This window comes from Panthera pardus, unplaced genomic scaffold (assembly GCF_024362965.1).
Source record: "Panthera pardus isolate Hobbes unplaced genomic scaffold, ASM2436296v1 HiC_scaffold_27, whole genome shotgun sequence".
NCBI classification, from domain to species: Eukaryota; Metazoa; Chordata; class Mammalia; order Carnivora; family Felidae; genus Panthera; species Panthera pardus.
Window position 1 is genome coordinate 112,236,242 of NW_026526843.1, and position 72,089 is coordinate 112,308,330.

A 72,089-nucleotide genomic window follows, 5' to 3' on the forward strand; every position below is an offset into this window, starting at 1 on the left:
ATGTTTGTGTCTCCCCAATGTTGAAGCCTTGACCCCCAATGTGACAGTGTTTGGAGAAGGAGGTCTCTCCTTTCCTGTGCACATGCTGAAGAAAGGCCATGTGAGGACATATTGAGGAGTTGACTATCTGTAACTCAAGTGAGAAAGCTCTTACCAGGAAGTAAATCAGCTGGCCCTGTGATCATGGTCTTCCCGGTCCTCAGAACTGCGAGAAAGTAAATTTCTGTTGTTTAAGCCATCCAGTCTATGGTATTTTGTTATGGCAGCCCAAGCTGACTAGGACAGCTACCATGTGCCAAGAACTTTCCACATGTTATTTCAACTAATCCTTAAAATAGCTCTGTAAAGTAGCTATTTGTATCTGGCAAAGGAAACAGAAACAGAGAAGTTAACCACCTTGCCCAAAGTCTCACAGCTAGCCTGCGAGAAAATGTGTATAAAGTTCTCAGTGCAGTGTCTGGTACAGAACATGCACTTCATAAAGATCCTTATGACTTAAAAGCTTATGTTTTTTTTCAGTGTACATTTGGGCCACGCTTTTGTCCCAGCATGTTAGCTGTCTCTGTCCTTTATGCTCCATAGCTACCACTTGACACAGAGATTATGACTCTACTGTGGCAGAATGGAAATGAATGAAGTTCAGCCAAAGGTGGCTCTCAGTATGGATAGAGAACCCAGTCTCATGGTTTCTTAAAGTTTCTTCTCTGAAGTTAGAAGCCTCTGGAATAAGAACCAGTAGTGGCAGAATCCCAATCAGGAACCAAATGGGGAGACTTCTCTTGAGAAACTCCTCTGCCAAGGCCCGGTCCTGGGCACACTTGTTAGCTTCCTTAGAGGAATCTAGGCAGTCATGGGGAGCAGTTGGCTTAGAGGAGGCTGGAGGACGAAGTCCACATAGGAAACTGGGTTCGTACTGCAAGGGGCTAGCTCTTCTCTGGATGGCCTTGCGTGAGGAGAATGACCTTTAGTAGAGGGCCTTTGGTTCTAAATTGATTTTGTGGCACACAGCAAACCCAGGTGGGTCTGGAGGGAGTGATGCACCTGTCCCCCTAACACTGGCATTCCGGACGTGGTATGGAGACATGGCAGGGCTAAGGAGATGAGGAGGAAGAAGAGAGGAGATGGGGACAGAGGGCAGGGAGAGGAAAGTGTTCAGAAGCCTCTGAATCTGGGAAGAAGTGGAGGAAGGGTTTCAAAGTAAAGCATTGAACAGCTGGACCCACGGACCTTTCGCTTCCTTCTTGCTCTCCGTGTGTCACTCTTGAATGAGGAGGATGTTCCTAGCTACTAGCATAAAGGATCATAAGAAAGGGAACAAGTAAGGAATAAAGTTCAGGGTTAATAAAAAGCACCTTTACTATTGAATTCTTCTGAGAAGTTTTCAGAAGTGAGTTTCTTGGGTATATTTTAGTTTATCTTTCATGGTAGGGAAATGTCAGCTACTCTCTTCTAATTAGCACTGTTAAAACTCCATGGTAGGATGGGTGACTAGAATCAAGACTTTCATTTCTTGTTGCTTTTGTACATGGAGCTGCCATAGCAATCAATGTCGGTGTAGCTTTCTTTCCCTCCGTACTTGGTGTTCTTTCTGACAGTAAGAAATCCTCTTCCTCCATGAAGCAAGTGTCATTTTGTTAAAACTGAATGCCTGTCATTTATTCCTTGCAACTAATGCGCACTTTATCAAAGGGTTTGCATGGTTCACAGAGAAGTCCCACAATGCAGTTCTCCGTTGGAAGCCATTTTTATTCCCTGAGGCTATTAACCGGCTTACAATAAAAACCTTTAAGCACTCCTCTTTTCTGAGAAAATTGCTCTCAGCTTCAGCAGGACTGAGCATACGTAATGGAAAGAGACAATAAGATCATCTTGCATGTAACTGAGTTCCCATTTAGGACTTAGTTTATCTGTCTAACCTGTGGAATTCTAGGATGCCACAGAAACAGTTCCTGAGATTTCAGTTGCACAGAGAGTATTTAGGATTGTTGCCTAAAGGTTGATTCTTCTGAGGGAGTGATCCACCCAGTTATGTAATAACCCTGAGTGGGGCAGTGGGTGCATCCTTCGGATGGACGAAGGCTCACTCTGAATGTTAAGGCAGTTTCTCAACCGTGGCACTACTGGCATTTTGAACAAGATAATTCTGTGTGGTGGGGCTGTCCTGTGCATTGTAGGATGTTTAGCAGCATCCCTGGTCTCTATCCGTTAGACGATAGCACCTTTCTTCCAGTTGTGACAACCAAAAATCTCTACAGACACTGCTGAATGTTCCCTAAGCGAAAATAGCACCCCCTGTTGAAAACGATTGACCTAAAGCACACACAACTATTTCTTCTTGGTACAGTTGTAGAATGGTTTTGAACACTTTTCTTAAAATGGCTGAACAACCTTAAGGAGCCACTAGAGGGCGACCAGGGATGCAAATTGGAGCAGGTTTATAGAGGTGTCCCACAGGGAACTCCACAGAGGCTGTGGGAGCAGAAGGGGTCCCCTTGAGAAGCTTGAGGAAATCACTGATAGGAGCAAGTCCTGCATTCTAAGAGCTTGGGAAGCAGCCACCGAGAAGAACACACTCCTCACCCTAAGAGCTGAGAAGACCTTGTGTTAGCAGGTGACTGTCCAGTGATAGGCCCCATCACCCACAGTGAGGTGTTCCTCTGTGAAGAGGGGTCAGTCAGACTCTTCCATCCGTTTGATGTGGTGTCCTTAGTGCAGAGACGGAAGAGACTGTTGGCCTTACCTTGATCTTTTTCATGCAGGAGAAATAGCGTTCAGTTCAGTAAACATTTATTTTGTGCCTACTATTTATTAGGTTCTGTGTTTGGTTGTGGAGATCTTGGTAGATTGCATAAATGGTCACCAATTATTTACCCTCTGTATCATGTCTTTGGGTAGTCTCTTCCCAAACTGATTCTGGGCTTGGCCATGTGATTTGCTTTTGCTTTGGGTCAGTAGCAAATGTAATACAAGTAGAGACCTGAAAAGCTATTGTTCCCTGGGGCTTATCCGCTCTTCAGGCTCTTGGGACCCTGCCACTGCTGCCATGTGAAGAAGGCCCAGTGGCTTAGCGGCTCTTGTTGTCCCAGCTGACAGCCAATGTGTGGAAGCAGAATTGCCTTGCAGACCAGCAGCTAACTGACGTGACTCAGCTAAGCACAGCAGAAGACCAGCAAAAGAAAGCCCAGCTCAGATGCCAGTGCACAAAACTGTGAGTGAAATTGATGGTTGTAGTTTTTAGGTACTTAAGTTTCAGACTCGTTTGTTACATGGCATAAAGCTAACAGGTACAGAAACAGATAACATAGTTCTTGCTTTTGGGATCCCACAGTATAACAGACCACTGATTTTTTCCCCAAGGGAGGCTGCTTATGTAGTTGGACCCTCAGAGCCATGGTAGATGATAATACTAGTCACTAGTTAAAATAAGTTAAAAGCATGAACTCTGACACTGAGGTACTTGGGTTCTGTTAAAAAACAAAAATTCAAAAAAAAAAAAATTCAGCTGAGTAAATTTGAAGATCTGATTGGCTTAATTAAATTATTCATGAATCAGATAGCAACAGGGATGCTAGATGGAGGGGGACTGCAAGGAGTTGTACAAAATGGAAGGCTTTTATAGGAATGATGATGGGGCAAGGAAGTTGTTAGCAAAAGAAAAGAAAGGATTGTTCCAGACAAAGTCACTTTCCCTTAGGGGGAAGGGGATTGGGTCTTATTGGATGGAGTTCCTCATCTTCCTTGGTGGAGGCTGGGGGGGGGGGGGGACGCAGAATGGAGAGAGCACATGTAACAGATTACCTCATTTGTGCTGATCAAAAAATTCCTGACTAACCTGTTAAGACTACGTTTCTCTGGGAGGTTGGAACTGCAATTAGGTTAGGTATTAAGCCCTGGTTTGGTGACTTGGCCTAAGTGACTCCATTTGGGGCCTATGGTTTTCTTTTTAATAGTTGAAATCCCAGCTCCATTACTTACTAGTTGTGTGATGCTGGGTAGACGCTTAATCTTTGGGTCTCTATGTCCTCATCTATAAAAAGGAATAAAATAAAAAAATACCTACCTCATAGAGTTGTTGAGGTGATTAATATATACAAAGTTCTTGGGGTACCTGGGTGGCTCAGTTGGTTAAGCATCTGACTCTTGGTTTCAGCTCAGGTCATGATCTCACTTTTTGTAAGTCTGAGCCCCGTGTCGGGCACACTGCTGATAGTGTGCAGCCTGCTTGGGATTTTCTCTCCCTCTCTTTCTGCCCCTCCCCAGCACACGTGTGTGCGCGCTCTCTCTTTCTCTCTCTCAAAATAAACTTAAAAAAAAAAAAAATATATATGTATATATATACGCACACACACACACACACACCCGCACATATACACAAAGTTCTTTTAACAAAATCTACTACTTACAAAGTGTTTTGAAAGTTTTAGCTATATATAGTTGGTCTAAAATAGAATCAGCATTAAAGTTTTTTCTTTTTTCTTTATCTTTTTTAAACAACACTTTCCCCTAAATAGCAATGTATGTGTTTTTGGTGGAAAATTGAAAAAAAATACAGGAAAACTTTAAAGAAGAGAACAAATGTCATCCCTCAGATTTTGTGCCAACTTCAGCAATAACACTATTTATTTATTTTTTAGTTTATTATTTTTTTTAATGTTTATTTATTTTTGAGACAATGTGAGAGACAGAGTGCAAGCAACAGAGGGGCAGACGGAGGGAGACACAGAATCTGAAGCAGGCTCCAGCCTCTGAGCAGTCAGCCCAGAGCCCGATGCGGGGCTCGAATTCACGAACTGTGAGATCATGACCTGAGCCAAAGTCAGACACGCCACCGACTGAGCCACCCAGGCGCCCCAACACACTTTATTTTAAATCAAGCCACTATGTGATCAGCAGTTGGAAAAAGGTCATGTAAGACACTCAGAATAATTGTATCAAGTACTTAACCAGGTGGTGCCCCTTTATATAGACTTTACTCGATGTACATTTCTCCAGTTGGATTGAAGGGGATCTGGTAGTTCCTTGTCCTATAGCAACTGGGGGATAATTTGCAGATCCCAATGGACCAGCTGAAACGGTAGGGCAAAGTACAGAAGAAAAATAGCAAGGAAGGCAATGATTAGCAACTCTGGACTCCTGGAACATTTTTAACTACAGAGCACATTCTTATATGCTGCCTCTCTTGATGTGCAGGGCTGCTTGGTAAGTTCAAACGGGCAGTTGTTATTAAACCTGCTTTTGCCGAAGCAGAAGCTGCCTCCTAGAATGGTACAGCAGCTTGGTGAGTTCACACAGCTAAGTGATTGGTGGAGTTGGGCTCAGGCCCAGGGCCGCTGACTTAAAATCTGGTGCTTTCCTTACCTCCCTGTAATATCTCACCACTCTGGAAACCGTGCCTGCTGAGTGGGCAAGACTTGGAGCCAGTATTTATTTCAGGGGCTTTCCGGTGAAGTTAGTATGACCTCATTAGGACAACACAGCTAAGTATGAGAACATAGTAAGGTATCAAAGCCATGGTGAAGCCTGCAGGGCTAATTCTAACTACCGTATGGGCCAACATATAGAATTGGTGAGACTGGGTGCCATTCATGCACCATTTTACAATCCTACCAGCAATATATGAGAGTCCCAGTTTTCTTCATGCTCTTGCCTACACTTGTTATTGTCGGTCTTTTTAATGATAACCATTCTAGTGGGTGTGAAGTGGTATCAAGTATCTCATTTTGGTTTTGGTTTACATGTTCCTAACAACTAAAGCTGTTGAATATTTTGCAAATGCTTGTTGGCTATTTGTATTATCTCCTTTGGTGAAATGTCATTCAGATCTTTTGCCCATTTAAAAAGTTGGTTATGTGTTTTCTTTCAAATGTTTTGTTGTATGAAAACTCAACATGTATAAAGAACTGGGAAAAAGAGAATGGCAGCTTTGGGCACCTGAAGGTTAAATATGTCTATAGTCTGAGGAGGCTGAAGGGGTGGGCATAGTCTTGACCTTGTAGAGCTTCACTGTCTAATAACCACATGGGGCTATAGAGCATTTGAAATGTGCCTTGTCCAACTTGAGATGTGCTATAGTAGACTTCAAACAGTGTGAAAAACTGAACGTAAAGTATCTTCAGCTTTATTGAGACAGAATTAATATGTCACATAGTGTAAGTTTAAGCTGTACATACACACATATATTGTGAAATGATTACCACAATGAGGTCAGTTAGCACATCCATCACCTCACATAACTACTATTGTTATTTGTAGTGAGAATATTTAAGATCTACTTGAAGTATTAATTACATATTGAGATTATAATTATTTGGGATAGATTGGCTAAAATGAAATATAGTATTAATTTTATCATTTTGAACTTTTTTGAAAAAATTATGGCTACTATAAAATTTAAAATTACATATATGGCTCATAGTATATTTCCATTGTATAGTACTCTTCTAGAACCTTGACCATCAGGAATTTGGATCTTCATCTGTGGAGAAGTGGCAAGGCATCCATGAGTTTTAAGTGTGGGTAAATTATGACCACTTAAAAAAAAAGAGATTACATTGAATGTAGTGTGGAGAATAGATTACAGGGGACAGGGGTTGGTGGGACAGGGGTGGCTGTCAAGAAATGGAGTAAGCGGCTTCATAGTATCCAAGTGACAGATGATAGTAACTTGATGGTGATTGGGAAAAACAGCTTTCTGTTCAGTATCTAAACAGTATGGGAGAAAATGTAAAAAAAAATTATGTAGAAGGATGTCTGTCAAGGCGAATATCCAATGGAGTGTCCTTCACAAAGGAGCTGCTTAAGATTCTAGGGTCTTCTGTGTCTTAGGTGAAGACCACAGGTTACCAGGAGCACATAACACCTGTTCAGGGAAGAGCCACTTTTTAAATGGCAAATCTATACCATGCAAAATGTGACCATGGTAGATATTTGGCTTTGACCCTGAGCAAGGGGAACTATGGGAGTCTTTTGAGCACAGGAGTGACATACCCATCAAGTCATTGCATTTTAATTAGATGATGCTGGCCACTGTGTTGAGAATAGACTGAAGCAGGGACAAGGGTGGGAGAAGAAAGACCCATTTATTGAAATAAATATTGGTAGGCATTTTCATTGTTTCCAATTTTCTCTAACTTGAAGTATCTGAGAAATCAATGTGCAATACTTTATTACATCTTTCCTTTATTTTATTTTTTTAAAGTTTATTTATTTTGAGAGAGACAGAGTGTGAACAGGGGAGGGGCAGAGAGAGAGAGAGAGAGAGAGAGAGAGAGAGAAGGAGAGAGAGTTCCAAGCAGCCTCCATGCTCAGTGCAGAGCCTGATGCGGGGCTCAATCTCACAACTGTGAGACCATGACTTGAACCGAAATCAAGAGTTGAACACTTAACCCACTGAGCCACCCAGGCACTCCTCCTTTATTTTCTTAAGATAAATTCCAAGAAGTGGAAGTCCTGGTCAATGAGGACATCTGTTATTATGGCTTTTGCCAAATCGCCTTCCAGAAAGTTGGACCCAGTTTATAATGCTGACAACTGTGTGTGTAAGCATGCCTGTTTCCCTCTACTTGTGCCAGCCCTTGGCAATATTACTTACTTACTTACTTACTTACTTATTTATTTATTTATTTATTTATTTATTTATTTTTGAGAAAGAGACAGATTGCAAGTGGGAGAGGAACAGAGAGAGAGAGAGAGAGAGAGAGAGAGAGAGAGACAGAATCCGAAGCAGGCTCCAGGTTCTGAGCTGTCAGCGCAGAGCCCAACGTGGGGCTTGAACTCATGAACCATAAGATCATGACCTCAGCCGAAGTCCGATGCTCAACTGACTCAGCCACCCAGGCGCCCCTATATTACTCTTTCTTAAACTTAATCAGTAGTTCCAAGTATGCCTTTAAAAAATTCTTATATAAATTAGACCATTTTTACCCCTATGAAACACCTCTCCCCACTATACCCTAGTTCAGCTGTTCCACTAAACTTTGGGTCAATTAGATATTCAATCCTTTCTGGTTAGTGCTAACAATTTATTGTTTTTCCTGTTCCTGAAGGTGGGAGGACCTTGTCAAATTGGAATGTTATTTAATTTCCACTTTAATATTTTTAAAGCAATTAAATGAGAAACCCAAAATAAGTATAGAAAAGCAAGTCTGAGTATTTTTATGAACTTATGATTGGATATTAAACTTTTGATGAATTTTTAATTAAGAATCTCATAATTGCTAAAACTCTAAAGAAAACTTATTTCAGGCTGGCTTAATTATGAAGGCAGAGTAGATTTTACATTTTTTGGTTAATTTTTTTTTTTAGTTCTTCAAGATTGGCCACCAATCTTTGAGTTTTTCAGAAGGAGGCATCTTTTCCAAAGATTTTTTTTTTTTTTTAAGCTGAGAAGCCTTAAGCAGCAATTTAGAATTGTTTGTTGGGAGAAAAAAAACGTAAAGATAAAGAAACTTCAGTATGTTTATAAATATGCATGCTTATCTTTAAGTTCTATTTCTCTTTGTTCCCTGGAGAATCACTGGGTGAAATTAATTTTAAGAGAACGTTGACCAGGCCCTTGTAAGGTTAAATTATATTGAGGAGTGCTACTGCAATTTGATTATGTTTTCATCTTTCGCATTAGTCATCTAACAAAAAGCGAAGCCCTACTTCCATATGCTGAAGAGGTCACCTAAATGGCTTGTTCAAAATTCTAATTTTTTTCCTCATGAATAATTTCCCTCAAAAGGTAACCTTTGTCTTCTATGGGCATAATAGAAATATTTATATAGAAATAGCAAGGGAAAATTATTATATTTTGTGACATTTTGAGTTGTAAAACAGAATGATGCTTCCGTACTCCACAGCTGATCTTTTCTGTTTCCCAACATGGAGGTTTAGAAGAGAATCGACCTGCTATTGTAGTTGTGTCGGAGGGGAAGACACAGCTCCTATTACAGATAGGAGGAAGGGGTGCCCACAGGCGTGGTATGGTTTAGAGCTAGTCAGGAACCAAAAAGAAAGAAAAATTGTCATAAACCTGCCCCTGATGTCTCACATCTCTGAGATTAGACAATTCCCTATGTTTAATTGGTCCTCATTGATTCTTCCAGAAATTTCTTTCTTCCTTCTAAAATCCTCCAGCTTTGCATCTTACGCCATCAGACTTTACCACCTTCGACTCTTTTCTTGTTGCGGTCGTCTCCAGATGCCTGGGTCACTCTACTTCCTTGAAAACATGTATCCAGGCTTCCTGTCATTCTTTCCAGCACTACTTCGGCATACTTCTTGGTGATTTAAATACAGTTGATTCTCATTATTTATCATAGTTCTCTTCCGTAAAGTACCAGTGAACACTGAATTTGTGAATGCTGAACCACTGCCCCTCAGGGGAAATACAGGTGTAGGTTGTTGTGAGCCTCTGGATCGATACATAACCTTGTTTTATGTATGTTTCTGTTTAAAGACACATTATTTAACCTATCTTATTGATTCATTAGCCTTGAACTCACAGCCAACAGCACTATAACTCATGCCTGAAAGAAGCTTATCTAACATGTATATTTTCTCCGTAAGGTACAGGATAGCCTTCGTGCACTTAGGAACACTAGGCAACATTTCAGCACGACTCCTGGGCCATTTTAAACAGCGAAGTCACCAACAAAAAGCACAAGAATGCAGAGAACACAGCACTAAATAGACCGTGAAAAGGACACTTGTTTACAGTATGAAAGCTGAAACAAGAACACCTTGTTCGACCTCAGCGATGAGAGTGTGCATTGGGCAGCTAGAGTTTCTTCCTGCTCTGCACATGTCCACGGAAGACTACTATTGCACCATCAATATCAATTTTGAGATTACACATAAATTTTAGCAAGTAGGTGAATTCACAAATACAGAATCTGCGAATTATGAGGATAGACTGCATTTATGTTAATGATCCTTCTAATAGTATGATCTCTTCATTTCTTGACCTCCTCTCTGCTAACAGCCTTGTCTGCCACACTCTTTCAGGCATGCATCCCCAAGGTCACACCAAATGTTATGAAAGGACAGTATTTGTATTCATTTTCCCCTCCCTCCCTCTGAACATTTCTTCTTAGTACAAGGTTCTGAGAGTGTCAGAACCAAAGTAAATTTTTCTTTAATGTCCCACCCTCTTTGTTATGGACTGAATGTTTGTATCCTCCCCATGTCCATATGCTGAAGCCCCAACCCTTTTGTGGCTGTATTTGGAGATGGAGCTTTTAAGGAAATAATTAAGGTTAAGTGAGGTCATAAGGTGGGGGTTGGATCCAATAGAATGACGCCCCGTTGCAGCCAGGAAGAGAGCTCCCACCAGAAACTGAACCCTGTTGGAAACGTGATCTTGGACCTTCTAGCTTCTAGAAGTGTGAGAAAAAACAAATGTCTGTTGTGTAAGCCACTCAGTCTATGGTATTTTGTTAATGGCAGCTTAAGCTAAGACACCCTTTTCAGGTATTTTTCTCTCTAAAAGAGCTTTCTCACTGGCCCACCTAGGTCTGTTGTCCTAAACAGGTATTCCCTACTTCAGCCTTTTCCTACCCACCATCAAAACATGTTTCTTCTGTATTCCTCAGTACTTTACTTTTCTAAAATTGGCTCACTGATAGACCAATTAGTATCAGTTAGGATTATTTTTATTATGTCTACTCAGAGTTTAATTGTAAAAATAATACATGTTTGCTTTGGAAAAATCAGAAAAATAAAAATAAAATAAAAATAATTTTAGTTCTTTTTAAAAAATAATTGTTATGAATTTTATTATTTTATTATTTTTTAATTTAATTTTTTATTTTTTAAAATTTACATCCAAATTAGTTAGCATATAGTGCAACAGTGATTTCAGGAGTAGATTCCTTAGTGTCCCTTACCCATGTAGCCCATCCCCCCTCCCACACCCCCTCCAGTAATCCTCAGTTTGTTCTCCATATTTATGAGTCTCTTCTGTTTTGTCCTCCTCCCTGTTTTTATATTATTTTTGTTTCCCTTCCCTTATGTTCATCTGTTTTGTCTCTTAAAGTCCTCATATGAGTGAAGTCCTAGGATTTTTGTCTTTCTCTGACTAATTTCACTTAGCATAATACCCTCCAGTTCCATCCACATAGTTGCAAATGGAAAGATTTCATTCTTTTTGATCGCCGAGTAATACTTCATTATATATATATATACCACATCTTCTTTATGCATTCATCCATCGATGGACATCTGTGCTCTTTCCATACTTTGGATATTGCTGATAGTGCTGCTATAAACATGGGGGTGCATGTGTCCCTTTGAAACAGCACCCCTGTATCCCATGGATAAATGCCTAGTAGTGCAATTGCTGGGTCGTAGGGTAGTTCTGTTTTTAGTTTTTTGAGGAACCTCCATACTGTTTTCCAGAGTGGCTGCACCAGCTTGCATTCCCCCAAAATAATTTTAATTCTAAGGGCACCTGGTTGGCTCAGTAGGTTGAGCGTCTGACTTAAGCTCAGGTCATGATCTCATGGTTCATGAGTTTGAGCCCCGCATCAAGCTTGCTGCTGTCAGCTCAGAGCCTGGAGTCTGCTTTGGATCCTCTGTCCCCCTCTCTCTCTGCCCCTCCCCTGCTCACACTCCCTTTCTCTCAAAAATGAATAAACATTAAAAAAAAAGAATTTTAATTTGAAGTGTTGACGTTTTGATATGTTTCCTTTCAGTCTTTTTTTCTGTGAGAACTTGCCCAAGTTCTTGATTGCAAATCACATCAAGCAGCTCTCATTACATTGAATAGGAAAGAAACTTATTGGTAAGCTATCAGGCAGCTCAAAGAAAACATGGGAAACTTGGAGAACCTGATTTAGACTGTTGTAGGAGGAATATGTTAAGCTGAGCCACTGGATCTTCTTTCAAGGACTCTGCAGTGGAATAGTTTGATTTGGGCCCTTCTGTTGCCATTGCTGGACGTAAATGCTGTGAGTGTACTGCTGCCCTGGACCCGGGGTGCCCTCCTGGCGCCACTGCGTGAATTCCCTGGAGCTGGGGTGCCCTCCTGGTGCCACTGGATGAATTCCAGCTGCCCCTGCTTCTTTGAGTCACTCACCCAAGATTCAAAGACTGACGTGGGAGTGTTGACTGGCCAGACTTAGTGTGCCCTTAGCCCAGGAGCCAGGACTCAGGGAAAGCCAGGATCTCATCTTTTCTATTTGGCAGCAGGAGAGAGGAACTGCTTCCCACAAGATTCACACAGTGGCAGATTCTCTAAGTTTAGGGACAGCATGCAGATCCTGGGAAGCCCCTCCTAAAAAAAAAAAAAAAAAGATTATAATTTATCCTTTGGCCGTATAATATTCATGTGCACCTTTATTTCCATATTAAAAACTTTTTTTAATGTTTATTCGTTTTTGAGAGAGAGAGAGAGAGAGAGACAGAGCACGAGTGGGAAGGGGCAGAGAGAGAGAAGGAGACACAGAATCTGAAGCAGGCTCCAGGCTCTGAGCTGTCAGCACAGAGCCCGATGTGGGGCTTGAACTCACGAACTATGAGATCATGACCTGAGCTGAAGTCGGACGCTTAACCGACTGAGCCACCCAGGCGCCCCTCCATATTTTTATGTCACAGCAATAAAGGAACCATGTGAATTTTGCTGTCCCTACCTATACTTCTGTCCACAAGTCAGCATCTAGTATTTATAACTTCTGACTTCCCATACATATTTCAGGTCTCCTCTGCCAACAACTTGTATCTCAGATGCTCAGTGTTTTTGCCTAGTAGAGTGACTCAAATCTTCATTCCTGATGAAATGGAACCCTTGGTGGTCTTGCTTGGATTTGCCTGTAGTAACATTTCTCTAATTTTTATCACTGGACTTGAAAATAGTAGGAGGCACCGTGAGACTTCACCTGGGCTCACTTGTACGGATCCCTGTCTGCACTGAGCTGTAGCAGCCCAGCTGACCCCTCATAGTAAGGATCCATCAGTCTGGTCGAGACAGTACCCTCCCACCTCTTTTTTTCCCCCCAGCTCAGGGGAAAGCAGAAGCTGATGTGGTAATGTGAGAGTCCAGGCTTCTCTCTAAATGAGAACCATTGTTGCAGAAAATGTACTCCTTTAGGTACTAAAGCCCTTTACAAATAATAACTCCTTTAATTCTCACAAAAATACTATGAGATTTTACATTTTACAGAGAGGAAAATGGAGACCCAGAGAAGTTAAGTAACCTGCCCAAATGCAACAGCTAGAAAGCAGTAGAGAGAGGATTTGGACCCAGGTTCCTGCTCAGTATGATACAGTATTTAGCATTGTTCTGTGAGATGGTGAGAAAATCATATTTCCTGCACACTGAAATGTGGGACAGAACTAGAAAAGCCTGTGACAAGCCTGTAAGGTGTTCCTCTGTCCCTGCTAGGTAAAAGCAAAATGCTCTGGTGTTTATCTGAAAAGACACAAAAATATTTGTTAGGTCTATTACTCCATAAGCATAGGCATTTTTCTTTGTTTTGTTCACTGTAATATCCCTAGCACCTACGAAATTACCTGGAGCACTGGGTGCTCAATGCACATTTGTTTAAGAAATGAGTAAATATCAGATCCCAGGGACTGGGTTAACTTTCCCCAGTGAGAAGGGCACACTAAGAAAGCAGCTGCAATTAGAATCCCCCCCCACCCCAGGGAAGCTGATGTCAACCCCACATGGTCCTCTAAGCCCCCATCCTCTGCACTGGACAGACAGGAAAGTTAAGTGCGGATGTACTGAAACCACCATCCCTGCATTTCTTAGGAATTTCGTGGTCACACTAAGTGCTGTAATTCCCTCGGACATGATATTGCTCTTTATTTTTCCTTTTAAGTGAATGGGGTGACTCTGGGGGGTCCCGTTTGCCTTATTTTATCTGTGCATCAGAGACAATATGGGGATTCTATCAGTGATAGATAAATCCTTAAAACACAGGTAAACCATCATGGGCTGAGTCCAGAGTGTCATTATGTCCACTTTAAGGCAGACTTCGACGTAGACTCAAACTTCGTTTATCACCTGAATCTTCTAAGTCTCTGATTAGTGAGTGCAGTGGTGTTAACTCAGATCCAATGTTCAGTAATCTGTGAAGAGGTATTTTCCTTTGCCCAAGGCAGTTGGGCAATACTTTGGTAAATACAGGTCCCTTGGGAAAAGATAGAAGGAAGACTGCCAATATATTTTCGTGAAATAATTTCAGGACTCTTTTTAAAGCCTCCCTGGCTTCCCTTCATTAAGGGGTTTCAGGGTCTGCGAACTGACATAGGCTCTCTATGTAGGGCAACTCTAGCAAGGACAGAGAATTACAGAGTCTTCAGGTAAGACATGAATGGGCTTATCAGATGTGGGAGGAAGGGTAGCTTGAACTGAAGATTGAGGTCCAGTGGAGTTTGGGATTTGGGTGTTTGAATTCTTGAAATCCTTCCACAATTGCAATTCTCAAGGTATACTTCCTTTATTGATGCCCTAACTTTCATATAAGGGATTTGATGAGGCTGTGATTCAATTGACATTACAGATTAACTCCCCATTAAAGTGGAGGTTTGATTTTGGGTGGTTTTATACTGCTGCTACAGAAAATAAGACATTCTTTTCCAGCACAGACATAAAAAGTCCCTAGTTTCAGTTTTTGCTTTCAGTCAAGAATTAGGGACTTCATTGTGGCATTTTCTTTCTTTAGCTTTTCTAATATTAGCCGTGTCACTCTTCAGTCCTGGTTTCTCACACTGTTATATATGGCATTACCAATGTGGTCCCCCAGGGCTTGCTTTCAAACAGATACTGGAAAGGTTGTAATTTGATTAGTTGCTTTTCCACTCTGGGCAACAGATTACCCGATTTCTGTTCCTGAAGGCAGACTGCCTTTACCCCAACTCGGTTATATAATCAAGCCCAGATTCCCCTCAATTCCAGATCTGCTGTCTAAAGTCCCCTCATTGTAACAGTTGCCGACCCAATGGTTCATGACATAAACTGATTTCGTTTATCCTGAGTAGAAAAGGAATTGATTGGAAGGATATCAAGTATTTCATGGAATTGATGGGAAAGCTGTTGAAACAGACTTAGAAAATGGACCAGAACCAAGGAGATCCAGACAGGTGGAGCCACAGAAAATGTCACAGACCAGGCTCTTTGGGTTCCATTGCTCCTCTCACTGGGCATTGAACGCTGCTGTCACTGACAAGATTGGAATGGATCCCAGACTTCCTTCTTGCCATCTTGTTTGGCTGAACTTAGGTCATGTGCCATGTCCTTCCTAGTTGCCTGGGTCCAGGGAAGGCAAGTACTTGGCCTTAGGTGTCTATGGGGAGGAGGCCCTATTTGTACTCAAGATTTGACAAGTGACAGATTACTCAGATATAGAATATGAACATATAGAATGACATTGGGGTTGCAACCTTGAGTAAAGGGTTAGGCCTCAGCACAGGGCTGATCCAGGCCTGCCTATAAGAATGACCTCAGAGTCCTGTTTCTTTGGAAACTGCAGTGATCAATAAACATGGAATGTTTTGCCTGTTTTGTTTGTTGTGAAACCTTGATATGGACTTCTGGACTGGGGCTGCTGGGGGTAGCATGCAGGTTTTGGGTGTGTGTCACTAGACCCATATGAAAGATTGTTGGGAAGCTAAAGCTGTGGCTTTTCTGTGTCAAGATGACCTTGGATATAGTTCTGTGGCAGCCTTGCATTTCTTGCATGGGTGTAGGGACAAAAGAAGCTGTGTACGTGGGTAGCTGTTAACCATTGTATTTGTTTCCTACGGCTACTGTATCAAACTTAGTGACTTAACATAATTTATTACTTTATAGTTTCACAAGATAGAAGTATGACATGGATCCTAATGAGCTAGATCAAAGTGTCAGCAGGTCTGTGTTCCTTTCTGAAGGCTCCATTTCCTGGAGCATCCATTTTCTGGCCTTTCTGGATTCTAGAGGCCACCTGCATTCTTTGGCCTGGTGTCCTTTCCTCCATCTTTAAAGTCAGCAGTGGGGATAGAGTCCTTCTCACATGGTATCACTCTGGTCTTCTCTTCTGCTTCCCTCTTTCACTTTTAAGGACTCCTGTGTTGACTTTAGACCCATCTGGACAATCCAGAATAATCTCCCTATTTTAAGGTCAGCTGATCATCAACTTAAATTTCATCTGCAACTTTAGTTCCCTTTCTCCCTTTAACATAGCATATTCATAGCTTCTGGAAATTAGGATGTGGACATCTTTGGGGGACTTACCACAGGTGTCCTGATAAAATGAAGGTGCTGTTTCTTGTCCTCTATCCTTCTACAAAGCTATGCACATGGAGAGTAAAGCCTGTAATGTGTCTTAAATCTGATTTTCAGTCTGAATCTGCAGTCACTGCTATGTGGATGCCCACTAGAACCACGATGTTGAGAGGGCAAACCTTTATTGGGAGTACTTTCACATGTTCAAGCACAATTTATTAAATCTCCATAGGAATCTACTGTTATTAGGAAAATGGACTAATTTTTTAATTGTGTGGCTCCCAGGATATCTTTACTTTCCCAAACCTCTGAGAATAATTCTCAGATAGGATTCTGGGCAATAGGTTTCTAGGACTCTGTAACTATTCAAATCTCCAAAGCTTTAGGACTTTTTTTTTTGGTCAGCAGAAGGAGTTGAAAGCTACTGTTTTCTTTTAGAGGAAAAGTACTTTTAAAAAAACCTGTCTGATATAAATTTTAAATGAAGTCAATATGCTAGGCTGGGCTGTTGTAAAATTATTTTCATCATTGCATTCATTGTGTCAACCAGATCTTTGGCTCCAAATATGCTGTTCTCATAAAAATTTCATTTCAGCTGTCAGGGTAATCAAAATGGTTTCAAAAGCTTTCCTTGAATACTGAATTGAAATAAAATAATAAAATACACTATCAAATGCCAGATACTACAGGAGGAAGATGCCACATATAGGTAGGTTTTGCTTTTTAAAAAAGTTGATTTTATTAAGTTCTTTACTTTGATGTAATTTTGAAGCAACTATTCCTGACGTATACAATTTCAGCATAATTCAAGTGGCTTTTCAGTCCAAAATCATATTTGGGACTACATAATTAAACACACAAAATGCAGAATAATATCTCACTTATTTAAGTTGTCTTTTGATGCCACAGTTTATGTTGTATAATGGTATATTTACAGTGTATAATGTATAATTTTGTATAATGGTAATTTTATAGTGCATGGGCAAAGAAACAAAATGATGGCTACAAGTTTTATCTTTTAAAAATCTGATACTACAGATCTCTGTTTCTAAAAAACCACAAGCTACAGATGTCTGTAAGCGACACGATGTTATTATTCTATTACAGAATAAAAATGTTGTCGAGCTTATGGATGACATAAATGTGGCAACGAGAAACAAATTTTGGAGAGAACTCCCTGAATAGTCAAAAGGCTATGCAAAATGTTATTTAAAAGAAGCTTCTGTTTCAAAACGTTACCTAGCTCAGTCACAGTAAAACCTGAAATCAGCCAAGCACATCAGTCCGGATCTTGTTGGAGACACTGTGGGGATGGAAGTCGCAGAGTTGCTGTTGAGCGAGTCGGCTCTGGAGCAGCAGGTGTGGGATGTCTTCATTCTCCGCACTCCTCTTCTTCCACGAGAGCTTGCTGACAACCTTCCCATATCCGTCCGCGAGCTTCCATCTCTGACCACTGCTGTATTTGCTCCGCAACATTTCTTCTTGCTCTTGGTGTTCATTTATTCATCCATCCTTCCTTCCGGTAATTTTTTGTGGCGTGCCACTTTATAGGAATTTAATTATAGAAGAATTGGTGAGGGTAGGAATGATCTTGATCTGTATCACTTAATCACTCAGACATAGGGAAAACTTGAGGAAAAAGTGTCTCATCTATATGTATGCATCCTGCTCTGTTATGGCAGAGTCCTGTTCTAAGGGCCAGTCTTTCCTCTTGATTAACTAGCTAATGAAAATACATAAAAGGGGACATTCTCCCCGGAGGCGATGCAGCAATGCTAGTGGCTGTAATGGAACTTGGCAGATAGGCAGGGCTTTTCCTACCAAACACATACCGTGTAAGTGGTTACCTATGAGAAGTCTGGATATGAGCTGTGCCAAAATAGTGCTCCCAGTTCAGGGGCAGCCAGGAAATGGTTCTTGCCTAAGTTCCTCTGCAGTACACGGGAGGAAGAGTGCATGAATTTTCAGCTATGAGTGTCTTTCTCTGGGGTAGGGGGAGGTGAATTCATATGTATCAACCGTAGAACAGATTGCAAAAAATGGCCTCAATACTTTTCAGCTCCTCCCATCAAGAGATGAACTCTATTTTCCCTATCTTTGAAATCGAGAGTGACCTTGGGATTTGCTTTGACCAATGCACAGTGGTAGAAGTGACATCAAGTGAGTTCTGAACCTAAGCAGCAAGAGGCCATGTGGCTTCTGCTTTTGTTTGTCTGACCTGCCATGTGGAGGAACCCGGGCAATCTTGCTGGATGATGAAAGACATGTGGCCCTGTCATTCCAGCTTGCCAACTGCCAAACATATGAGTGAGACTACCTTAGATCATCTGCCATCCGACTCCAGACGCATGCAGAAGTCCAGCAGGGATTGACTAAACTATAGCCCCAATGAGAACAACCAACCAGCTCCCCAAATCATGAGCTAAACAAATGGCAGTTGTTTTAAACCACTGGGTTTTGGGGTGGTTGGTTACATAGCAAAAGCTAACTGATATGAGTAGTCATATGAGGTGATTTTTAATCCTATTTTATTATTTTTTAAAGTTCATTTATTTATTTTGAGAGAGTGTGTGTGAGCAGGGAAGGGGCACAAAGAGAGAGAGAGAGAATCCCAAGCAGGCTCTGGGCTGTGAGTGCAGAGCCTGATGTGGGGCTCGATTCCATGAACCATGAGTTCATGACCTGAACCAAAACCAAGAGTTGGACGCTCAACGAACTGAGACATCCACGTACCCCTGATTTTTATCCTATTTTAAATGGGAAGGATGGGATGGATTCATCAATAGAGTGGATTAAGATCTATAAAATTTGACCCTGTGGCCTGAAGAGGAGAATAAGAAGAAAATAAGGATATGAAGGTAAACATATCTAAAACTACCCATGAAACACAAATCTCTTGCCAGCATTTGCTGGGGAAAATCCAGAATGTTTGAATGGATTTGAGTATCTTAAACACACCTACTGGTATGAAAGAAGATAGCTCTGATTTTAGATAGTACTCAACTTTTGTGGCATATGTCCCAGTTCAGATCAAACTAAGTTTCAGATGTTGGTGACCTTACGTGGTATCTGGTTTATATGTGTGATGTCCTTGAAGGCCATTTTTTTTTTTTTTTCCTAAAAAGAGAGTGAGTTCTTTATAACTTTGTATAACCTGAATACAATTGGGACCCCATATGGCTCAGTCTCTGAGCAGTGTTGCTTTCAAAAAACAGGATTGTGGCAAAAAAGCATAATAGACAGTAATTCATCTACTCAGTCTCTTGAAAAAAAAAAATGCCAAGAGGAGAGTACATTCTTAATGCCAACAAAGCTTAAGAAGCATCTGGGGAGCCTGGGTGGCTCAGTAGGTTGAGTGTCCGACTTAGGCACAGGTCATGATCTCATGGTCTGTGAGTTCGAGCCCCTCATCGGGCTTGCTGTCGGGCCTCCTGCTGTCAGTGCAGAGCCTGCTTTGGATCCTCTGTTCCCCTCTCTCAGCTCCTTCCTTGCTTGCTCTCTCCCTTTCTCTCTCAAAAATAAATAAACAACAAAGAAGCTTAAGAAGCATCTTCTTAGGGGTGCCTGAGTGGCTCAGTCAGTTAAGCGTCCGACTTCAGCCCAGGTCATGATCTCACAGTTTGTGGGTTTGAACCCTGCATCAGGCTCTGCTGTGACAGTGTGGAGCCTGTTTGGGATTCTTTCTCTCTTCCTCTCTCTTCCCCTCCCCTGCTTGTGCACTCTGTGTCTCTCAAAATAAATAAATAAACTAAAAAAAAAGAAGCATCTTCTGTAGACATCTTTATTGTTCTCAATATTTCTAGTATGCTCTGGAGTGGCATTCCTAAGAACTCTCTTTCTGGAAGTGGCTCATAAAAATATAACTTCCTATTTTCTCTTTAGTCTTTGAAAACTCTTCTCTGAAACCAAAATGCATGGCTCTTCTGTCTCTTGACTGTGTGTCCCCACTCAAGTATATAGCTGAAAATCTCGTGTTTGTCCCTCTCATCTAAACTCTCCTCTCACCACTGTGCTGGTCCCTCGTTTACTTCTTCTTTTCCATCCCTGTGTTGTTCATGCACAGCGACACCTTCCTCAAAGGTAGCAGTCCTTGCATCTGACCCTCCATGCTACGCTGGGGCCTCCAGGGTGGGTAATCTGTTTTCATTTCTTTGAGAATCATCTCATTGCTCAGATTCTACACACCCCAGGAAAGACTTGGCACTTAATTCTCAAGTTAAGATTTCTTCCCCTTTAGAAATGGAGGGGCGAGTGGGAAGGGCCGAAATGTCATGTATTAATATAGCTTTATGTGAATTTGGATTGTTTAAATATGAAATAATATGATACAAACATACTTACAAAATCTCGTTTCTGGAACAAAATTCGAAATAGTGTGAACCGCTCCCTGCAAAATCAATAACACATATGTTTCAAGCCGGTGGACTGAGTGATTTGGAAACTCTATTTATGCTATTGCCATGGTCGCTGATAAACACAACTACATGATACTGTTCTTTGTCAGTCTTATGAAAAAGTTATTCTTGAATTATAGGGGTTTGAATTCTGAAAGGTGTTCTGTGGAACACCCTAGCGTAAATAGACTTTGGTAGTCTGTCCTGTTTGCTTTTGTGCCTGAGGCAAGGGGATAGGCACTGGGAAAAACTAGGAAAGGTGGGTCAGATTTTGAACCCTCATGCGGAAAGGGGGAACCAGACACTAGATGAACTGCTTCGGGATCCAGGTGACAATGGGCGTCACTGTGAAGGATGAGAGCCAGAGTGCCTACTTCTCCATGGCAGGACTGCTGTGGCATTTTCAGAATTGGCAACTCCAGGACCACGGGGACACATGGTCAAGGATGTCCCAAGATGTCTGTCAGTTGTGTGAGCACTGAGGCTTCCCCTAGTGGCTGCATTAGAAAGGACATTGATGGAGTGGACTGGAAGGGAGAGAAGGACTGTGAAGATGCCAGGTCCTGACTGTGGCTGACAAGCTGACCCATGAGCACAGGAGAGGCATCCTGTAAGACCTTTAATAATATTTTGGGGTGGGAGGAGTTTTTGGAGGGTCTGCGTCTGCAGGAAGAGTTAAATGCAACAACTTTGAGATACTGATGATAGTCTGAATTTATGGACAGGTGGCTTTGACCTTGGGATTCTTATTATACCTATACGTGCCAGTATGGTGGCTTTGCTCTTTAATCTCTTTATGGGCTTGAGCTATGTACTTAACTCCCTAAACCCCTGGTTCCTCGTTTGTAGAATGGAAGCAGTAATGGCCTTAACTTTATGAGATTTTTGTGAGGATTCAATGAGCAAGGAAGGAGCTAAGCATGGTGCATAGTCAACGTTGTAAGTGCTCAGTAAATGTGAGCTATCATTATGTTGTTAACACATTCGCTGTCTTTGAAGCATACATTCTCAGTTTCATAGAACCCTTGGAATTGCTAACAAGGTTTGCTGACCAGACTACTTTGATATCATTGGTAACTTTTGGGTTTTAGATCCTTCCTGATCTTTAATGATTGATGTGGCAGGAGGACACAAGTAATGATTCCTTCTTAGGCTCAGGCCTTCTGTAAAGGGAACTGTTGTTGCAGCTGGCATTTTCTAATTTTCTGCCACATCCTTCTGGGAAAAGAGTACTTCTTACGGAGGAGAGATGATATTTTATGAAGCAAGATCAAGCCATTCTGAGAGAGGAGAAATTACCCATATGTTTTCATTCACTGACATTTTGGGAAAATTACTACAATTTGCTTTCTTCTTTATTAAATGGCAGAAAAATTCTGTAAACGCAATTAATGGAAGTATTTAATTTTAACTGTATTAAAACCAATTTTTTCTGTCTCTGTTGCACTCAAAATGGCAGGTCAAATGAATCTTTGAAAGTATGACCAGGGGTTTCCATAGCAACCAGATGGGAATAAGGGAGAAGACCTAGTTCTGGGACATAGGTGGTTTTCTTCTACTTACCGAGAACCCTAGTGAATCTGTTTGTGGATGGGACCATGCCATGGCTCTCAGCGCACCCAAGTCTGGAGCTCCAAATGCTCCTTTCTACCCAAGGTGAGGCCAATGGAGGTCATAGTGACTGCTCATAGAAAAAGGACCCCAGGGAATAATAATAATACCATCGGTTGGATTATATTTTTCATTCCATAAAGTGTTTTTATTTACATTATTTTACTTAATCATGTTATCACTCTAAGGTAAGTTATTGCTATTCTAAAGGTGAGAAAACAGGTTAAGAAAGGTGAGATGGTGTGCTAGAGTCAAGTTGCAGAGCCAGGGTCTGAATCATCCAACTCCAAGACCAGCGTCCATTCCTTGGGGCCATGATATGGGTCAGAACCTTCTTCACAGGGTGTTCCCTGTTCTTCATGGCAGGGTGGGTGGTTGGAGAGAGTGAGGCTTTACCTGTGTCCTCACTGGGGGCTGTGATGGAGAGTAGGGCACAGCTTTATGTATTTCCATGACAAGCACACTTGCCAGGATGGGAGATTAATACTTTGTGGAAAAAATACACGTTGCATTTCTTCTATGGTTCCTGATTCTTTGCCTGCTGTAGTGTGGAGCCCCTCATCAGTTGTAGTAATGACAGACACTGTCTTATTGCATCTATTAACACATCCTTCCACAGTTTTCTTCAATTACACTGATTATTTCTCATTATGAGTTTATTCTTTTCTGAGCTTTTTTTCTCAAGAAGCTTCTGTAATTTCATTCCCAATTATTATATTATTGTAAGAAGTGGCTCTCCAGTGGCACAATGGGTCATTTCAACCTCTCGTATAAAGCAGCTTCTAATTTTTTTGTTGGTGAAAGAACTGGTTACTGATTAGAGTTGGATGGACTATGTGAGTATCCTAGATCTTTTTTTTTTGTTGTTTTTTGACTATTACAAAAGCTTATTTGACAAAAAAGTTCAATATGAAAATGTACACAACCCAATTTTTACATTTAGTAAAACAGGTGCTGTGGAGAAGCATTTGATTTCTCTGGGGAGCACAGAAGTTGTTTATACTTCTGCCAAGGTTTATAACATGATGATTCTATTTCCTCATAATACCACTATTCCAGTATTGTCCTGTTGTCCACTAATTGCCATCCCCACACATTCGTCTATCGCAAGATTCATAAAGGGATTGAGTCCCTGCAGTAGTCTTGGACATGGCTGCCACCATTTAATTTCAATGATAACTTCTTGTCCATGAATTTTGTCAGCTTGGGAGAGCGAGCTTTGCTCAGTGTCTACTCAGAGAGCTCAAAGATGCCTTGAAACAGAATTCGTGGCCTCCCTTCTACTCCCACAGTAGGCCTGGCATTTTCTCTCAATCTTTAATTGTGGTGAAATAGCATTGTAATTATTTTCCAACTTTAGAATTATATCCCTCTTTTACTTTCTACTTCCATCCTGCCACTAAGCATTTTTTCCCCCTGGAAACTCTCCTGACTCTCCTGCTTCCTTTTCACTCCCACAATGATCCCATCGTAATCCGTGGCCATCTTAGATCCACAGTGCCTCATCTGCCTCCTTCTGGCTTCTGAGTTTCTGGTCTTTATTTTAATGCATCCTACATATAGCAGCATGGATACTTTTTCTGCTTTTATTTGGTTTAGACCACTCCCATTCTAAGAAACCCAGAATAATTCTAAATTACCTCTTGAATAAAATTAAACCTCCTAATTATATACTCTAACGTCCTCAGCCTGTAAGCGCCTCCACTTAATGGCTCCCTTGCCCGCCCCACTCCACTTGGACATCCCACTTCAGCTACATGAGCCCGTTTGCACTTCCCACTTGGAGTGCACATTTATACCCACCTACTAACCCATGAGCCTTTGAACATCCCACCTCTCCCGTTCAGAATTCCTCCCCTCTTCATTTTACCGGGAAAATCATTGGTTTGACTTTGTTTAACTTGATGTTTCTCAAATTTATTTTACTGCAGAATAATTTTGCTTACAACATAGCTATTGAAACTATAGCTTCTGTCTATTCTTTGCTCCTCCAGGTCCACCCTCCCCAAACCCTCCTCTGCTCTGCTGTGTGTCCATGAGGGAGTCCAACCTGTATGAACCACATCACCAGGTCCTTCTTGACCTCTGTCATGGTCAGTTTTATGCATCACCTTGGCTGTGCCATATTGCCCACTTATTTACTTAAACACAAATCTGGGTGTTGCTGTGAAGATATTTTGTAGTTGTGGCTAACACCTACAATCAGTACACTTTAAGTAAAGCGGATTACTCTCCTTAATGATTGCTTTCATCCAGTCAGTTGAAGGCCTTAAAGGCAAAACCTGAGGTTTCCCAAAGAAGTTCTAGTTCAAGATTACAATATTTAACCACCCTGATTGCATGAGCTAATTTCTTAAAATTAATTTCTGTCCTCTCCCCCGATATAGGTTCTGTTTTTCTGGAAAACCCTGACTAATACACCCTTTAACTTCTGAGTTGGTTTGGCCAGTGAGGCCTATTCACAGGTGATTAGAGGGAAGAAGGAGACTGGGGCTAGCATATTGATTCCCTGGGTCACTCTCTGCTGGGTCGCTTATAGTTGGCTGTGTCTGTGGACAGAAATCCCAGCTCTGGAACCTTCTCTCTCTGATTCTTTTCTTCTTCTTCTTTAAAACATTTTTAAAAATGTTTATTCATTTATTTGGAGAGAGAGAGAGAAAGAGCTTGAGCAGGGGAGGGGCAGAGAGAGAGAATCCCAAAGAGGCTCCACGCTGTGAGCACAGAGCCCATGCAGGGCTCAAACCCATGAACCATGAGATCACGACCTGAGCTGAAATCGAGTCCGATGCTTAAGTGACTGAGCCACCCAGGCACCTCTGATTCTTTTCTTCTTAGTTCTGGGTTCAGTAAACCACCCCACCCTCTATCCTCTTTCTCCTTGGGGCCTAAGGATGGTCACAGCTCCTTGCTGTTACTAGACCTGGGGTCCCGCACTATCTTCTGTGGTTTCCCTGTACTCTGTCTTTATGTTTGTGAATAGCCCATTGTAAAAATTTCCCCCAGTTGCCCAATTTGAATGTATCAGTTGTTTCCTGACATGACCTTGACTGATATAATATCTCATGGAATTAGTGTCCCAAGAAACATACTTTGGGAACCTATGCTTCAACTTCAACCTTTCTCTTATTAGGGCAACAAAGCTGTAGGGTTCACTGTTTCCCAAAACAGTCTAGGAGAAGACAGGACAGACTTCATAGAAAAAGAGATTTGCGGGTTAATAGTTGAACTACAGGTAAGTTTAATTCAGCTGGAGAGAGGGTGGACATGGCAACAGAGAGTGAAAACTTCAGTTTGTGGACTAGACAGTTATAAAATGCTTCTGCACATTTTATCTCATTTGATCCTCTCCGCAATCCTGTGAGGGAGGCAATTATCCTGTGTCATAGATAATCAAGGAGATGAGCAAATGAGCAAGGTGTGTTCAGGGGTACAGGAGACATTTGTCTGATTAAAGTGGAGAGTTCTTGGTGAGAAGTAGGGAAGAATAAGGTTTCCATAGGTCAGGCAGGACCAAATTATGTGTGATCCTGAGGCTGGAGGTGATTAGTTGGATTTGATGCAAGAGGCTGTGGAGAGCTTTTGAAGAATTCTTTGAAAATTTTTAATTTACTTTATAAATAATACATGTTCACAGTAGAATATTTAGTAATATAAAGTATAAAGAAGAAAACAAACATCACCCATAATTTTAGCATCAAGTGATACCCTGTTTGTGCTTCTAAAACTTGAGATCAATCAGCGTTCATAGTATTGTGCCCTGTTTTATTCATCTGATGCAGTTTCTCGACTGTGGCACACTGACATTGGGCAGGATAATTCTTTGTTGCTGGGGGAGAGGGTCGCCTGCGTATTATACAATGTCTAACAACATTCCTGGCCCGTACCCACTGGATGCCAGTAGCACCTCCTCCTTGTCCAAGCTGTGACAACCAAAAGTGTCTTCCAGACATTGCTGAATGTCCGTTGGTAGGCAGAATAATTCCCAGTTGAGAATCTGTGGTCTAACTTTATATTGTGAACATTTTGTCCCATATCATTAACAATCACTGAAAAATCTCTGTGACAGATGCAACATACTTTATTTACTCATGGCTTTTTTTGTTGAATGTTTAGTCTGTTGTGTATATATATATATATATATATATTACCATCATGAATAACACCATGAATGAGTATCCTTTCACATAAATCTTTAGTTGGATCTCTGCTTATCTCCTTCGGACCAATTCCTGGAAGTGTATTTCTGAGTAAAAGGGCATGAACATTTCAGGGCTCCTGCTACGTTTTTCTGAAAAAGTGACTTCCCGAATGATTTGTACAGATATCTACGTCTGCTAACCAGTGACGCATGAGTGTTCCCATTTTACCAGCCTTCGTAAGCACCGAGGATTGCTCTTAGAAACACTCTTGGTATGTTGTTGAAAAAATGATATCCTGATCTTCTGATCTTCTGATTTGTCTTTTTTGATCTTCAGTAAAGTTTTCTCATGTGTTGCTTAGAAGTCTGTTTACTTCCTCTAAACTTGTAAATTGTTGAGTGTTTTAAGCATTATGAGGGCAGTGTTTAGAAAAACACCTGATGGCCTGTGTTTAGGGGGAATGTACTGATTTTAGCTTCTTTTTCTCAGGTGACTTGCTTTTCTAATTTTCAGCTCAGATTCAGTTTCTTGACTATGTCAGAAAGTCATTTTCTTTGTGAAGGAAATCTGACTCTTTCTTCAACTTAAAAGAAGCATGGAAAGTAAGAAAGAAAATAAAAGGACTTGCAAATAGACTTTTCGATTTTCTTGTTTACAACCTCAAAGTCACCCTTTATGTAGCTGAGTCTGCCAGTGTTTTCTCATTAGTATTATAAAGTCGATTGTTATTCACTGTTGTGCTCTCCTGGGGATGTCAAACTAGAACTGGAATCTAGTCCAACTCTGCCGCCAGCTACTTCTGTAATCTTGGGCAAACTGCTTCATCTTTCTCAACCTAACTCTCCTCATTTATAAAATAATGTGAGAGAAGATGATCTTTCAGGGCCTTTAGAATTCTATAAATGTGTGTTCACATGACGAGAAGAAAAGAAATAACAGCAACAACTTGGGACCCTGGAGTCTTGTTCTGGAAGGGGAAGGAGAAGGGATGCAATTCTAAAATAATATACATATTTTGCAATGGCAAAATGCAACACTTGTATTTGTATTTCAGTTATTAATGAACCTTAATTCTTCTTCTTCTTTTTTTTTTTTTTTTTTTTTACAATTCTGCACCCCTTTTGTTCATCAACTGGGAATTTTCCCCATGTACAAAATGTTACAAGGGCAGAAGTAGAATGTGAGTGTTTACATAGGTTGTTCTTGAAACAGGAAGTCACAAAATTCGCTTTGCCAATGCTATAATATTTATAATTGTTATATATACCTGTTATAACAAAACATATGTAAATATATGAAATATAATAAATATATATTATATATACATATATATCCATCTATCTCTGTCTATCCATCCATCCATCCATCCATCTATATATCTGCTTATTGAGTGTCTTCTCCACTGGAATGGAAGTTCCATGAGAGAAGAGATTTTGTCTGTCTTGTCCATCATAGGATCCTCTCAGCACCTAAGATAGTGCCCAGCACATGGTATCTGTTCAATAGGTAAGTAAGGAATGGATGCATAAATGAATACATGAAGATGTATATTTATCAAGAAGACAAAAGATATATGTTGGTGTGGCTGTGGAGAAAAGAGAACCCTCATGCTCTGTTGGTGGGAATGGAAACTGATGTAGCCACTATGGGAAGCAGTATGGAGACTCCTCAAAAAATTAAGAATAAAACTGCCACAGGATCCAATGATCTCACTTCTGGGTATATATCCAGAGGAAAGGAAATCGCTATTTCAAAGAGATATCTGCACCCCCATGTTCGTTGTCAAACTATGGAAACAACCTAGGTGTCCATTGATGGATGAATGGATATCGAAACTGTGGTATATATGTAAATATATATAGAGTGGAATATGCACAAACCCCCACACACATACACACAATGGTATATTATTCAGCCATGAAAAAGAAGAAAGTCCTGCAATTTGCAACAATATGGATGAAACTAGAGAACATTATGCTAAGTGAAACAAATCAGACACAGAAAGACAAATACTATATGGTATTGCTTAGATGTGAAATCTGAAAAAAAAAGAAAAAGTTGAACTCATAGAAACAATAGAATGGTGGTTGCCATGGGCTGGGGCATGGGGGAATTGAGTCAATGGGTACACACTTTCAATTATAAGAGGAATAAATGCTGAGTATCTAATGTACAGCATGGTGGCTATCGTTACTAATTCTGTATTATATACTTGAAATCTACTGAGAGCAGATCTTAAGTGTTTTCTCAAGAAAAGAAAAGAGGAAAAAGTAACCATGTGAGGTGATAGCTGTGTTAATTAACTTGATCGTGGTAATCATTTGACAATGTATATATATATATATCAAATCACTTTAAATATATTACAACTTTATTTGTCAATTATACCTCAATAAAACTAAAAATAATGAAATAATGAATAATAATAAAAATAACTGGATATCTCTGCAGTATACAAATATAACTCATGAATACAACTTACAGTCCCAAGAGTTCTCTACTTGTAGTTTTGTGTCCATGGAGCTTGAACCCTAGTCATATTTCTCAAAATGTGCCTTCTGTAGAGGAACTCCAGCATATGTAGCTATTTTTTAAGTTAACTAAGAAGATGAAATCAGTCATATTTGGGAATGATTGACTGGTGGAATGAACAGAGAAATGAAAACAATGAAGGAACAAATAAGCTAATACACAGGTAAAATGAACTTGGCTAAAAAATTAATTAAATTTAAATTAAAAATTTTTAGGGGCACCTGGGTGGCTCAGTCGGTTGAGCGTCCGACTTCAGCTCAGGTCATGATCTCACAGTTTGTGGGTTCCAGCCCCACTTCAGGCTCTGTGCGGATAGCTCAGAGCCTGGAGCCTGCTTTGGATTCTGTGCCTCCCTCTCTTTCTGCCCCTCCCCCACTCATACTGTGTCTCTGTCTGCCAAAAATGAATAAACATTAAAAAATTTAAAATTAAAAATTTTTATTTATTTAAGTAATCTCTACGCCCAGTGCAGGGCTCGAACTCACGACCCTAAGATCAAGAGTCAGATCCTCCTCCAACTGAGCCCGTCAGGTGCTCCTAAAAAGTTAATTAAAAAAAAACCCAGTTTGGATTGTTTGATTTTCCTTTGCCATCATTTAAATGTGTTTATGTAGACAATATTTTGGGAAGGAGCTCTACCAATATGGTTTTCATTTATTAGGATAGAAATTCATGAAAACAGATGCTATCAACTTTTTTTTTTTACCACTTAGGATGTAGATTAATACAGGTTCACAAATGGATTAAAAAGAAAGATGATGAAACTACAGATGCAGGCAGATCTCTGTCTACATATATCTGTCTTTGTCTCTGTCTCTGTCTGTATCATCTACATCTGTATTTCTGTGTGTATGAGTATGTCTATGTATATTCTACATCTATATCTATATCATCTATTTTCATATCTATGTCTTCAGGTATAGATAGAGGGAGCCTCATTCAGGACTGCAAAATAGTGAGAGCCTTTGAGCTCCGTTTGCAGCCTCACTTATAAAATGAGAATGGAAATTTTGTCAAAGATGGTGAAGGAATAGCTATGATTGCAGTAATTGCAAGGCATTTGCAAAATACAAATAAGTTTTGTGAAATTATCGTTGCAGTAGCAAGCAGTTTCAAATTTATGTTGGAAAGCTCCTTTTGCTATGAAGTTGTAGACAAGCAGTTTGAAAGAGCACCAGCTTTCGGCTATGTAATTATGTGTAAAATTTGTTCCAGAAATTCAGCAAGGCTGGGGCATAGAACTGTAAGTTTTCCAAATTGTTTTCAAATGGGCAGTAGAGGTGTGTGGGCAGTCAGATATGCAAAAGTAGTAACATAAAGGAGAATCGATTTGAAGCACATATTCTCTTCAGAGACAAACTCCTTCAGCCCTTAAACAAGTTATGTTACTACTTAAAATGAATTACCATTTCCCACAGTAATTGATGGCAATTTGTAGCATTTAACAAGCACTTACAATGTGCATTTGGTAGTGAGCTTATACTTGAAGATTTATTCCTCAAAATTATACTTTAAGATTTATTCCTCAAAAAGCTTTCATTCAGCGTCTTTTGAGGTTCTAATGACTACAGCAACTATGTTTATTTTGTGGCAGAGACTAGTGGATTGTTCACCATACTTGTTTTCTTTCCTCCTAGACACAGAGCTGGACTACATTTTCCAGCTTCTCTTGAAGGTAGGTATGGTTATGTGTGACTGAGCCCTGGCCATTGGAAAGTAGGTGGAAACTGTGTGGGTCACTTTCAAGCTTGACTCATTATGATTTCCCACATGATCTTTCACTCTAAGGTGGCAAAGTATTTGTCAGTCCAAGTCCCTGGGATACTCTGTGGAGCAGAGACCCAACCCACATCCCCAACCTCTAGGTGACTGGGCTTTATTTGAGAGAGAAATTGGCTTTGATTGTTTAAACCACTGAGTTTCAGGGCATCTAGCATTACCATAACTAACGTATAGGATAGAGAATGGAAACATTCTGGAACAGAAGCAACAGAAACACATAAATAATCATTACAGTTATAAAAATAGAAACAACAAAAGTATGAAGTCATGCTTGACTTTTCCCATTGTAACTATTTGGGCCAGTTCATTTTCAGAATATTATGTAGCAGCTGCCTACATGATGGGAAATAATTGAAGTGGGGCCTTAATAGGAATTAACAAAAATAGTAACCAATATGAATGTAAAAAATTTGAGTTCAAAAATTACACGAAAATGGATGCCTGGCTGGCTCAGTTGGTGGAGCATGTGACTCTTGATCTTGGGGTTGTAGGTTTGAGCCCCATGTTGGGTGTAGAGATTACTTAAAAATAAGATCTTTAAAAAACAAAAACCAACAATTACATGGGAAGAAATGAAAATGAAAACACAGCGATCCAAGATCTTTGGGATGCAACAGAAGTGATTCTATGGAGGAAGTTTATAGCAATATAGGCCTACCTTAAGAAGCAAGGAAAATATCAAAGAAACAACCTAAACTTAAACCTAAAGAAGCTAGAAAAACAAAAAGCCTAAAGCCAGCCGAAGGAAGGAAATAATAAAGATTAGAGCAGAAATAAATGATATAGAAACAAAAAAATAATAGAACAGATCAATGAAACCAGGAGCTGATTCTTTGAGAAGATCAACAAAATTGATAAATGACTAGTCAGACTCATCAAAAAGCAAAACACAGAAAACAAAAAGAAAGACCCAAATAAAATAACAAATGAAAGAGAAGAAATAGCAACCACACTACAGAAATACAAACAATTTAAAGAGAATATTATGAAAAATTATATGCTAACAAATTGGACAACTTAGAAAAAATGGACAAATTCCTAGAAACATAACCTCCCAAAACGGAATCAGGAAGAAATAGAAAAATCAAACAAACTGATTACCAACAATGAAATTGAATCAATCATCAAAAAACTGCCAACAAACAGAAGTCCAGGACCAGATGGCTTCACAGGCAAATTCTAGCAAACATTTAAAGAACAGTTAATACATATTCTCAAACTTTTCCAAAAAATGGAAGAGGAAGGAAAACTTCTAAATTCATTCTTTGAGGCAGTATCACCCTAACACCAAATCCAGATAAAGACACCACAAAAAGAGCCTACAGGCCAATATTTCTGATGAATGTAGATGCAAAAATTCTCAACAAAATACTAGCAAACCAAATCCAACAATACATTAAAAAAATCATACACCACAATCAAGTGAGATTTATTGCTGCGATGCAAGGGTGGTTCAGTATTCACAAATCAATGTGATACATCACATCAATAACAGGATAAAAACCATGTGATCATTTCAATAGATGCAGGAAAAATATTAGACAAAGTACAACATCCATTCATGATAAAACCCCTCAACAAAGTAGGTCTAGAAGGAACATACCTCAATATATTAAAGGCTTTATATGAAAAACCCACAGCTAACATCATACTCAATGATGAAAAACTGACAACTTTTCTCCTAAGCCCAGGAACAAGACAAGGATGTCCACTCTGACCACTTTTATTCAACATAGTACTGGAAGTCCTAACCACAGCAATCAGACAAGAAAAAGAAATAAAGGCTTCTAAATTGGTAAAGAAGAAGTAAAACTTTCATTGTTTGCAGATGGCATGGTATTATATATAGAAAACCCTAAAGACTCCACACACACACACAAAAACCTATTAGAATTGATAAATCAATTTAGTAAAGTCACAGGGTACAAAATCAGTGTATAGAAATCTGTTGCATTCCTATACATTAATAATGAAGCAGCACAAAGTGAAATTAAGAAAACAGTCCCATTTACAATTGCACCCAAACCAGTAAAATATCTAGGAATAAACTTAAGCAAAGAGGTGAACGACCTATACTCTCAAACTATAAAACACTGATGAAAGAAATTCAAGATGATTCAAAGAAATGGAAAGACATTCCATGCTTATGAGTTGGAAGAACAAATATTGTTAAAATGTCTATACTACCCAAAGCAATCTACACATTTAATGCAATCCTTGTCAAAATACCAACAACATTTTTCACAAAACTAGAACAATCCTAAAATTTGTATGGAACCACAAAAGACCCTGAATAGCCAAGCAATCTTGAAAAAGAAGAATAAAACTAGTGGTATCACAACTCCAGTCTTCAAGTTATATTACAAAGCTATAGTAATCAAAATAGTATGGTACTGGCATAAAAATAGACACATAGATTAATGGAACAGAATAGAAAACCCAGAAATAAGCCCACAATTATATGGTCAAATAATCTTCAACAAAGGAGGAAAGAATATACAATGAGAAAAAGACAGTCTCTTCAACAAATGGTGTTGGGGAAATGGGACAGCTACATGCAAAAGAATGATACTGGACCATTTTTGTACACTATACACAAAAATAAACTAAAAATGATTTAAAGACCTAAGTGTGAGACCTGAAACCATAAAATTCATAGAAGAGAGCAAAGGCAACAATTTCTCTGGCATTGGTTATAGCAACATTTTTTTTTAGATATATCTCCTGAGGCAAGGGAAATAAAAGCAAAAATAAACTACTGGGATTACATCAAAATAAAATGCTTCTATACAGCAAAGGAGACAATCAACAAAAGTAAAAGGCAACCTACTGAATAGGAAAAAGTATTTGCAAAAGATATATCCGATAAGTGGTTGGTATCTAAAATATATAGAGAACTTATAGAGCTCAGCATCCAAAAAACACATAATCCAATTAAAAAGGTGTGCAGAATCTCCAAGGAAGACATCCATATGGCCAACAGACACATCACTCAACATCACTCATCATCAGGGAAATGCACATCAAAACCACAATGACATGTCACTTGACACCTGTCAGAATGGCTAAAATAAAAAAAAAGAAAACCACAAGAAACCCTGGTGCACTCACTGTTGGTGGGAATGCAAACTGATGCAGCCACTGTGGAAAACAGTATGGAGTTTCCTCAAAAAGTTAAAAATAGAACTACTCTACTGCACTACTAGGCATTCACCCAAAAATTACAAAAACCTAATTCAAAGGGATACACGCACCCATATGTTTATGGCAGCATTATTTACCATAGCCAAATTATGGAAGCAGCTGAAGTGTCCATTGATAGATGAATGGATAAAGAAGTGGGGTGTGTGTGTGATGGAGTATTATTCAGGCATAAAAAATGAAACCTCGCCATTTGCAACAACATGGATGGAGCTAGAGAGTATAATGCTAAACGAAATAAGTCAGTCAGAGAAAGGCAAATACTGTATGATTTCACTTGTATGTGGAATTTAAGAAACAAAACCTATGAGCACAGGGGGAAAAAGAGACAAACCAAGAAACAGATTCTTAACTTAGAAAAAACTAATGGTTCGGACTTCAAGCTGTATTACAAAGCTGTAATCGTCAAGACAGTATGGTACTCGCACAAGAACAGACACTCAGATCAATGGAACAGAATAGAGAACCGAGAAATGGACCCACAAAAGTATGGCCAACTCATCTTTCACAAAGCAGGAAACAATATCCAATGGAATAAAGACAGTCTCTTCAAGTGGTGCTGGGAAAACTGGACAGCGACATGCAGAGAAATGAACCTGGATCACTTTCTTACACCATATACAAAAATAAGCTCAAAATGGATGAAAGACCTAAATAAATGTAAGACAGGAAGCCATCAAAATCCTCGAGAAAGCAGACAAAAACCTCTTTGACCTCAGCCGCAGCAACTTCTTACTCAACATGTCTCTGGAGGCAAGGGAAACAAAAACAAAAATGAACTACTGGGACCTCATCAAAATAAAAAGCTTCTGCACAGTGAAGGAAACAATCAACAAAACCAAAAGGCAACTGACAGAATGGGAGAAGATATTTGCAAATGGCATATCAGATAAAGGGTTAGTTTCCAAAATCTATAAAGAACATCAACACCCAAAAAAACAAATAATCCAGTGAAGAAATGGGCTAAAGACATGAACAGACACATCTCCACAAAGACATCCGGATGGCCAACAGACACATGAAATGATGCTCAACATCACTCATCATCAGGGAAATACAAATCAAAACCACAATGAGATACCATCTCACACCTGTCAGAATGGCTAACATTAACAACTCAGGCAACAACTGATGTTGGCGAGGATGCAGAGAAAGAGAATCTCTTTTGCACTGCTGGTGGGAATGCAAACTGGTGCAGCCACTCTGGAAAGCAGTGTGGAGGTTCCTCAAAAAATTAAAAATAGAACTACCCTACGACCCAGCAATTGCACTACTAGGTATTTATCCAAGGGATACAGGCATGCTGTTTTGAAGGGATACATGCATCCCAATGTTTATAGCAGCACTATCAATAGCTAAAGTATGGAAAGAGCCCAAATGTCCATTGATGGATGAATGGATAAAGAAGATGTGATACACACACACACACACACACACACACACACACACACACACACACGATGGAGTATTACTCAGCAATCAAAAAGAATGAAATCTTGCCATTTGCAACTATGTGGAAGGAACTAGAGGATATTATGCTAAGCGAAATTATTCAGTCAGAGAAAGACAAATATTGTATGACTTCACTCATATGAGGACTTGAAGATACAAAACAGATGAACATAAGGGAAGGGAAGCAAAAATAATATTAAAAACAGGGAGGGGGACAAAAACATAAGAGACTTAAATATGGAGAACAAACAGAGGGTTACTGGAAGGGGTATGGGCGGGGATGGGCTAAATGGGTAAGGGGCATTAAGGAATCTACCCTGAAATCATTGTTGCACTATATGCTAACTAACTTGGATGTAAATTTAAAAAATAAATAAAAATTAAAAAAAAAAAGAAAAAGAAAAACCTAATGGTTACCAGAGTGGAGGTGGAGGAGGGGAAATGGGTGAAATAGGTGATGAGGATCAAAGGTGCACTTACCTTGATGTGCACTGAGTAATTGTTGAATCAGTATATTGTATACTTGAAACTAATATAACACTGTATGTTAACTATACTGAAATTAAAATAAAAAACTTAAAAAAAAGAAAAAATTCATTGTAAAACTGTTAATGGAGAAGAAGAATACTTTGGCATTTATAATTCAGTGACAATTATTTATCTATTTATTTATTTAACCTATTGTGGTAACTTACTAAAGGTGGTGATGATGGGGAGAGGGAAGAGAAAGAAGAGGAAATAACTAGCTATTGGCTTTCTCTCACTGGCTTTTGTGGTTCAGGACTTGATCCAAATAAGGTTAAGTGGGTCACGCTGTGTGTGACCACTTGGTAAAGGGGCACTGTGCTACCCTAGTGCAAATATCCTTAGCAACCTTTACAAGAGGAGTCTTGAGTACAAGGTACTCTGGGGTGAGAAACCTTAATTGAGCATCATTAAAATGAAGCACAGGCAAAGGTGTAAAAAAGACCTTTCGTGCTGAGTGAAATCTTTTCTGCCCCTGTTGTGATAGCTTTAGACCTTCTCTTGTTTTGGAGTGCCTGGGTGGCTCAGTTGGTTGACCATCCAACTCTTGATTTTGGACCAGGTCATGATCTTGCGGTTCGGTTTGTGGGGTTGAGCCCTGCATTGGGCTCTACACTGACAGTGCAGAGCCTGCTTGGGATTCTCTCTCCCTCTCTCTTTCTGCCCCTCTCCATGGTTCATGCTCTGTCTCTCTCAAAATAAATAAATAAACTTAAAACAAACCTTCTCCTATTTTAACCATTTAAGAAAATTGAAGTGTAGTTGACACACAATGTTACCTTAGTTTCAGGTGTACAACATAGTGATTCAACGTCTCTATATGTTATGCTATGCTTATGACAAATGTAGCTACCATCTATCACCATACAATGCTATTACAATACCAATGACTATATTTTCTAGCTGTTTCTTTCTTCCTTGTGCCTTGTGCATTCCACAAACGGAAGCCTGTACCTCCCATTCCTCTTCACTTGTTTTGCCCATCCCTCCCATCCGCCTCCCCTCTGGAAACCATCAGTTTGTTCTCTGTGTTTATGAGTCTGTTTCTGCTGTTTTTGTTTTATCTTTTAGATTCCACATATGAGTGAAATAGTATGGTATTTGTCTTTCTCTGATCTATTTCACTTAGCATAATACCTTCTAGGTCTTTCCATGTTTTTACAAATGGGAAGATCTCATTCTTTTTTATGTATATATGCATACACATATACCACATCTTGTTTACCCATTTATCTGTTGATGGACACTTTGGTTGCTTCCATATCTAGGGTATTGTAAATAATGGTGCAACAAACATAAGAGTGCATTTATCTCATCAAATTAGTGATTTTATTTTCTTTGGGTAAATTCCCAGTTGTGGAATGGGAGTACGTGGTATTTCTAAGTTTCTGAGGGACCTCCATATTGTTTTCCACAGTGGCTGTACCAATTTACATCCCCACCAACAGTACCCAAGAGTTCCTTTTTCTCCACATTCTTGCCAAGGCTTATTATTGTCTTTTTAAAAAGTGGGCTCCATGCCCAATGTGAGGCTTGAACTCATGATCCTGAGATTAAGAGTTGCATGCTCTACTGAGTGAGCTAGCCAGATGCCCCTATTATTGTCTTTTTGATAGTAGCGGTTTGATAGGTGTGAGGTGATATCTCATTGTGGTGTTGATTTGCATTTTCCTAATGATGAGTGATGTTGAGTATCTTGTCATGTGTCTGTTGGCCATCTGAATGTTTTCTTTGGAAAAATGTCTATTCAGGTCCTCTGGCCATTTAAAACAATTTTTTTTTTTTTTTAACGTTTATGTATTTTTTTTTTTTTAATTTTTTTTTTTCAACGTTTTTTATTTTATTTTTGGGACAGAGAGAGACAGAGCATGAACGGGGGAGGGGCAGAGAGAGAGGGAGACACAGAATCGGAAACAGGCTCCAGGCTCCGAGCCATCAGCCCAGAGCCTGACGCGGGGCTCGAACTCACGGACCGTGAGATCGTGACCTGGCTGAAGTCGGACGCTTAACCGACTGCGCCACCCAGGCGCCCCTAACGTTTATGTATTTTTGAGAGAGAGACAGAGTGTGAGCTGGGAGGGTCAGAGAGAGAAGGAGACATAGAATCTGAAGCAGGCCCCAGGCTCTGAGCTGTCAGCACAGGGCCCGACGTGGGACTCAAACTCATAAAAGGTGAGGTCATGACCTGAGCCAAATTTGGATGCTCAACTGATCGAGCCACCCCGGTGCCCCTCTGCCCATTTTTAAAATTAGAATATTTTTTCCTGTGTGTGTGTTGAGTTGCAGAAGATTTTTATGTATTTTGGACATTAACCCTTTATTGGATATATCATTTACAAATATATTCTACCATTCAGTAGGTTGATCTTTTGTTTTATTGATGGTTTTCTTTGTGCAAAAGGTTTTAATTTTGGTATAGTCCCAATAGTTTACTTTTGCTTTTGTTTCCTTTATGTTAGGATACATATCTAGAAAAATGTTGCTAAGGCCAACATCAGAAAGATTATTGCCCATGATTTCTTCTAGAATTTTTATGGTTTCAGGTCTCACATTTAGGTTTTAATCCATTTTGAATTTATTTTTGTGTATGGTGTACGAAAGTGGTCCAGTTTCATTCTTTTGCATGTAGCTGTCCAGTTTTCCCAGCACCATTTATTGAAGGGACTGTTTTTTTCCCCGTTGTATATTCTTGCCTCCTTTGTCATTGAATAATTGGCTATAGAAGTATGGCTTTATTTCTCGGTTTTCTATTCTGTTCTATTGATCTAGCTGGTTTTTTTTTTTGTTTTGTTTTTTTGTTTTTTTTTTTTTTGTGCCAGTGCCATACTATTTTGATACTGTAACTTTGTACTACATCTTGAAATCTGGGATTGTGGTACCTCCAGTTTTGTTCTTCTTTCTCAAGATTGCTTTGGCTATTCGGAGTCTTTTGTGGTTCCATAGTATTACTTGTTCTAGTTCTGTTAAAAGTGCTATTGGTATTTTGTTTAGGATTATATGAGATCTGTAAATTGCTTTGGATAGTATGGAAATTTTGACGGTATTCTTTAGATTCATGAGCACGGACTGTCTTTCCATTTGTTCGTGTCATCTTCAGTTTCTTTCATCAATGTTTTATGGGTTTCAGGGTATAGGTCTTTCACCTCCTTGGTTCAGTTTATTCCTGGGTATTTTGTTCTTTTTGTTGCAATTGTAAATGAGATTGTTTTCTTAATTTCTCTTTCTGCTACTTAAAACAACTTTTTTTTAATGTTTATTTTTGAGAGAGAGAGAGAGAGGGAGACAGCATGAGTGGGGGAGGGGTAGAGAGAGATGGAGACACAGAATCTGAAATAGGCTTCAGGCTTTGAGCTGTCAGCGCAGAGCCTGATGCAGGGCTTATGAGCTGTGAGATCATGACCTGAGCCAAAGTCGGACACTTAACCAACTGAGCCACCCAGGCAACCCTGCTACTTCTTTATTAGTGTATAGAAATGCAGCAGATTTCTGTGTGACAATTTTGTGTCTTGCAGGTTTTCTTGAATGGAGGGTAGTCTCATCTCTGTTCATGGATATTGAAATGTGTCAGTATTTCAGCCCAAGTAATTTCTTACATGTACTATCATTTTGCCTCCAGGTATCTTTAACAAATATTTTATAAAACAAAACTTATCTAAAAATGGTCTCTTTTTAATGATTCTTTTGAATGTCACCAAATTTAGATGCTGCAAAATTGTAAGCTTTATCAGTTTGAATTCATTTAATGAAGAATACATGAGTTTTTCCAATTAATAATAGGAGTGCCATTCAAAGGGTCTTCCCACAAAAAGATATCTCAAAACACAATAGCAGAATCTCAAAGTTAAATAGTTTACATGAACTGAGGTCTCATCATTTATTTTATTTAGTTTTTCTCGTGCATTTGTAGGGATTTTTTTTTAAGTTTTGTTTTAACTCCACAGTTAGTTAAGATTGTATGGATATGTTCTAATGATTTCTGTCTGTAGGCTTTATTTCAATCACTACAATTTTTTAACAGCTTAAATATTTTGGTTCTCCATTAGTTGAATACTTTCATTAAAGATATTCAATAGATTTTGGAAAAATGTAACCAAGATTTTGAGAACTCTTTGCACCACTCACAAAAATCCTATACATTGGAAGACTCAAAAGCTCAAACATTTATCAAATCTGATGGATAAGGGTAGCAAGTGTGTTTGCTATGGTAATTATTATTTTTTGCATTCATCATTGTTGCAGACTAGGAGTCTGGAGTTCTCTCTTATCCAGCAAGAGAACAGACACAGAATTGAATACAAGAGAGGCTAATGTCCAGGAGGAGACAAGAGCCCCTAAAAGGGGTTTCATGTCCATATTTATTAAGATTTTTTTTTAACGTTTATTTATTTTTGAGACAGAGAGAGACAGAGCATGAACGGGGGAGGGGCAGAGAGAGAGGGAGACACAGAATCCGAAGCAGGCTCCAGGCTCTGAGCCATCAGCCCAGAGCCCGACGTGGGGCTCGAAGTCACAGAGCGTGAGATCGTGACCTGAGCTGAAGTCAGACGCTTAACCGACTGAGCCACCCAGGCGCCCCTCATCTCTGTATTTATTGAGCACTCAAGATCTTACACACGTGGTGATCATGAAGAAAACAAGATGTTACACACGTGGTGAACATGAAAACAATTAGTAATCATAAACTTGTATGTGTAAGAAGCAAAAGGTCTGGGCGGGAGGGGAAGTGGAGTTTGTGATCAAAGCACAATAGTATATTGGCGCCAGATGGAAAGTAATTTCCTGTAGGTGATATAACAATTTACTCATGATCCTATTACAGTATCTCGCTAGCTAACCTTGGGCACTTTCACCCGTGGTGGTGGCTTTCTGCCTTAAGCTTTTTTCTACCTAATGTCTAACCTTTTTATGTAAGTATAAGGAATCCTTGAACCTATTTCCCCACACACCATTGTCTTTGTCATGCAAATTTTTCGTTCAGGTACTCTGTATATATAGAAACATTTGAAATTTTGACAGGTACAGCTTCTGTTTTGATTGGTGGGATACTCCTGCTGGTTTGAGCAAAATCATGAATAATGTATGCATCAAGCCAATTTTAAGAATATTTTATCCATAGGTTTCTTTATGAAATGATGCCATTGTTTGCCCCATGTCACCGTCCCTCATGAAATAAAGAGTACATATATTTCACATAAAAACAAATAATTTTATTTTCCATGTTGAATATTACAACCAAATTTGTAAGAGCATTCACAACATCGGATGTTTCACCTTTGAGCAGAATGAATGCCGAAACTTTAATTTCATGATATAGATGGAAAAATGAAGTCATCATTGGTATTAACTGATTTTCCATTTGAAACATCTGAAATTGTTGGTATAAATCTGATATCATTTAACTGTGAAGTTCTTTTCTGCTAATTGACCTGACACATTAGCTGTAATGTGATGTGCCTCAAACATTTGGAATTGAAAATTAGCAAATAGTCTTTTGGTCAAAATGAATAGCCTTGTTGCATAGAGTGCTAGGTCTTCATACCTTTGGCAACTGCTTGTGTTAAATTGCTATCTTCATTTGCAGACTTTTAAAAATGACAAATTTTGAAGTGGATGTGTGTGCTTCTCTAGTAGGTTTGGTCTTCTGGTTTTCAGGTGGAAAATGATATCATAAGGACGCTTATTGTAGATGGTGAAAGGTAAATATTCTGTGCAAGTTATACATTCATCAATACCTCTCTTGAGAAAAGGGAATTAAGTACTTAATTTTTCATTAAACATGCACTTTTTATGAGCTCACTGCTACAAAAGAGGTTATTGCTTTAAACTAAAAAGTAAAGTAAAAAAAATAGCTTTTCCAAATAATAAAATAAATGGTTGAAATTTACCCCATGCCATAAATGACAAGAACACTATAAAAAGAACATTCAGACTATTCTCCACATACTCTATGGAATGGTTACTGTTCAGTCTGTATTTTACAAGTGTTTCACATGGTCTTAATTTAAATTGTATTGTGTTTCCACCAGCACCTGTAACTGGTGACCCAATTCATCTGTGTATTTCTCAGGCTGATAATGGACCATGTACTACTAGGCGGTTAGCAACAGCCAATACTTGTCTTACCACCACCACCCAATTCTGGAAGGGGTTAGCTGTTTGAAGGAGATTGCAAAAAAGGCCATATCTTTGCACTTCTCCTAATAAGAGATGGAGTCTGTGTCCTCTCCCTTTGAATCTGGGGTGGCCCTGTGACTTGTTTTGATCTAAAGAAAGTAGTGGAAGCATCCTTGTGGGATTTCTGACTAAAGCATCAAGACCCTTTACAGCTTCCTCTTTTATTCTCTTGTTGCCCTAAGATCACCATGGCCAGGATAGCTTCCTTGTTGATGAGAGGCCATGTATATAGAATAAGGCCCAGCTGTCAGCCAGTACCAATTGTCAGACATATGAACGACACTATCCTAGGCCAGCAGTTCTCAAAGTGCAGTCAGGTGACTCTTGGTGGTCCCTGAGGCCTAACTTGTGGAATCCATCTAAGGATTAAAAGCATAATATATGACAATACATTGAAAACAGTGCCTGGTCAACAGTAGGTACTCAATACCTGTTTATTATTGTCCTTAGACTCTTGAGATAAGTATTAGTGAATACAGTTTGTGACAGCCTACATGAGAAAAATCACAGGTCACACTCAGTATAACATTTTTTGTAGTTTAGGTGCTTTATTCTTTTAGGTTCTGTGGTCCATTAAGCAGTAATGATGGACACTGACACTGGGTTGGGTTGGTAGGCCACTAAAACTGAAGATAACCAATCAAACTAGCTGCAATCATTGCTTGCAATCAGTAACCAACCAACTTATACTATATCAGTTATAGAAAGTGTCTAAATTAGTGGCTTAAACAAACATTTAATATTTTCCACATAACAAAGAATCCAGAGTTAAACAATCTAGGGCTGGTGGCTCCATAATGAGAGCCCTATCAGGCTCTATCTCTTTCTTCAGCCATCCTCAGTATGTGATTGCTGCTCAGGCCATCATCAGCCACTTCTCCTCCAGCCCTGTGCCCACCTTGCAGGCAGGAAGAATGACAGTGCAGAGGACACAGGGTGGAGTGTGCCCTATCTGAGTCTACTCTGGTGTAGGAGCTCTCTAAGAAGCCCTGTAGAAGTTCGACCTACACCTCACTGGCCTGACCTGCGTCAGCTGGTTATCCCTGTGCAAGAGAGGCTGGGGAATATAGTTATCGGCTGGGCATATTGCCTCTTCCAGAAAAAGCAGAATTCTGTTGCTAAGGGAGAAGTGGGGATAGAGATTGGATTGTTAAAGGTACAATTCTCTTTGTTGTCTTTAGGTCTCACTTGCTATTGCACAAGGTCATTGTGAAGCTGGAATTACAAAGTAGATATGTATTGAACCCACCCCAACGGAGTCTGCCACACATCATGTTTTTCATTTTCCATCCAGTTGTCATGAAGTGACACTGATACATTCATTAAGGGACTAGAGGAATTTATAAGCATCTGGGAGACCCATCTCTCAGAGTGTTTATTGGAAAGACCATTTAGCCAATTCAAGAGATTGCATTGTGAACAATAATTTGTCATTTTAAGGGAGTATGGGGAAGTTAAGCCATTATGCTTTATTTGGGGGAGTTTATATCATCCCATCCCTGGATAGATTTTAACACCACTGGCAGGAAATAAAAACAAGGCTTTTTTCTTGTTCTCAGAGCCTTTTGAGGATGATAATATCTTTGAGACCAGGTTTGGGTTGGTTTTCTCTAGTCCCTGTGCAACTGTTAGCAAAAGCCTATTGTGATAACGCACATTTCTCTGTGAGACAAATGATGACAAAACACAGCAGGGTAATTTCCTGTGTAGGAATCCCCACTCCCACCCCCCACTAAAAATCATCCCACAAATAAAACCCAGTTCTAGACTACCTCCCTCCCCTTCATTCAAGTAGCTCTTTGTACCTCTATTGTCTTGTCTCACAGTCACTCTGCTTTCTGTTCGTTGCCTTTGGATCTATTTCTTCTCCCAATTTCTCTCTATACTATACTAAAATAATTTTAAAATGTTTTTAATTGTTTTAAAATTGTATTTTAGAGAGAGAGTGAGAGCACAAGCAGGGGAGAGAGGCAGAGGGAGAGAGGGAGAATGAATCCCAAGCAGGCTCTGTGCTGTGTGGAGCCTGATGTGAGGCTTGATCTTACAATGCTGGGATCATGACCTGAGCTAAAATCATGTTTCCTAGATCTTTGACACTCAGACTGTGGTCTGAGCACCAGCAACATCAGTATCACCAGGGAGCTTGTTAGAAATATAGATTTCCAGACTCCCATCTCTCTTACAGCACCCCAGACTTACTGAATCAGAGTCCGTATTTTAACAGTATCACCAGGTGATTTGCAGGTATGGGGGGGGGGGGTTGGTAGCAATGAGGAGTGTTGAGAAGCACAGATCCAGGATTCCCTGCTGAAGATGGTCTGATGCTGGGATTAGGAGCAGAGATTTTCAATTTTTATTTGAATCTCAGCCTTGTAACCAACTAGCCACATGACTCTGGGAGATTCAGCTATCTTTCCCAAACTTCAATTTCCTCATTTCCAGAATGGGAACAATAATTTTTATTTTACAAGGAAACTCTGAAAATTAAATTAGATAAGTATGTAAAGTGCCAAGCAGAGTACCTGGAACATGATCATTTGAAAAATAACTGCTATATGATCAATTTTTAATATTGCAGAATGTTTTTATTGACCTTCCATGTTAAATTTTTTCTTGCTCCTATTAGGTCATCCTTAAAAGAAAGAAACCTACAATAGTTAAGGTGATGCTACTCACCCTGGTTATGTTCATGGACTAACTGAGGCTTGTCACAATATTTGACTCAGATTATAATCTCGGGGGAGGGTTGATGGGTACAGCCTTAGCTGAATTTCTAATATATACAACCCTAAGTGCCTCAGAAAATGATTTTCCTGCAGAAAAATTGTGGCTTGGACCTGTTCTCTTTGAGGTAGGGATGGATGTTGGGGCCAGTTATGTCCCACTCCCACCTGCTTCCTTTCTGACTCTGTCCCATTTTGAAGGACTCAGACAGTGCAGCTGATGGGGTTCAGGGCAGGCCACCCCGAGATATGCCACTTGGGAATATTGATCATTTGGAATTCAAGTTACTTAAGAAACAGCCAGTGCAATAAGGACACTCTGACCCTCCTTTGTCTCCCTGGAAGCAGGAAATAAATCTCCAATGTGAAAGGTACCCTCCCTGTGTCAGGAGGTAAAGAGACATCCTTATCACCAGAAATAAAAAATTCAGAATCAAGAAGGCTATATAAACAAACCTTGTTACTTCTTCACTAATTTACTACCTGAAGCTAAAACTTCTTTGTCTTGTCAATTCCTCATACATTTATTGTTTCTTTGTCTAAAATGTATAAAAGTTGTCTGCTTTGGTATTTCTCTGAGACTCGTATTTCTATGAGCTCCTATATGTATGAATTATATTTGTTTCTCTCCTGTTAATCTATTTCATGACAATTTAATTCTTAGACCAGCTAGAAGAATCTTGAAGAGTAGATAAAAATTTTTCCTCCTCAACACTACCATCACACCTGGGAAGTTCAGTATTATTTTACAGTTGGGATGTGCTGACCTTTGACATTGGAGTTTTATGTATCCCACACATTAATATTCATTAGGAAATCCTTAAAACTGCCCTTTAAAAGCCAAATTGAAAATTTCATACATCAAGTGATGAATGAATATTTTAAACCATCACATATTGGCACTACCTGTTATTCAACAGTTAAGTTTGGAAACATCTTTATCTTTGCACAGCAGTGCTTATGTCATTATTTGCATGTTTTATGACATTTTGTCGCTATTATTTTATAAAAATGTCCATGTGAGAGAAGTGAAGAGAAGTCTAGGTCTCAAACTCAATATAGATTCTTTTTTTTTTTAGAGAGACAGACAGACAGAGAGAGGGAGAGAGAGAGCATGAGTCGGGGTGGAGCAGAGAGAGGGAATCCAAAGCAGAGAGACACAGAATCCAAAGCAGGCTCTAGTTCTGAGCTGTCAGCACAGAGCCCGATGTGGGGCTTGAACCCATGAACCAGGAGATCATGACCTGAGCCAAAGTCAGACACCTAACCAACTGAGCCACCCAGGCACTCCATCAAACTCAATATAGATTCTTAAGCATGCTGGAAGCTGATAATCTTTAACTTTATTTGGATGCTTATCAGACTCATATGGGTAGACTGTGTTAATTATGAAGAAAATAAATAAAAATAATAAATATCTCCAAAATGCTGAAAATATATTGTTGAAGAGCATCAAAATGATCAATGTATTTTGAGTTTTTTAAAAATGTTTTTTAATATCTTTAGGAATTACATCCTTTTGTAGAGAAAGAAATACAATTTTCCCTCTACCCTTCTGGGTTCTTGGCTGAGATCCCCCTGTACCAAAAGACAGGTTAACAGGAGAAAAGCAAACAGAAGTTTAATAAAACGTATACCTTCTGTATACGTGGGAGAGACCCAGGAAGACTGAGTAATTCCCTGAAATAGCTCCATCTCCAGCTAAAGACAAAAACTGTTGGGCAGGGGAAAAGCCGGGTTTTTAGGCAAAGCACGGTAAACAAGGGTATGGTTGTTATGCAGATTTTGGTTCATGCCTTTCCCATTGACTAGAGTTTCTAGAGATTTAGTTATGCTCTTCTTCCTGGTACATAGAGGGAGATACCTTTACAAATGGAGATTTTTTTTCTTTTACAGAAGAGTAACTTCTACTTGGTTTTCAGAGCTTCTGTGTGTGTGTGTGTGTGTGTGTGTGTGTGTGTGTGTGTGTGTGTGTGTTTAATAACCAGGTCAAAATAATCTTTATTCCAAAGAGGTATATTTTGGGGTGGCAGATTCTGCTTTCTTTCATTCTTATGTAATCCTATTGTTTGACTTTCTCACATTGCAATTTGTATACATTGTTAGGGAGATACTTTGTATCAAGCTATGGGGCTCTTGTATTGTGATATTTATGATGCACACATAATTATGATATATTTTCTAGTTTTTCTCTAAGTTTAAAGTAGGTTAAAAATTCAAATGGTGGAGATTCCTGTTAATTAATAAATAATTCTGTTCTTTTTTTCCTCATAAACATGTGAGGTGCCTTAAATAATTGTTGTGGGTTCTTTTACTGAGATATCACTGGCACTAAATAAATGACAGGGCTGCAGATATCATTTCTAAATTATTAATCTCACAGCAATCAGGGAACCACCAAAATAGTTTTATGATAACCCAGAGGATAATTCATCATTAAGTAGCTTTTACAAATGTCATGGCTTATTTTTTCCCATTCCATTTGGGAAGAGGCATTTTTAGGTCTCAAGTTTTTGGCTAGAGAGTGGTTATTTTATTTTATTTTTTATTTTTAAAAAATATTTATTTTGAGAGAGAGAGCATGTGTGCATGCACATGAGCAGGGGAGGGGCAGAGAGAGGGAGAGAGAGAATCTTAAGCAGGCTCTGTGCTAATAGCACAAAGAGTGTTATTTTGCTTATTTATTTATTAAATTTTTTTTTATGGTTTATTTATTTTTGAGAGAGAGAGAGAGACAGCATGAGCGGGGCAGGGGCGGAGAGGGAGACACAGAATCTGAAGCAGGCTCCAGGCTCCAAGCTGTCAGCACAGAACCCTAAGTGGGGCTCGAGCACGTGAATCGTGATATCATGACCTGAGCCAAAGTCGGACGCTTAACTGACTGAGCCACCTGGGCACCCCCAAGGGTGGTTATTTTAGAAACAATATATAGTGTTATCATTTAATGGGCTCAGATTTCCAAATCCAAATTTCTTTTTATGAACTCTGAAAGTCCCTGGTTTCCAAAAATATTTTAATGTCTCAAGGTGATCAGAGGAATCCCGTTCATTTTGGGGTTACATTTGGAGTGACATGATGTGGTTTTTGCTATAAATTTGCTGTGTGATTTTGGGAGGTTTACTTAATCTATGGAAGTCCTGTTTTTCTCATATGTAAAGAGGAACCTAACAGTGTTAATTAGGTATTAATCTAACAGGTTGATGATTGAATTAAACTGGTTTGTACCTTGTTTATGATGCTCTTTCATCAGCTCTTAGTAGTTATTCATAAAGTATTGACACATTTAATTTATTTATTCATAAACTTCATCATCAATATCATTAATAAATGTATTCTTTTCATCAAGCACACTTGATTAGTTTAATAACTGAATGTTCCAGAGCACAGTGATAGGATGTCTGTGACTAAATATAGATTGTGGGGGGTATGAGTAAGTTCTGTGAAAAAAATGTATCCGTGTGTCAGATCCTGAAAGGCACTCAATACTTATATTCTTCTGCACTGTATTTTCTTTAAAATAGGTAAATCATTTTTGACATTATAGTCAAAAGCATTCTATGATTGCTTTCCAAATGATTAAGTAAATATAAGTTTAAAAGTATGGGGGCCCCTGGGTGGCTCAGTCGGTTAAGCGTCTGACTTCAGCTCAGGTCACGATCTCGCGGTCCGCGAGTTCGAGCCCCGCATCGGGCTCTGGGCTGATGGCTCAGAGCCTGGAGCTTGCTTCCGATTCTGTGTCTCCCTCTCTCTCTGCCCCTCCTCCGTTCATGCTGTGTCTCTCTCTGTCTCAAAAATAAATAAACGTTAAAAAAAAATTTTTTTTAAAGTATGTACAATTCTAGTTTCAGTTCCTGCATTTATGCTTACTTAGGAAAGCTGGAATGGTCCTGTGAAACCTTTTTGGATCATTTGTTTGTTGGGAAAGAATTCTCCATGAATGTCTTGCATTTCTGCACATCTCCTGAACAAAAACATCATCAGATTTGCATTCCAGACTATGTTTTCAAGGCTGTTTGTAGAATGAAAGGCCTTAAGAAGATAGACATAGCATCTCCCTCCAAAGCAGAGGGCAGATTTGTCTGCTTTCCGGGATAGTAATCAGAATGTCTCTCTCCAGGTCAGGTTTGGTATCAGTCTCCTTATCAAAGACTGGCACTTCCAAGGCTTGGAGTTCCTCACTGCATATTCAGGCATTACTGGGCTTTCACTGCATTACTGTGTGGGAATTGAGGCTTGGGGAACCAGTGAAAGTGATGTTATTGCGACTGCTGCTATTGCTGTCTTTTGTCCTTTGTCTCTGACCCAAGAGATCAATCATTCTATATGCATGAAACATAGAGGATGGGGCTGGCGCATGAAAGATTTTATCTAGTCACTTCCTGCCTTTGCATTCCCTCTCCTGACCACCTCCCCAGCAGGTGGTTGGGAGACAGGGACAGAGGAGATAAAAGGCTAATGATAGGACTTACTTTTTAGAGTTGTTTGAAGACTAAAGGTGAGAATGTTTGTATAGCATTGATTGCAGGTTTGGCACAGAGTAAATGTTCAATAAAGCATAGCTATTTAAATTTCCTTCTGTCTATTAAAGGGTTTTGTATACATTTCCCCAAGGTTCATCTGAGTATGGTTTTGGTTTTCTGTTAATTGGTAGATGCTTATGTCTCCATTGATTCAGGTGGTCATGTGAAAATCAGGCCTAACTTCCCTTGGGGAAACATCCCTAAATATTTTATATATGAAGATGACATAGTAACTACTAGTGTAGTGCATAGTATACAGCAGAAACTCAACAAATGTTAGATAGGATGATGATGATGATGACAGCTGTTAGTGTTATTTTTCCCTCCATCCAAACTCCCTTGTCTCACATCTTATTCTGTTGTTCAGCCTGGCTCTTCTCCATCTGCTGGCTAAACATACAATTTAAAGTTATGGAAAGAGAAAATATTCAAGGAGCTTAAAAAATTCAAAATGTGGAAGATCCTGTGCATTTGGGGATGCATGGTTGTCATTTTTTCTTGTGTTGGTTGCTTTATCTGGTAATGTCAGATAAGGAAGCAAAATGGTGAAGACAAATTAAATGATCTTGGTTTAAGTTTCATCTTTATTAATTAATTAGTTATGAAAATTTGTGAGTTTCCTCAATCCCTGTGCCTTAGTTTTCTCATGTGTAAAATGTAGACCATAACAGTATTGACCTCAAGGAATTGTTGTGAAGATTAAGTGAATTAACACTTCAAGAACACTTACAACAGTGCTTTTTTCATGGTGACCACTCAAGAGATGTTAAGTATTATTAATACACTGTTAACCTATTGTTTAGGAGGACAGGAGGCTTTTTTATTGGCGGTGGTGCTGATGTTAGCAAAAATATATTTCAGCAACTCATGGACTTTAAAGCAAAGGAGATCTATTAGGGGGAAAACTCTTCCTTATTATTTCTTTTGAAACCAATCACTTTCTATGGTATTATGTTGATTAAGACTAGACTTGGATATAAGTAAGAGAAAGTGCAACTTTTATGACTTAAATAGAGAGTTGTGCATCTCTGGAGGCAGGAAGCTCTTGGCATTGGCTTTGCAGCTCAACTGTGTCACGACTAATATCTCTTAATTCTCTAGGCCTTTCCCTCATGGCCACAAGATGGCTACTACAGCTCCAGGCATTGGGCAGTATTCAAGGCAGAAAGAAGGAGGAAAGAGTGGTGCTAGCCATATTTGCCTATTTTTATCAAGAAAGCAAAATCTTTCCTGGAAACCCTTTAAATAAATTTTTGTTTCTGTCTCATTGGTCAGCATTACATTACATGGCCACTACTAGTGGCAAGGGAAGCTGGGAAAGCCAGTTAGTAGAGTTTCCAGTGTTAAAGTTTGAAAGCAACAAGGAATAAGGGAATGATGGTTGGGTCAGCCAATTAATAGTATTTGTTTCAGGTAGTATTTGGACTTTTTCTCAAAGTGAGCATTTGATCTAGCAAACCGCAGATTCTATTGAAAGTATAGTCTGACAGATTCTGTAATTGTCCATGAAAATCAAATATTATTTCTGGAAGGAATATTTTATCTAACTCTTTCCTGTTAGTAATGCCTGATATTAAATATGTCAGTAAATATTTGTTGACTTAATAAAAATAACCTGAGAAATAGAAACATAGAATGACTCTTCCTACTGGGTCATTGTATTAGTTGTTGATCCCTATGCAGTATTACCTCAACATTTAGTTGCTTAAGAAAATAAATATTTATTATGCCATAGTTTCTGTGGGGTATGGATTTGGGAACTACTTAGGAGGTGGTTCTGGCTCAGAATCTCTCTTGAGGTTGCAATCAAGATGTCGGCCAAGACTGCAGTCATCAGAAGGCTTGATTGGGGTTGGAAGATCTTTCCAGTTCCCTGAAGTGACTTTTGGTCATAAATCTTTGTTCCTTATCATGTGGGTGTCTCCATAGGGCTGTGAGTGTTCTCAAATCAACTGGGTTTTCTCAGAGTGAGTGATCCAAGAAAGGGCAAAGTAGAGAAGCCACACTGTCTTTTATGATCTAGGCTTGGAAGTGATACACATCACTTCTGCCACGTTCTGTTGGTCACACAGACCAAGCCTGACTTAATGTGGGAGAGGACTATACAAGGGCCTGAATACCAGAAGGAAGAGACCGTTGGATGCCATCTTGGAGGCTGGCTACTATAGCCATAGACCCAGTTAGCAGTGAAATGAGAACTGAAAGCCCAGTTTTGCTGGTGATCAATCTGTGGCCCATGTCACATTCTGATTTTTATTTTTATATATGTTTTAAAAGTTAGAACTAACAATAAAGGTAAATTTTCGTTAAAAACAGTCATCACTTAAGTTAAGCTGTAGCATCCTCTATGTTTTGTACATACCCACATAGACACATTGACACACACACACACACACACACACACACACACACACACAAATACGCAGATGTTTTGCTATGGCTCAATTCCTGTCAATGTACTTTAGAGAGGGGAAAAAAAAACCATAGAATTCTTGCATACTGTAGCTAAAGCCCACAATTGGAAAATTATAATAGCTGTGTCATTGACAAGAGTATAGATGTGCCATCATACAGTTGGTTTCCTCTTCTATCAGTGAAATAGAAAACAATCAAGAAAAAAGAAAACCATCTGCAAGATAGAAGGGCATGAGGCAAAAGGTAATTGAAAGATTTTCAAATGAAAAGAGCAGCTTTTGTATTTTATTGTAGAGCAAACCAGGTTCCCAAGCTATTTTTTCGTGTGCCTGTGTTTGTACAAAAATACAGATTGGGAAAAAATTGTTTGCTGTAGTTGGGTCTTAATGGGAAAGGAGTCCACACTGGATTTCATCTTATTACAGTGATATTATTTTCCAAGTGTATCTTAAAGAAAGTATAAATTTGTTTTCAGAATGACCAGTCCTTAACACTTTGCAGAAGTAAGCGGTTTTCAGTTTTATCCATTCTAGTTTTGGAGCTAAAAATAATAGTGAGCATTTGCTTTATTTTAATAGTGTCCTTTTTATTCCTGTTCTTCTGAAACTCATCAAAACCATTTCTGGGTTTATGTCAGTGAATTGATACCTCCTGGAATAATGAAGGGGGAAGGAACAAAGGAAGGATTTTTTTGTCTGGCCTCTTTATGGAAATATGTATTTCAATTATCTTCAGTTGAAATTGAAATGGATTCTTTTTGGCTCACATACTTATGTTTCTAAAACAAGTGTTCAAATGTAATTAAATATTGCTAATCACTGGCTTAATCTGAATATATAAAATGGATCATACTCCAGGGCCATTTTTTTATCCATTGAAAATACAAGTTTTTGAGAAAGGAAAGAAACCCAACATTTATGGAGCAGCAATATTGGGTTAAAGACTGTGCCAGGCAATGTTTAGATGTTTTGGGCTTGAAACATCTTGATATAGTGAACTGGATTCTGCTCCCAACTTATAGTTGGGAGCACTGAGTCTTAGAGAGGGTACCATTCTCACTTGTTCAATGACTGTTCCTTGAGCTCTTGCTTTAGGTGATATGTATTGTAGTGGATGGTGTAAATATAGTGGTAAATAGGACAGGACCACACAGCTGGTGAGTGGAAAAGCTATGAGTGGGACCGTGATAGTTTCAGAGTCCAGTGTCCCTTCATTCCACCTCTGTGCACTTCTGCACAAATAGCCATAACACAAGGAGGGATATATGGTGGTTGCAGAGAGGTATGTATTGGCAAGTTCATCTGGACATTCTGGGCAGGAGGCTTCCATAGTTGCTCTTTTCCTGACATAGGCTCCTTCCTCAGTTATGGACAGCTGGGGTTCCTTTTTCTTTTTTTGTATTAGTGCATGTCAGTAGTTATTCCAGTCTCTTTCTCTTCTACCCTGTGTATTCTAAGCTATTCGTCATCTGTTCTAAGCTTCTCTTAGCTTATGGTCTTTAAGTATGGAGGCTGGAAGGCTCAGAGCTCCTATCTCCAGCCTGTCTTCTAGCTATGTTGGACATATGACTTCATCCTGGCCAATGAGACATAAACAGAATCTGCTGTGCTGCACTTCTGCTTCTTCCTTCCTGCTTGGAGCATCTGTGATACTTAGGGGTGTCAGCCCTCTTGCGAAGGATGGGACAGACAGAAGGAACTTAGTTTCTTCCACCATTTATGAGCTGCTGAACCGTCTTTGGCTACCTATTTCCAGAATTCTTGGAACCTGGAATAAATACATTTCTATTTGGATGAACCACTATTAGTGGGTTCCTAGATATCCTTAACCAAAACACTGGCTTCTCCAGGTCATCTTATTATGCACCAGAGCCCTTCTGAAACATTTTTGAATTTTGATTCATTAACTCAGAAGGTACACAAGGCTGGCTTTCTACCTTGAGGCTCCAAGCCATTTCTAAGGAAATAGTGTTGTTCAGTAGTGAGAACAAGAGCCAGTCTCCCAGGTGCAACCTACAGGGTCCCATGCTTAGAAGGGCTTTCTGCTACCTCTGTCCTAAAATTCTTAATTTTTGAATAAAGGGCCACACATTCTCATTTGCACGTAGCTCCACAAATTATGTAGCTGGTTCAGGTGACAAATCAGTGTTTCCAATAAAAGAACTTTATTGTTTAGAATAGAATTTTACCTGATAGTTCATCTTGCCTAAATGAATACCAGGAACTCCTTTCTGTCTTAGTTACTGTGACAGTTTGATACTATTGCCTTTAAAATATCACACCTCAAACTCCAGCCAGGATAATTTTTATGTATGGATGTTATCAGTGATTTTGAAATTCCTTAATTTTATGTATTAGTTTATTGTGCCAAAGGTTATCAAAGGCTATATCTTCCTGAGATCCAGATAAATTGTCTCTGGTGGCTCTGTCAGCATGTATTTTACTTTTCTCCCAATCCATAAAACAATCTGATTTGGGGGGGAAAAGATTTATCCCTTAGAAATATCTGTTCACAGACACTTTATTTACTATACTCTTTAACTTATATTCATCTCATTCTTTAGTAAAAGTAAACATGTGTTGTGTGGTTTATAGAAAAGCTGCCACAGAGAAGCCTCATTATTCATGAGGTTTTATCCAGTTCAAGGTGTTATCCAGTGCAGATATGTAATCAGCAGCTCAGAGACTTAGCTACCTAAGGAAGGACTGATTTCTTTTTTCAAACACTCCCCAATTTTAGCATTAATCCCAGGTTCCATTGAGATGAATCTTCAGATGAAATGCAATTGTTTGCATTATTCTGATCTATGTCCATAATAAGATGACTAGTTTTTTTTTTTTAGTCAAAAGACTATACAGTAAAACCTTGGATTACGAGTAACTTGTTCTACAAGTGTTCCACAAGACAAGCAAATATTTCTAATAAATTTCAACTTGATAAATGAGCAGTGTCTTGCAATATGAGTAGTACGTGACGCCGAACATCACATGATCACAACTGAGCCAATGGTTCTTCTCTCTCTCTCTCTCTCTCTCTCTCTCTCTCTCTCTCTCTGGGGGATTGTGGGCGATCATCTCCCACACTCGGATGCTCAGTCTGAGGCCATAGTGTTTGGCAGAAATCAGTGATTTTTCAGAACATTGGAAGGTGCCCACAACTGGCACTAGTGCATTTTTTGTCCCTTCAAAGCACCTATGGACAGTCCTTGCTTCTCCAGACAAGAGTAAGCTTAGGAATGCTCTGCTTCATTCTAGGTCAGGCTGCCTACAAATACAGACCCTTTCCTCTGCTGCCTTACTGCCAATTACATTAACTACAAACTATGACAAGAGTTGATTAATACTGTACTGTAGTCAATATCCATGTGAGTGTATACAGTGGCCCCCATGCAGAAAAAAGGTTGAAAAGAAAGGTGATAAGAAGGAAATGATTACAGTAGAAGCTAAGAAGGAAATCATCGAAAAGTACAAATGAGGTATGCGAATGGCCAAAATTGCAAGATTTTATAAGACATCAACGTCTGCATCTTGGAGTCAATAATGTAAAAGGAGGAAGAGGGATGGATATATCTAAATCTCATGGTTAATATTTAAACCAAGATTTGTGTCTTTCGAACTGACTTGACTGATAGTCTGTTTTGCTTAATGCCTTTTGGCTTGGGTGTTGGATGATCAAAAACAGAAAAGTATACTTGGTAAACCCTTATGAAGAAATTAGAAAAAAACATGGATATAGGACAAGTAGTTCCTGTACAGGGTTGAAGAGTGGAGAGAATTGGGAACAGTGCCTTTTAGAACTGCCTGAATTTGTGCTCATTTGGAAATCCTTTATGGAAAGCTGAGACTGGTCCCCTTCTTTTTCGTATCTTCTACAGTGCTATAAATTGTTGAATGAGGCCATTAAATAAGTAAATAAATACATACATAAAATAAACACCTTTGTGGTAAATGGCCCATAAAAGGTGTTTTAGAAATTGTCAACTGGCATTTGATTACATGTGACAGTTTCAAATTTAGCAAAGTCCTTCTAGGTTTGGCTAAGTAACTTTCTCCCTATCCCCTTCCATATTTCACTGATGTTCAAAACCAATCTCTAGGGGAAGGGCTTGTCAATTATTATCAGTCAAGTCCAAAATGGCCTCCTAATGCATTTTTCTCTGGCTTTGTGTTCTTCATTTATCACCTGCTTTGATGTTGTTAATCCCAAGGCCAATTTACAGTCTCTTTTTTACTAACAATGAAACACATTTATTTCAAACTAAGACACCTTGGGGGAAAAGGAGAGAACAAAGTTATCTGATTTACTTAACTACAGAACCAAGAAATGCAATAGCCCTCCTCAGTTTTTGTCAGCCCTTCCCCAAGGCCATAATATATTCCTCAAAATAAACACAATCGACTAAGATGTACTGCAACTTTAGAAAAGGAGACATTGTTCAAAAATATAGTCTTTTGGGGTGCCTGGGTGGCTGATTTGGTCAAGTGTCCAACTCTTGGTTTCAACTCAGGTCATGATCTCACGGTTCATGGGTTCGAGCCCCACCTTGGGCTCGGCACTGGCAGCGCAGAACCTGGTTAGAATTCTCTCTCTCTCTCTGCCCCTTCCCTGTTCTCTCTGTCTCAAAATAAATAAATAAATAAATAAATACATAAACATTAAAAAATATATATGGGCAGTAAAACCTTTGTTTGCTAGCATAATTTGTTCCAGAAACATGCTTGGAATCCAAAGTACTTGTATATCAAAGTGAATTAGAAATAATGGAAACTCAGATGATTTGTTCCACAACTCAAAAATATTCATATAAAAGTGATTACAGTACTGTAATATAATACAAAATAATTAAGAAAATGCAAAATATAAAGAAAAAAAACCAAATTAACCTGCACTAACCTTTGAAAACCTTTGTGGCTGGTGTGAGGGAGATAAGAGAGGAGGGTTATTGTGTAGAAAGACTTCCACTATCACTAACGGAATCACTGCTATCTATCAATGCAATCTTTTTCTTTTTGTGTAACTTTAACAAGGAACCTATCCAATTGACACTTGCTTTTTGCCTCCTTTTGAGGATTTCGTGGAAATATGACATTGCATTGTCGTTAAACAGATTCATCGCTGGCACTGCTACAACCTTATTCGGGTGGTGCTTTTCTACAAAATTTTGCACTGTTTCCCACATTTTACACATCTCCCTAATTCCATTTGAAGTGAAAGTTTCCTCTGCCTTTTTCTCCTCCTCCTCTGCAGTCGAGATGCAGACATAGAATTCTTATAAAATCTTGCAATTTTGGCCACTTGCATACCTCGTTTGTACTTCTCAATTTCCTTCTTAGCTTCCACCGTAATCATCATCTTCTTACTGCCTTTCTTTTCAACCTTTTTCTTCAAAGCTTTTCAAGCTTTTTCTGCATGGGGGCCACTGTATATGCTCGCATGGATGTTGACTACATTACAGTATTAATCAACTCTTGTCATAGACTGTAGTTAATGTAATTGACAGGAAGGCAGCAGAGGAAAGGGTCTGTATCTGCAGGCAGCCTGACCTAGAATGAAGCAGAGCATTCCTAAGCTTACTCTTGTCTGGAAAAGCAAAGGACTGTCCATAGGTGCTTTGAAGGGACAAAAAATACACTAGCGCCAGTTGCGGGCACCTTCCAATGTTCTGAAAAATCACTGATTTCTGCCAAACACCGTGGCCTGAGACTGAGCATCTGAGCATGGGAGATGATCACCCACAATCTTGCAGTGAGAGAGAGAGAGAAGAACCATTTCTGTTGTAATTATGTAATGTTCGATGTCACATACTACTCATATTGCAAGACATTACTTGTTTATTAAGTTGAAATTTATTAGAAATGTTTGCTCATCTTGTGGAACACTCGCAGAACAAGTTACTTGCAATCCAAGGTTTTACGATGAACACACACACACACACACACACACACACACACAATGGAATGTTCCTCAGCTGTAAAAAAGAATGAAATCTTGTCATTTGCAACAAAATGGATGGACCTAGAGAGTATAATTCTAAGTGAAGTAAGTCAATTGGAAAAAGACAAATACCACATGAGTTCACTCATATGTAGAATTTAAGAAACAGAACAAAAAGAAGGAAAAAAGAAACAAACCAAAACACAGACTTTTCTATAGAAACAAACTTGTGATTACCAGAAGGGAGGTGAGTGGGGGGGCAGGGGATGGGTGAAATAGGTGAAGAGTATTAAGGGTACACTTATCATGATGAACACTTAGTAGTGTATAGAATTGTTCAATCACTATATCGTATGCCTGAAACTAATATAACAGTGTATGTTAACTATACTGGAATTTAAGAAAAAAAGAATCTTCCAAATCAGCCTAGCATTAGACAACCTCTTCTGCAGTGCATAATAGTGGGGTTGGAGGAACAGTGTAGGGATTTGTGATGATCAGACTGATGTTGCCAACAGTGATTGCACTCATCTTCCATCTTTTCCTTGTCTGCTCTTTGCATCTCATGATCTTCAACATACGAAGAATCTCGACTGTTGTAAATATTTTGAGCCTTAGGGTCATCCACCATATTCGTAAGCAATAGCTAAGTAGTAAATACTCAGATGTTCATAAATACTAAATTTTAAGTAGTTTAGAAGGGGAAAAAAGTTGTTGGAGGTAATCACCAGGTGACTCTGTTTAATAGAAGAGGAAATACTGAGTGAAGAACAGTAGCCTTGTTTGGGACAAGATGGAATGTCATGGACATGTTTTCTGATTCTTGAACATTTGTGTTTCAAAAGCCCAGAATACTCCCTTAATCCCATTGATGATATCATAGGCCAAAGCTTTAGTTTTTTTCATCTTACTTACTCATTACTTAATTTTTTTAAATATCATTACTCATTACTCATTACTTAAGTCATCTAATCAACGAAGATGGTCAGTGTGAAAGGTGAAATCACAACATACATTTCTGATGAATATTTTTAAAGAAAGAATTTTGATTGCAATTGCATTAAGTGTATATATTATTTTAGGAAGAATTGGTATCTTTATAACAATCTGTTATGAAAGCCAGTAGTATGGCACAATTCTATATATTTAATCTTATCTTTATATGTTTTAGTAGAGTTTTATAATTTTTATCATAGGGATTCTGCCTATTAAATAGATGGGTATTCTATGTTTTTGTTGTTCATGTAAGTGTGATCTGTTTTTCGAGTATTTTTTTGTCTACTCTGGGGAAGGAAAACTATTAATTTCTTTATACATTCCTTGTTTGCAACCACTTTACTGAACTTTCTTATCAATTTAAATAATTCCTAGTAGATTTTGTCTTGTTTTATATGTGTATTGTTTTTTTAATTCCTTTTTCGATTTTTCATCTTTAGTGTATAGAAATGCAATTTATTTTTGAGTGTTGATTTTGTATCCTGCAAAATTTCTGAATTTGTTTATTAGCTCTAACAGCTTTTTTGTTGGAGTCTCTGGGGTTTTCTATATTTAAGATCATTCCATCTGCAAACAGACAATTTTACTTATTCCTTTCCTATTTGGATGCCTTCTATTTCTTTTTCTTGCCTAATGGTTCTGGCTAGGACTTCCCAGTACTATGTTGAATAAATGTGAAAGAGTGGGTATCTTTGTCTTGTTCTTGATCTTAGAGGAAAAGCTTTCAGCTTTTCATCATTGAGTATATTAGCTGTATGCTTGTCATACATGGCCTTTAATATGTTGAGGTACATTCCTTCTTTATCTAATTTGTTGAAAATTTTAATCAATAAAGGATGTTGAATTTTTTCAGATGCTTTTTCTGCATCTATCGAGACAATCCTATGATTTCCCCTTCATTTTGTTAATGTGTATCACATTTATTGATTTGTATATGATAAACTATCCTTGTATCATTGGAATAAATCCCACTTATGATGTATGATCCTTTTAATGTACTGTTGAGTTTGGTTTGCTAATATTTTGTTGAGGATTTTTGCATCTATGCACATCAAAAGTATTGGCCTGTAATTTTCTTTTCTTATAGTGTCACATGAGGTTTAAAAAAATTTTTTTAATTTATTTATTTTGAGAGAGAGAGAAAGAGAGGCAGGGAGGAGCATAGACAGAGGGAGAGAGAAAATCCCAAGCAGGGTCTGTGCTATCAGCACAGAGCCCTACGTGGGGCTCAAACCCACGAACTGCAAGACCGTGATCTGAGCCGAAATCAAGAGTCAGATGCTTATTCCGAGCCACACAGGTGCTCCTGGGTGATGCATTTTTAAGATAGAAATAGAAGCCAGAGGCCAAGGAATACTGACAGAGACACTAGAAGGCTAGAAGATGAATGAAAATGGATTCTTCCCTGGAGCCTCCAGAGGGAATGAGCCTTGCTAGTGCCTTGACTTTAGCCCAGTGAAACTGATTTTGGACTTCTTACCTCCAGAAATAGAAGAGAATGGTTTTGTATTGTTTTAAGCCACCAAATTTGTGGTAATTTGTTACAACAGCAATAGAAAACTATTATACTTGCTTGCTCCTCTACAGATATTATCTCTTAAAAAAGTACAGTACTTGCATTCAAATTGTCCTCTCAATGTTTGCTTCTGGGAGAATGCAGACTATGACACTCACCATCTTTACTTTCCATCCATTCTTGCCACCCCATTCCAAGACATCATTGTCTTGTCTTGGACAGTTGTTGGAGTCTCTACCTGAAATATTTTTTTTGCAGCTATTGAAATATTAAACCCACTACCAACACACAGCCATATTTATTGATTTCATTATAGGTTATGCTTTCTGCATTCTCTTCACTTGGCTTCCTTATCTCTGTAGACCTAATATTTTATTTGCTATGATAGTGTGAAAGGAGATTCTTGTTCACATGAAGTTAGGTCGCTCCTAGAAGTTCAAAGTGATTTAGCATTCATTAATTTCATTTGAACAAAAACTCTTATTTTTTTAACAATGATTTTAAAGAATTTTAAGGCACCTATTCATCAAGTACATTTATCATACTGCATTTATGAAGGCAAGGAAGTGAACACCTACTGTATTTACTGGAGATTACTTACAGAGATAGAATCTGTTATAGTTGGCTTAGGCAGAAAGGGAATGTTAAGGGGTACATTACATGGCAATATCATTGAAAGGGCTGAAGACACAAACTATGAGCGGCATTTCCAGGACTGACTTTTGAAACAAACCACGAAACCAGGTCTCCAGGGATACTGTTGCTCCTTCCACAGTCTGAAAGGTGCTTTTTGAGTGGGCTCCTACCACTAAAGTGCTGGCTTGGGAGCCACTGCCTCTGCTGTGTTAGGGAAGCCACTTCTGCTACATCAGGAAACCATAGCCTCAGCTGCTGGCATTGGAACCAGACCACTTCAGCTACGATCTGCATCCCCAAAATGAATTTCTCACACCTGGCCTCTCTTCCTACATAACTTGGTTCCAAATCCAAGTATTGGATGAGTGTGCATCTGTTATGTAGAATCTAAATCTCACCCACGATTTTTAGTTGTAAGGGAATCTGGAAAATAGAGCTTATTGCTTTCAAGTCTCTGTAATCCAGGAAGGCACAGATGGGGGTTGGAACAGAATTGAGCAAGCCAATCCCCCAAACCCACTACAGCTATGTGCTAGCAACAATATTGGAACAATAAGAAGGAAAAATGTTCTGCTTAATGTTCCCAGAATATAAAACTGCCTTAGCTTCAACAGCCCATTCTAGTTAATTGAGATTAATACTATTATTACTGTACTTTTTATGTAGCAATATTGGTTCTCCTTTGCTTATGCCAGTGTTTTGGGAAGCTTTCGTGAGTCCATTACAAAAATAAACTGACTCAGGTCACAGACTCCAACTTCCTTTTCTTATCTTCCCATGCACCAATCATGATGTTTTGGAGCCTAGGGGTGTTGGATAATAGTTTTTGGCTAATGATCTTGAGCTTTCATTCCACAACCAAAGGGGAAAGTTCTTAAATTAATGTAGAAATTATTTTGTTGAATTAGATCCTGGGGCTAAAAATCTTGAATTATGCCCCAATACAAGTAATGTTTTGTGAGCTGTTGTTATGCTGTGAGGCTTTGAGCATCCAGAGTCCATGTTCCGGGGAAAGGAGAAGCAGGTGGTATGACGTGAAAAGACTTCATGGTGAAGTCCTGTTTATTGAAGCTAAGAAACTTTGATGGAGGCTGTTACTATTTTCCCTTCTTTCTCATTTCATAGTTTGCTTTGCTAAGAGTTCTGGTTCTCTTGGATGCCATGAAGGGGGAAAACCAGCAACAACCACTATTCACTTGGCAGAGTTGTTTTGCCTTTGCTCTCCATGGGAAACATTGATTAATTTAGCTTTGTGAAAGTAGCATTTTAAAGTACATGGTCGTGGGCTTTTATAATTTTATAATTTTACCCCTGGATTTTCATGCATATATCTTCAAGGATTTTTGGATTGCAGCAAGAAATCAAGGCATAACTTTAGGAAAATGGTTTATTCATCAAATGGTTTTGAAAATAAATGCTCTGTGAATGCAAATTGTGAAACTGGACTCTCAGAAACAGTTCTAAGAGCAAAATGTTTCTTTTCAGAACACATCATTAAAGTTTGTATGTTGCAGTAATTCGAATAATCTTAAGGGATCTTGGGAAACCAGCAGCGAAATATAAAATAACAAACATCTGGAAAGTTGGCAGGCGTGACCTGGAAGGCAACCATGTGGAGTGACAGGTGTGTGATGTAAACGCTAGGGGATCAGGTGGGAGCTGTTAGTGTAAGTAGTAGGACTGGAGGCTGCCTCATGAGAGATTGAGGTTTTCTGTCTTTATTTGTTCCCAAAACAGATGACTGGAAAACTAGCCATTAAATGATGCATGTATTACATGTTATATACATCTTTCTAGGAATATTTTGTATTTTTATTAAACAAATTCAACCCTTGGTATTCTTTTTTTTTTTTAAATTTTTTTTTTCAACGTTTTTTATTTATTTTTGGGACAGAGCGAGACAGAGCATGAACGGGGGAGGGGCAGAGAGAGAGGGAGACACAGAATCGGAAACAGGCTCCAGGCTCCGAGCCATCAGCCCAGAGCCTGGCGCGGGGCTCGAACTCACGGACCGCGAGATCGTGACCTGGCTGAAGTCGGACGCTTAACCGACTGCGCCACCCAGGCGCCCCAACCCTTGGTATTCTTAATCCTGTATAGAACTCTTTTTTTTTTTCCCTTGGATCTATTTGGGCCCAAATAAATTAATGAATATTTTAATGAAACTGATATTATTTTTCATCTAAAATGATTATATAAAATACCTCTACCATTGATTTCAAACTCTGCTATCAGTTATAAATTGTCCACATAAAAATCAGTCTTCACTTCAGTTAAGCTTTTCTTTCTTTTTTGCCTTAGAGCAGTGGTTCTCAAAGCATGGTCCCCAGACTAGCAGCTTCAGCATCACCTGGAAACTTGTTAGAAATGCAGACTCTTGGCCTGACCACAGATCCACACAGTCATAAGCTCTGGTGTGGGGCCCACTGATCTGTGCTTAAATAAGCCCTCCAGGTGATCCTTATGTGAGAACCACTGCTACTCTAGGGCCAGAGACACTAGAGAGAGTAGGCTACGGTCATATCAACTTAAACTTTTGACAAAATTTTGTTTCTTTCCATTTGCGAGGGCACTCTTCTGTGTAGTTAATTTATGTTGGAAGACAGTGCTACTGGAACTAGATGTTGCTAAGGTCTTTTGCCTTAATGATAGACAAGGAAAAGGATGAGGAGGCTGGCTCTGAAAACTTGCGTTACTCATTAGCAGCTCTAGCCAAAGATGATAAAAGGTGACCTCTTGAAACAAAGGAAGGTCTGGTTGGAGTTGGGAAGATGGCTGACATAATCGAGAAGAAATAGGCTTGTCACTTGGCATTGATTTCTCCATAAATAATATCTGTAATATCTGGGTGTTTGTACAGGGCACAGAGCAGAGTTGGACTTTCAGGGGCACCCTTGACATGCATTATTCATGTCATGGTAGTGATCCCCAACCCAGAGACCTCAAGCTTGCTGCTGTCAAGGATTCAGTGGATCCTTTCTCTTCTGAGGTCGTCCTTGGGAGGCCTGGCTTTGTGCATGCTGCTTCCCAGTTTAAATCTAGACTGAGAAGCATTTAAGAGGGTGGAAATTGTTCACTGTTACAGCAGGTCAGAGGCAACCCCAATGCCATCCCATTCTCCTGATATGCACCAGCTGACTGTTAAATGAAAAGTTATTTTTTCCTTAGGGTATGGATGGGTAGGTGTTCACTGGGACTAAATTATGGTACCTAGTGCTCGGAAGGTATTATGAGCTGAATTGTGCCCCCAAAAGATATGTTGAAGTCCTAACCCCCAGGACCTCAGAATGTGACCTTGTTTGGAAATAGGGTCATTGCAGACTTAATAAGTTAGGAGTAGGGTGGGCTCTTAATCCAATATTATTGGTGTCCTTAGAAGAAGAGAAGACACAGAAACAGAGACACGCAGGGAGAACCCCATGAGACCACAGAGGCAGAGATTGGAGTGATGTATTTATAAGCCAAGGAATGCTGAGGATTTCCGGCAACCACCAGAAGCTCTAAGAGGCAAGGAAGAATTCTTTTGTAGAGCCCTCAGAGGGAGCATGGCCCTACCTATATCTTGATTTCAGAATTCTAGCCTCCAGATTTGTGAAAGAATAAATTTCTGTTGTTTTAAGCCACCTAATTTGTGGTACTTTGTTACTGCAGTTATATGAAACTAATACAGAAGGCAAATGAGTTAGTTCAGTTTGCCTCAATATGTTTAAGAGAGCACACCTGAATAAACAGATTATTTCAGAAATGTTGGGAAATTAGGTAGTCTAGTTAACTGAATTTTCTAGTTTGAGCATTAACCAGCTTACTCAGTACTGAATTTTACCAACAGTGTTACAAGTGTTAATCTTCTGGGTTGTCAGTTGTAATTATAATGATGTAACTATAACTAAAAAAGCCACATGGCCACCAAATTATCTGTAGATTCTATAATATTTCCATGTTCTTAAAAAAATTTTTTTAATGTTTATTTATATTTGAGAGAGAGAGAGAGACAGAGCATGAGCAGGGGAGGGGCAGAGAGAGAGGGAGACACAGAATTCGAAGCAGTCTCCAGGCTCTGAGCTGTCAGCACAGAGCCTGATGTAGGGCTCGAACCCATGAGCAGTGAGTTCATGACCTGAGCCAAAGTTGGACGCTTAACTGACTGAGCCACCACTAATATTTCTGTGTTCTAATAAAGAGATTAAAGGACTTGGAAAAACTTGCAAATCAAAGACTTACATTTAACTGAACCAAATTCCAAGAGGTAGGAGATAATGTGATATAATGAAAACTAAAACTATGTTGCCTTTAGACTTTGATAGGTTTGTAAAGCACTTCAAGATGTTACAAATATTAGATTTAGTAAACATATCCTCATTATCAAACTAGTTATGGTTGTTAAATCTTGAGTCTCATCGATTAATCCAGTGTATTCATTTCTTCTCTCTCTGTCTCTGTCTCTGTCTCTCTCTGTCTCTCTCACTCTCTTTCTCTCTCTTTGGTAGTCAAAACCAGTTCTGGTTATTTGAACTTTCTGTTCAGAACCTGGCTGGTGAGGTCACATTGTTATGTGACATGAGAGTCCAGTGGCAAAGCTTTCTGATGAGATAATCCATGAGTCATGACATAAGACAGGACAGCAGGGTGACTGCAGTCATTGGCCCTAGAAGAGAGAACCTGGGTAATGATGCATTCAGCAGTCTTGTGATTTCTCCCAGGGTCTCTCAGCTTTTGGACAATCCCACATTTGCTCTTAGGTCCTCAGAGGGTTTCCAAAGTCAGCAGGGTACAAGTAAAGAAAAGATATTGTCTCCTTATGACAGCTAGATAATGTATATAACATTATACAGACCATACAAAGCCTAACGTATTCATCCCTTGTGGCATTTAATTGATGCAGCTAGAAAGACAATCTGAATGGTTCCTCAAATGTGATAAAAATGCTGGTCTTTAGAGTCACTCCTTATAAAAGGTTTCAGTATGTGTCCATTTTAGGGTACTTCTTGCTTTAAGCAGACTTTGTGTTGATGGGCTGACCAAGAGCTATCATCTTAAACATCTCCTGAGAACAAGACTGGAGGAAAACAAAGACGAGTAACCCAGAGACTATTTATATAGTTAGGTAGGGGACATAAGTAAGTATATGGAGATTCTTAAGATAAGGTAAAACATGAAAAAAGAGATGCTAAAGATGCAAAGGTAAAATATCATATTAGTCCAGATTCAGATGACTCCTTTCAGCCATGGATGTCCTCAGCCATAATGGTAATGAATTTTGGGCAGATCTTCTCTTATTTAGTTAAATCGTTAACTAGTCAATTCATTAAAAAAAACAAAAACAAAAAAAAAACAACCCTCGAGTTAAACAATCATTTTGACTGATTTCTCTTGACCAGATTTTAGAATTTTTGACTGAAGAGACAGTGTCTTATTCTTTTGTTTTTCCCATATTGTCTAGGACAGGCATGAATGATAGATGTTCAATAAATACTTTGTGATTTCATTCCTAATGCGAATCTGACACTAGAAACTGTGAATAATTTGATTTTGAAAGCCTGCATATTTATTTTTTTGTTAATTATTTTTTATGAAAAGGTGATGCAAATTTGGCTATATCTATCAAACTTTACGGACGTATTTATTCTTTGCCCCAGTAATTCTTCCTCTAGACATTGCCCCTACAGATATATACATACATGGAAGAAAGGCCATATGTATAAGGATACTCACTGCAGCACGGTTGACAACCTAGTGTCCTCAATAGAGGCCTGTTGTATTGGAACACAGCCACGCCCAATAATTTACATATTGTTTAAGGCTGTTTTTGTACTACATGGGCACAATTGAGTGGTTGCTACTATGACTATGTGGCTCGCAAAACCTAAAATAGTTACTATCTAGCCCTTAAAAAAAAGTTTACTGATCCCTGTCCCCACCCACCCCTCCCTCGCCTAAGTGATTCCATTTAACAGAATCTTACATATGCTCAAATAGTACATGCAAGTACAAGTACAAAGTTGTTAAAATACAAAATGGTTAAAAAGAAAACATAAACCACCAGCTTCACTCTTGAGAATGTACACAGGGGATGGCATTCTCTTTGACTTTAAGAATCCTTCCCCTCAAGAGAGAAAGGACAGAAGGTGAGGCTGCTGTATCATTATTTGACAAGGATTCATGGGGCATATGCTGTGGGAAGGTACTCCTGGGACTGCAGGTTGCAAAGACAAATAACACATGACCCTTCTTCTTGGGGGCTCACAGTCTAGCAGGGGAGTCAGACATGTTAAATAATTACGAAACAAAATGACAAGTGCTGTGAGAAAGAGAGGGAAAGAGTGCTGTGGGAACAACAGCGACAGCACAGAATGTGTGAATCTGCCCAAGGCCTTTAAAAAAAAAAATCATGCACTATAACTGAAAGAGGGTATTCACAAAAGGGAGTCATGTTAAAATAAAAATTGCCAGTGACACAGGTTTTACTCTTTCTGAGCAAACAAAGATGGTGAAAGAGCATTTGTCTAATTCAAAACCTAAACCAAATGTTTAGGCCAGGAATATCACTGGCTTGTCTTTATTTTATTTTATTTTTTTCATGGTTCTAACTCTATGCAGCAAGATTTGTTTTCTAAATGCTGACCTATTTAAACTTTTATAGTGGCTCATTTGGTGCTTCATGAAAGTAAAATCTGCATCTTACTGTCATAGGCATTTTTCACAGAAGTAAAATTTATTTTCCTCTTTTGGTTTACCATAGGTCTAGCAAATAATAGAAGCATATCAATCTGTAAATGTGTTTAAAAATGAAGGCAGTATTCATCCATGTGAATGGAGGGAGATGAAAAACCATCAGCTTCACTTCTAGCATGCTGAGCTTTCATTTTCATTTTTTTAAAAATGTTTACTTATTTTTGAGAGAGAGACAGAGACAGAGTGTGAGTGGGGGAGGCGCAGAGAGAGAGGGAGACACAATTTGAGCAGGCTCCAGGCTCTGAGCTGACAGCACAGAGCCCGATGCAGGGCTTGAACCCATGAACCATGAGATCATGACCTGAGCCGACGTCGGATGCTCAACAACTGAGCCACCCAGGCACCCCAATTTTCATTTTCATTTTAAATTAGTTCCCGCTATTTGTTTTAGAGGCTGTTATATTTAAGGTTTCTTTACTATTTCTCAGATATGGAACAAAATGCGAAGATAAATGATTGATACATAATGTAGAAAGTTCAGGTTCACGTTACATTTCCTTCATCGCTTCCTTTTGCTCCCACAGGCCAATTCTCTACCTTTTCTACTCTCCTTTATGGATAGAAAGGCTGACCTGCATGGATTTTATGAATGTGCTTCCTGCCCCCTGGCTTCTGGTTGAGTTCAGCCAATGGGAAGCCCTGGTAGATTGCAGAAAGGGAAGGAAGTGAAGTTCAGGGTGTTTATTTCCCTGTTTCTTCCTGTAGGATTATCATAAGCCACATCCTTTGGCTGAAGGAAGGACACATGGCCAATTTCACTCAATTCTCACTGTCTACAGGTTCCAGTAATGCCTTCCCCTTAGCACTTCTTTGCCTTGTTGTTACTAGCCTTGGGGTACTTCACCATTCTCAGTGATTTGCCTATTGCTTCCCACACATTTGTCAACAGTTTCTTTATAAAACTCAAATTAACCCAGCTGACTATGCCATGTGAGGGAATTGAGGAATTCAGTATATTCCTTTAAGGTTTTTTGGGAACCCAAATCTTAAATGCATAGAGGAACTTACTATTCAAAGAACACTGAGATGGCTCTTTTTATAAAGGGAAGAATTTTATAAATCTAATATTTATTTATTTGGGGTATAGTGCAAGCAGGGGAGGAGCAGAGAGAGGGGGACAGAGGATCCGAAGTGGGCTCTGTGCTGATAGACTGACAGTAGAGAGCCCCATGTGGGGCTCGAATTCACGAACCACGAGATCATGATCTGAGCCAAATTCACTCAACCGACTGAGCCACCCAGGTGCCCCAAGAATTTTATAAATCTAAATGGGCATCTCTTAATTTTTTAAAAATCTAGTTTATACACCGGGTTTATATGGAATGATGCTTTTTTTCATGCAGTTTCAAGTTTAGGGTTTTCAGATACCATTCAGAATAAATCTCATTCCTCTGTCTCAAGACAGTCCCCCAAATATTTGAAGATATCTACTATTTTGTCCCCCTGAGGTTCCTCTTCATTGTGGTGAGTCATGCCGTACTCCAACAAATACTCCTTATAGGGCATAATTTTAAATTTGTTCACGATCCTGATTTATCTCCTCTGGATATGCTTTGTTGGAAGCATCCAGGTTGCCTGACTCACATGTAGTCTAGTGGAAAATTATAGGCAAAAGTAAAAATTTTAATCAAATCTACTAGCATCCATAGAACACTAAGGTATAATCAAATTCCTATAAGGTGCTTGAGTAGTCCTGCTGAAAAAACATGAGTCTGCACTGTAAACTGAAGGCTGCCAGCTGTGGTCCCACTAGGGCAGAAAAACATCAGTCCAACCAGCACTGCCCTCGTTCTACATGCCACACTTGTAGGACTGCATTTATTTCCCCACTCTGCTGTCCCCTCCCCACAGCTATAGCACACTGTTGAGTTATATTAATCTTCCAGTGAACCAAAACCTTCAAGTTTTTTTAGACATGGAGCTGTTAAGCTAAATTTCCCCTATCCTATATTTGTGTGGCCATTAGGTTTTTCATTTGACGAAAGAGTACTCCATGACCTTTGTCCCTGCTTCACTGCTTATTGGCTGGGCAATCTCACCTTGAACCTCAGGTTAGGATGAAGACTAAGAAACCGTAACAAAGAAACCCTTCATACACTGGTTTATATATCATATAACAGCTGTGATGTGAGCAAGCTTTGCTCCATCTGGTCATCCAAGGACTCAGGTCCCTTCTGTCTGTAGCATAGCAATTCTCCTGTGGCATTATTTTCATCTGCATCCTTGGTGCTGGGCCACTGTCATGTCTATTTTATTTCTAGCTAGTGGGAAAAGAAAGGAGAATATATAAGAGGCACCTCAATATCCTAACAGACCTGGAAGTAGGACTCATCATGTATGCCAAGATTCAATGAGTCAAGACTTAGTCACATGACCACAGCTAACTGCAAAGGAGGCTGGGAAATATAGTCCAGTTGATCAATCATACACCCAACCACAACTCCATTTCTTTTCCTTTTTTTTTTTTTTTTTTTTTTTTAGAGAGAGGGTGCAAGTGAACAAGGGGCAGAGAGAAAGGTAGAAAGAGAGAGAAGTGGGGCTCACTCAAGGTGGGGCTCGTGCTCACCTGAAGCGGGGCTCGAGCTCACCCAATGTGGGACTTGAACTCATGAACTGTGAGATCATGAACTGAGCCCATGTCAGATGCTTTACTAAATGAGCCACCCAGGCACCCCACAACTCCATTTCTTTGTAAGAAGGGAAGTACGGACTTTGGTGGTCAACTATCAGTTTCCACTACTAACCACATTGTCTTAGACACTTTCTATCATTCATTTATTTATTCATTCATTTGTCCATTCATAAAACTTTCATTGAGAACTTAATGTCAGGCACTGAGATACATACTGGAGGAATGTAGAAGTTCATGAGACAGGGGCCATACAATGAAACAACTGAAAATTTAGTCTGTTAAACCTTCTTTGGATCTGAATTATGTTATCTTGCATATTACTTAACATACCCAGCTTCCTGTTACTTTTGTGTTTGGTCAGTATATCACCAATATTCTCTTCTGAATTCATGACCAATACGTTAAATGGCCAGAGGTGAGAATAGAACCTTTTGGCAGCCACTAGGAACTTCCCCCTTGGTTGACTTGACTCAACAATGAGTTGCTATGTGGTAAGGATATTCAACCATTACATATCTATCCAAATCTCATTCAGCCTGTCCTTAATGATATCTTGATGGACTTTGTCACTGACCTAGTCTTCAGATTCTCTTTGGCTACCACATTCCCTGATCTACCATTCAGGTGTCTCCATCAGAAACGAGATTCAAATGGCCAGGGGTTACTGGTCCTGAGAGAATCTTTCTCCCTCATATGTATCATGTCAGCCTTTCAGTCTTCATAAATAGTTTTTTCAATAAACTGTTCTAGGATCTTGTGATATAAATTTACTCATTAGTCTATAGATACAGAATTCTTTGCCCTTTTTAAAAAATATTTTTTATTTTATTAAAATCTTTTTTATGTTCATTTTTTTTTTGAAAGACAGAGAGAGACAGAGCACAAGCAGGGGGTGGGGCGGAGAGAGAGGGGACACAGAATCTGAAGCAGGCTCCAGGCTCTGAGCTGTCAGCACAGAGCCCGACACGAGGCTTGAACTCAAAAATGGCGAGATCATGACCTCAGCTGAAGCCGGACGCTCAACTGACTGAGCCACCCAGGCGCCCCTACCCTTTAAAAAGTTAAGACCACTTGCTCTGTTCATGCTTTTACCATCTCTCACATATTTCATGATTCTTTAGAGTTGTTAAATATCATCTCGTGTCCAAGGTTTCCAGAGTCCCAGGATGTAACTGGTTCAAGCTGAAAAACTTAAAATAGAAAGACTTGTTTTCTTCTTTAGGTCTTCTCATCCATCTATTTCTCAAACTCACTTTTTTTTTAATGTTTATTTTTTAGAGAGATAGAGACAGAGTGCAAAGAGGGGAGGGGCGCGCACGCGCGCGCACACACACACACACACACACACACACACAGAATCTGAAGAGGCTCCAGACTCCGAGCTGTCAGCACAGAGCCCGACACGGGGCTTGAACTCACCAACTGCGAGATCATGACCTGAGCCAAAGTCAGACACTTAACCGACTGAGCCACCCAGGTACCCCTCTCCAATTCACTTTTAACTTTCCAGTCCAAAGATCATTCTTCTTAACAGAGAAGAATAAGAAAATGGCTTTGGGTTGAGTAGGGTCACTTTCTCAACCATCTATTAATACATTATCTATTAATTACATTATCTGCCTTGAGTAATAACTTTTTTCCTTCTTAATTTGTCTGTTTCTACTAGACATTTAAAAATGGGAGCTCCTGTCTTCACTGTCTTCTCTTAGCTAAGCTCACTATATTTGATGCAGCCTTTCTTAAGCTTGGGATCTGTTAGGAAAGCTTATCTACTTTCCCAAATCAAAGATACTCAAAAAAACCTCTTACCCTTTGTCACTTGTATCCCCACTCAATAATTTATCTTGTTTTCCTCCCATCTTGGAGTGACCCAATCTCCTGGGTTCATATTTTCTCAGTGTCCCCTGGCTCTTTGTTCTGTGGCCAGATTTTTGAGAATTAGGACTAAACTATGCATGGTACACGTATATGTGTGTGTGAGAT

At 39.2% G+C, this 72,089-nt stretch overlaps 1 pseudogene; it reads right to left on the bottom strand.

The window, feature by feature from the left end:
- Positions 1–23,212: 23,212 nt before the first annotated feature.
- LOC109248332 (small nuclear ribonucleoprotein G-like) lies at positions 23,213–23,388 on the bottom strand (annotated as a pseudogene).
- Positions 23,389–72,089: the final 48,701 nt, after the last annotated feature.